This window comes from Eschrichtius robustus (assembly GCF_028021215.1).
Source record: "Eschrichtius robustus isolate mEscRob2 chromosome Y unlocalized genomic scaffold, mEscRob2.pri SUPER_Y_unloc_1, whole genome shotgun sequence".
In the NCBI taxonomy this organism is placed as follows: Eukaryota; Metazoa; Chordata; class Mammalia; order Artiodactyla; family Eschrichtiidae; genus Eschrichtius; species Eschrichtius robustus.
Genome location: NW_027175152.1, coordinates 2172551 through 2244639, shown reverse-complemented (window position 1 = coordinate 2244639; position 72089 = coordinate 2172551). Strand labels below are relative to the sequence as shown.

The 72089-nt window shown below is 37.9% G+C and overlaps 1 protein-coding gene and 1 pseudogene across 3 annotated transcripts; both read left to right on the top strand.

The window, feature by feature from the left end:
• The first annotated feature begins 19417 nt into the window (after positions 1-19417).
• Positions 19418-25317, top strand: LOC137757672 (F-box only protein 28 pseudogene; annotated as a pseudogene).
• A 20722-nt stretch (positions 25318-46039) lies between these two features.
• Positions 46040-62711, top strand: LOC137757647 (eukaryotic translation initiation factor 1A, X-chromosomal-like). Of its 3 annotated transcripts, none has more exons than XM_068534257.1 (7): positions 46040-46257; positions 50350-50433; positions 52654-52757; positions 53818-53868; positions 58158-58221; positions 59462-59553; positions 61713-61801. In XM_068534257.1, the coding sequence occupies exons 1-7, from the start codon at positions 46242-46244 to the stop codon at positions 61716-61718; spliced, it is 417 nt and encodes a 138-aa protein (XP_068390358.1). In that variant the 5' UTR covers positions 46040-46241; the 3' UTR covers positions 61719-61801. The 3 variants fall into 3 exon arrangements, with proteins under 3 accessions (XP_068390358.1, XP_068390357.1, XP_068390356.1); XM_068534256.1 differs by having other exon boundaries at positions 58158-58239; XM_068534255.1 differs by lacking the exon at positions 58158-58221 and having other exon boundaries at positions 61713-62711.
• Positions 62712-72089: the final 9378 nt, after the last annotated feature.

The following is a 72089-nucleotide window of genomic DNA, read 5'->3' as shown; positions in this document are numbered from 1 at the left end:
CATACTCAAACATAAACTCAAAATGGATTAAAGACCTAAAGGCAAGGACAGACACGATCAAACTCTTAGGGGAAAACATAAGCACAACACTCTATGACAGAAATCACAGCAAGATCCTTTTTGACCACCTCCTAGAGAAATGGAAATAAAAACAAAAATACAAAAAGGAGGCCTAGTGAAACTTAAGAGCTTTTGCACAGCCAGGGAAACCATAAAAAAGATCAAACGGCCACCCTTAGAATGGGAGAACATATTTGCAAAAGAAGCAACTGACCAAGGATTCATCTCCAAAATTTACAAGCAGCTCATGCAGCTGAATATTAAAAAAAACAAGCAACGCCATCCGAAAATGGGCAGAAGACCTAAAGAGACATTTCCCCAAAGAAGATAGACAGATTGCCCTCAAAGACATGAAAGAATGCTCCCCATCATTAATCGTTACGGAAAGGCAAATCAAAACTACAAGGAGATATCATCTCACACCGGTCAGAATGGCCATCATCAAAAAATCTAGAAACAATAAATGCCGGAGAGGGTGTGGAGGAAGGGAACACTCTTGCACTCTTGGTGGGAATGTAAATTGATACAGTCACTATGGAGAACAGTATGGAGGATCCTTAAAAAACGAAGAATACAACTACCATACGAGCCAGCAATCCCACTACTGGGCATATACCCAGAGAAAGGCGAACTTCCGAAAGACACATGCACCCCAATGTTCACTGCAGCAGTATTTTCAATACCCCGGTCATGGAAGCAACCTAAATGCCCATCGACCGACCAATGGATAAGGAAGTTGTGGTCCATATATACCATGGAATACGCCTCAGCCATAAAAAGGAACGAAATTGAGTCCTTTGTTGAGCCGTGGATGGATTTAGAGACTGTCGTACAGAGTGAAGTCAGTCAGAAGGTGAAAAACAAATATCGTCCCTTCACACATCTATGTGGAACCTAGAGAAACGGTACATATGAACCGGTTTGCAGGGGAGAAGTTGAGACACAGATGGAGAGAACAAACGTATGCACACCAAGGGGGGAAAACCGCAGTGGGGCGGTGATGGTGGTGTGCTGCATTGGGCAAAGGGATTGATATGTATACACCGATGTGTATAAAATTGATGACTGATTTAAAAAAATAAAAATTAAACTAAAATTAAAGTTAAATATTAAAAAAAAATACAAAGAATATGGAAGAATTGGACATCTTATACTTTGCTGGTGGAATGTAAATTATAGCTAACGTTTTGAAAAATCTCTTATCTTTTCTTCAACAATTACAAAGGCAGTTACCTTATGACCCCATAATTCCACTACAGGATATAACACAAGTGCTCTAGTCTCGGTTCTACAGAGAAACAGAACCCATTAGCTGCCTGCGGTGGGTTGGAGGGGAGGGAAGAGAGCACGAGAGATTGAGAGAGAGATTGAGATTGAGAGATTTCATTGAATTGTATTCAAGTGTTGTGATGCCTGGGAAGTCTAAAATATTCAGGGGAGTCTGACACACTGGAGACTGTGGAAACAGCTGGTCCTGCAGGTCCCTTTTTTCCTTGAAAGGGCTGTCTTTTCTTTTAAGGACTTATAGAATGATCAAAAGATAAAGCCTCATCTTTCATTATGAAGGGTGCATTTATTTGCTAGGGCTGCCAGAAGCAAGGACCACAGATTACATGACCTAACAGAAATTAGCCCTTTGATATATACAGAGAGAGTAACACGACAAACATAGCCGTCTACAATCCAAGGACACCAATCGTGCTGAATTAGTGCAAAACCTGATGGCCTCATTTTAACTTCATCACGGTCCTAAAGACCCTATCTCCAGACACTGTGGATTATATTTGCAACATGTTTGTATTGAAGGAAGAGAATTCCGTCCAAAATACACACTCCTGGAGCCTCCCCAATTTCATGTTCTTTTTGGCCGGAGAAAGGCATTCACTTCATGCAATCCCATCTACTAACTCATTCGGGCACCAACTCTAAATCCCAACTTTCATTTCAATACCATCTCTAGCTGTTAAACCCAGAAGGCAGACAACTGGTTTGCTTTCAAAACACGACGCTGGAACGAAGAACTAAAGCTGTCACTGTTTGCAGATGACATGATACTACACATAGAGAATCCTAAAGAGGCTACCAGAAAACTACGAGAGGTAAGCAATGGATTTGGTAAAGTAGCAGGATACAAAAATAATGCACAGAAATCGCCGGCATTCCGATATACTAATGATGAAGCCTCTGAAAGTGAGAGTAAGAAAACCCTCCTATTTACCATTACAACAAAAAGCATAAAATATCTAGGACTCAAGCTACCTAAGCAGACAAAAGACCTGGATGCCGAAAATGAGAAGACCCTGATGAAAGAAATTAAAGAAGATACAAACAGATGGAGAGATATATCATGATCTTGGATTGGAAGAATCAACATTGTGAAAATGACTCTGCTACCCAAAGCAAGCTACAGATTTATTGCAATCCCTATCAAAGCACCACTGGCATTTTTCACAGAACTAGAACCAAAAATTTCACCGTTTGTAGGGGAACACAAAGGACCCCGAATAGCCAACGCAATCTTGAAAGCGAAAAGCGGAGCTGGAGGAATCAGGCTCCCGGACTTCAGACGATACTGCAAAGCTACAGTAATCAAGACATTATGGTACTGGCACAGAAACAGAAATATAGATCCCTGGAACAGGATAGAAAGCCCAGAGATAAACACACGCACTTACGGTCACCTTGTGTTTGATAAAGAAGGAAAGAATATAGAGTGGAGAAAAGAAAGCCTCTTCAAGAAGTGGTGCTGGGAAAACTGGACAGCTACATGGAAAAGTAGGAAATCAGAACACTCCCTAACACCATACTCAAACATAAACTCAAAATGGATTAAAGACCTAAAGGCAAGGACAGACACGATCAAACTCTTAGGGGAAAACCTAAGCACAACACTCTATGACAGAAATCACAGCAAGATCCTTTTTGACCACCTCCTAGAGAAATGGAAATAAAAACAAAAATACACAAAGGAGGCCTAGTGAAACTTAAGAGCTTTTGCACAGCCAGGGAAACCATAAAAAAGATCAAACGGCCACCCTTAGAATGGGAGAACATATTTGCAAAAGAAGCAACTGACCAAGGATTCATCTCCAAAATTTACAAGCAGCTCATGCAGCTGAATATTAAAAAAAACAAGCAACGCCATCCGAAAATGGGCAGAAGACCTAAAGAGACATTTCCCCAAAGAAGATAGACAGATTGCCCTCAAAGACATGAAAGAATGCTCCCCATCATTAATCGTTACGGAAAGGCAAATCAAAACTACAAGGAGATATCATCTCACACCGGTCAGAATGGCCATCATCAAAAAATCTAGAAACAATAAATGCCGGAGAGGGTGTGGAGGAAGGGAACACTCTTGCACTCTTGGTGGGAATGTAAATTGATACAGTCACTATGGAGAACAGTATGGAGGATCCTTAAAAAACGAAGAATACAACTACCATACGAGCCAGCAATCCCACTACTGGGCATATACCCAGAGAAAGGCGGACTTCCAAAAGACACATGCACCCCAATGTTCACTGCAGCAGTATTTTCAATACCCCGGTCATGGAAGCAACCTAAATGCCCATCGACTGACCAATGGATAAGGAAGTTGTGGTCCATATATACCATGGAATACGCCTCAGCCATAAAAAGGAACGAAATTGAGTCTTTTTTGAGCCGTGGATGGATTTAGAGACTGTCGTACAGAGTGAAGTCAGTCAGAAGGTGAAAAACAAATATCGTCCATTCACACATGTATGTGGAACCCAGAGAAATGGTACATATGAACCGGTTTGCAGGGCAGAAGTTGAGACACAGATGGAGAGAACAAACGTATGCACACCAAGGGGGGGAAACCGCAGTGGGGCGGTGATGGTGGTGTGCTGAATTGGGCAAAGGGATTGATATGTATACACTGATGTGTATAAAATGGATGACTGATTTAAAAAAATAAAAATTAAACTAAAATTAAAGTTAAAAAATTAAAAAAAACAATACAAAGAATATGGAAGAATTGGACATCTTATACTTTGCTGGTGGAATGTAAAATATAGCTAACGTTTTGAAAAATCTCTTATCTTTTCTTCAACAATCACAAAGGCAGTTACCGTATGACCCCATAATTCCACTACAGGATATAACACAAGTGCTCTCGTCTGGGTTCTACGGAGAAACAGAACCCATTAGCTGCCTGCGGTGGGTTGGAGGGGAGGGAAGAGAGCACGAGAGATTGAGAGAGAGATTGAGATTGAGAGATTTCATTGAATTGTATTCAAGTGTTGTGATGCCTGGGAAGTCTAAAATATTCAGTGGAGTCTGAGACACTGGAGACTGTGGAAACAGCTGGTCATGCAGATCCCTTTTTTCCTTGAAAGGGCTGTCTTTTCTTTTAAGGACTTATAGAATGATCAAAAGATAAAGTCTCATCTTTCATTATGAAGGGTGCATTTATTTGCTAGGGCTGCCAGAAGCAAGGACCACAGATTACATGACCTAACAGAAATTAGCCCATTGATATATACAGAGAGAGTAACACGACAAACATAGCCGTCTACAATCCAAGGACACCAATCGTGCTGAATTAGGGCAAAACCTGATGGCTTCATTTTAACTTCATTACGGTCCTAAAGACCCTATCCCCAGATACTGTGGATTATATTTGCAACATGTTTGTATTGAAGGAAGAGAATTCCGTCCAAAATACACACTCCTGGAGCCTCCCCAATTTCATGTTCTTTGTGGCCGGAGAAATGCATTCACTTCATGCAATCCCATCTACTAACTCATTCGGGCACCAACTCTAAATCCCACCTTTCATTTAAATACCATCTCTAGCTGTTAAACCCAGAAGGCAGACAACTGGTTTGCTTTCAAAACACGACGCTGGAACGAAGAACTAAAGCTGTCACTGTTTGCAGATGACATGATACTAAACATAGAGAATCCTAAAGAGGCTACCAGAAAACTATGAGAGGTAATCAATGGATTTGGTAAAGTAGCAGGATACAAAATTAATGCACAGAAATCGCTGGCATTCCTATATCCTAATGATGAAACCTCTGAAAGTGAAAGTAAGAAAACCCTCCTATTTACCATTACAACAAAAAGCATAAAATATCTAGGACTCAAGCTACCTAAGGAGACAAAAGACCTGGATGCAGAAAATGATGAGACCCTGAGGAAAGAAATTAAAGAGGATACAAACAGATGGAGAGATATATCATGATCTTGGATTGGAAGAATCAACATTGTGAAAATGACTCTGCTACCCAAAGCAAGGTACAGATTTATTGCAATCCCTATCAAAGCACCACTGGCATGTTTCACAGAAGTAGAACCAAAAATTTCACCATTTGTAGGGGAACACAAAAGACCCCGAATAGCCAAAGCAATCTTGAAAGCGAAAAATTGAGCTGGAGGAATCAGGCTCCCGGACTTCCGACGATACTGCAAAGCTACAGTAATCAAGCCATTATGGTACTGGCACAGAAACAGAAATATAGATCCCTGGAACAGGAGAGAAAGCCCAGAGATAAACACACGCACTTACGGTCACCTTATGTTTGATAACGAAGGAAAGAATATAGAGTGGAGAAAAGACAGCCTCTTCAAGAAGTGGTGCTGGGAAAACTGGACAGCTACATGGAAAAGTAGGAAATCAGAACACTCCGTAACCCCATACTCAAACAGAAACTCAAAATGGATTAAAGACCTAAAGGCAAGGACAGACACTCTCAAACTCTTAGGGGAAAACATAAGCACAACACTCTATGACAGAAATCACAGCAAGATCCTTTTTGACCACCTCCTAGAGAAATGGAAATAAAAACAAAAATACACAAAGGAGGCCTAGTGAAACTTAAGAGCTTTTGCACAGCCAGGGAAACCATAAAAAAGATCAAACGGCCACCCTTAGAATGGGAGAACATATTTGCAAAAGAAGCAACTGACAAAGGATTCATCTCCAAAATTTACAAGCAGCTCATGCAGCTGAATATTAAAAAAAACAAGCAACGCCATCCGAAAATGGGCAGAAGACCTAAAGAGACATTTCCCCAAAGAAGATAGACAGATTGCCCTCAAAGACATGAAAGAATGCTCCCCATCATTAATCGTTACGGAAAGGCAAATCAAAACTACAAGGAGATATCATCTCACACCGGTCAGAATGGCCATCATCAAAAAATCTAGAAACAATAAATGCCGGAGAGGGTGTGGAGGAAGGGAACACTCTTGCACTCTTGGTGGGAATGTAAATTGATACAGTCACTATGGAGAACAGTATGGAGGATCCTTAAAAAACGAAGAATACAACTACCATACGAGCCAGCAATCCCACTACTGGGCACATACCCAGAGAAAGGCGAACTTCCGAAAGACACACGCACCCCAATGTTCACTGCAGCAGTATTTTCAATACCCCGGTCATGGAAGCAACCTAAATGCCCATCGACTGACCAATGGATAAGGAAGTTGTGGTCCATATATACCATGGAATACGCCTCAGCCATAAAAAGGAACGAAATTGAGTCCTTTGTTGAGCCGTGGATGGATTTAGAGACTGTCGTACAGAGTGAAGTCAGTCAGAAGGTGAAAAACAAATATCGTCCCTTCACACATCTATGTGGAACCTAGAGAAACGGTACATATGAACCGGTTTGCAGGGGAGAAGTTGAAACACAGATGGAGAGAACAAACGTATGCACACCAAGGGGGGAAAACCGCAGTGGGGCGGTGATGGTGGTGTGCTGCATTGGGCTAAGGGATTGATATGTATACACTGATGTGTATAAAATTGATGACTGATTTAAAAAAATAAAAATTAAACTAAAATTAAAGTTAAAAAATTAAAAAAAAATACAAAGAATATGGAAGAATTGGACATCTTATACTTTGCTGGTGGAATGTAAATTATAGCTAACGTTTTGAAAAATCTCTTATCTTTTCTTCAACAATTACAAAGGCAGTTACCTTATGACCCCATAATTCCACTACAGGATATAACACAAGTGCTCTAGTCTCGGTTCTACAGAGAAACAGAACCCATTAGCTGCCTGCGGTGGGTTGGAGGGGAGGGAAGAGAGCACGAGAGATTGAGAGAGAGATTGAGATTGAGAGATTTCATTGAATTGTATTCAAGTGTTGTGATGCCTGGGAAGCCTAAAATATTCAGGGGAGTCTGACACACTGGAGACTGTGGAAACAGCTGGTCCTGCAGGTCCCTTTTTTCCTTGAAAGGGCTGTCTTTTCTTTTAAGGACTTATAGAATGATCAAAAGATAAAGCCTCATCTTTCATTATGAAGGGTGCATTTATTTGCTAGGGCTGCCAGAAGCAAGGACCACAGATTACATGACCTAACAGAAATTAGCCCATTGATATATACAGAGAGAGTAACACGACAAACATAGCCGTCTACAATCCAAGGACACCAATCGTGCTGAATTAGTGCAAAACCTGATGGCCTCATTTTAACTTCATCACGGTCCTAAAGACCCTATCTCCAGACACTGTGGATTATATTTGCAACATGTTTGTATTGAAGGAAGAGAATTCCGTCCAAAATACACACTCCTGGAGCCTCCCCAATTTCATGTTCTTTTTGGCCGGAGAAAGGCATTCACTTCATGCAATCCCATCTACTAACTCATTCGGGCACCAACTCTAAATCCCACCTTTCATTACAATACCATCTCTAGCTGTTAAACCCAGAAGGCAGACAACTGGTTTGCTTTCAAAACACGACGCTGGAACGAAGAACTAAAGCTGTCACTGTTTGCAGATGACAGGATACTACACATAGAGAATCCTAAAGAGGCTACCAGAAAACTACGAGAGGTAATCAATGGATTTGGTAAAGTAGCAGGATACAAAATTAATGCACAGAAATTGCCGGCATTCCGATATACTAATGATGAAGCCTCTGAAAGTGAAAGTAAGAAAACCCTCCTATTTACCATTACAACAAAAAGCATAAAATATCTAGGACTCAAGCTACCTAAGGAGACAAAAGACCTGGATGCAGAAAATGAGAAGACCCTGATGAAAGAAATTAAAGAAGATACAAACAGATGGAGAGATATATCATGATCTTGGATTGGAAGAATCAACATTGTGAAAATGACTCTGCTACCCAAAGCAAGCTACAGATTTATTGCAATCCCTATCAAAGCACCACTGGCATTTTTCACAGAACTAGAACCAAAAATTTCACCGTTTGTAGGGGAACACAAAGGACCCCGAATAGCCAATGCAATCTTGAAAGCGAAAAGCGGAGCTGGAGGAATCAGGCTCCCGGACTTCAGACGATACTGCAAAGCTACAGTAATCAAGACATTATGGTACTGGCACAGAAACAGAAATATAGATCCCTGGAACAGGATAGAAAGCCCAGAGATAAACACACGCACTTACGGTCACCTTGTGTTTGATAAAGAAGGAAAGAATATAGAGTGGAGAAAAGAAAGCCTCTTCAAGAAGTGGTGCTGGGAAAACTGGACAGCTACATTGAAAAGTAGGAAATCAGAACACTCCCTAACACCATACTCAAACATAAACTCAAAATGGATTAAAGACCTAAAGGCAAGGACAGACACGATCAAACTCTTAGGGGAAAACCTAAGCACAACACTCTATGACAGAAATCACAGCAAGATCCTTTTTGACCACCTCCTAGAGAAATGGAAATAAAAACAAAAATACACAAAGGAGGCCTAGTGAAACTTAAGAGCTTTTGCACAGCCAGGGAAACCATAAAAAAGATCAAACGGCCACCCTTAGAATGGGAGAACATATTTGCAAAAGAAGCAACTGACCAAGGATTCATCTCCAAAATTTACAAGCAGCTCATGCAGCTGAATATTAAAAAAAACAAGCAACGCCATCCGAAAATGGGCAGAAGACCTAAAGAGACATTTCCCCAAAGAAGATAGACAGATTGCCCTCAAAGACATGAAAGAGAATGCTCCCCATCATTAATCGTTACGGAAAGGCAAATCAAAACTACAAGGAGATATCATCTCACACCGGTCAGAATGGCCATCATCAAAAAATCTAGAAACAATAAATGCCGGAGAGGGTGTGGAGGAAGGGAACACTCTTGCACTCTTGGTGGGAATGTAAATTGATACAGTCACTATGGAGAACAGTATGGAGGATCCTTAAAAAACGAAGAATACAACTCCCATACGAGCCAGCAATCCCACTACTGGGCATATACCCAGAGAAAGGCGAACTTCCGAAAGACACATGCACCCCAATGTTCACTGCAGCAGTATTTTCAATACCCCGGTCATGGAAGCAACCTAAATGCCCATCGACCGACCAATGGATAAGGAAGTTGTGGTCCATATATACCATGGAATACGCCTCAGCCATAAAAAGGAACGAAATTGAGTCCTTTGTTGAGCCGTGGATGGATTTAGAGACTGTCGTACAGAGTGAAGTCAGTCAGAAGGTGAAAAACAAATATCGTCCCTTCACACATCTATGTGGAACCTAGAGAAACGGTACATATGAACCGGTTTGCAGGGGAGAAGTTGAGACACAGATGGAGAGAACAAACGTATGCACACCAAGGGGGGAAAACCGCAGTGGGGCGGTGATGGTGGTGTGCTGCATTGGGCAAAGGGATTGATATGTATACACTGATGTGTATAAAATTGATGACTGATTTAAAAAAATAAAAATTAAACTAAAATTAAAGTTAAAAAATTAAAAAAAAATACAAAGAATATGGAAGAATTGGACATCTTATACTTTGCTGGTGGAATGTAAATTATAGCTAACGTTTTGAAAAATCTCTTATCTTTTCTTCAACAATTACAAAGGCAGTTACCTTATGACCCCATAATTCCACTACAGGATATAACACAAGTGCTCTAGTCTCGGTTCTACAGAGAAACAGAACCCATTAGCTGCCTGCGGTGGGTTGGAGGGGAGGGAAGAGAGCACGAGAGATTGAGAGAGAGATTGAGATTGAGAGATTTCATTGAATTGTATTCAAGTGTTGTGATGCCTGGGAAGCCTAAAATATTCAGGGGAGTCTGACACACTGGAGACTGTGGAAACAGCTGGTCCTGCAGGTCCCTTTTTTCCTTGAAAGGGCTGTCTTTTCTTTTAAGGACTTATAGAATGATCAAAAGATAAAGCCTCATCTTTCATTATGAAGGGTGCATTTATTTGCTAGGGCTGCCAGAAGCAAGGACCACAGATTACATGACCTAACAGAAATTAGCCCATTGATATATACAGAGAGAGTAACACGACAAACATAGCCGTCTACAATCCAAGGACACCAATCGTGCTGAATTAGTGCAAAACCTGATGGCCTCATTTTAACTTCATCACGGTCCTAAAGACCCTATCTCCAGACACTGTGGATTATATTTGCAACATGTTTGTATTGAAGGAAGAGAATTCCGTCCAAAATACACACTCCTGGAGCCTCCCCAATTTCATGTTCTTTTTGGCCGGAGAAAGGCATTCACTTCATGCAATCCCATCTACTAACTCATTCGGGCACCAACTCTAAATCCCACCTTTCATTACAATACCATCTCTAGCTGTTAAACCCAGAAGGCAGACAACTGGTTTGCTTTCAAAACACGACGCTGGAACGAAGAACTAAAGCTGTCACTGTTTGCAGATGACAGGATACTACACATAGAGAATCCTAAAGAGGCTACCAGAAAACTACGAGAGGTAATCAATGGATTTGGTAAAGTAGCAGGATACAAAATTAATGCACAGAAATTGCCGGCATTCCGATATACTAATGATGAAGCCTCTGAAAGTGAAAGTAAGAAAACCCTCCTATTTACCATTACAACAAAAAGCATAAAATATCTAGGACTCAAGCTACCTAAGGAGACAAAAGACCTGGATGCAGAAAATGAGAAGACCCTGATGAAAGAAATTAAAGAAGATACAAACAGATGGAGAGATATATCATGATCTTGGATTGGAAGAATCAACATTGTGAAAATGACTCTGCTACCCAAAGCAAGCTACAGATTTATTGCAATCCCTATCAAAGCACCACTGGCATTTTTCACAGAACTAGAACCAAAAATTTCACCGTTTGTAGGGGAACACAAAGGACCCCGAATAGCCAATGCAATCTTGAAAGCGAAAAGCGGAGCTGGAGGAATCAGGCTCCCGGACTTCAGACGATACTGCAAAGCTACAGTAATCAAGACATTATGGTACTGGCACAGAAACAGAAATATAGATCCCTGGAACAGGATAGAAAGCCCAGAGATAAACACACGCACTTACGGTCACCTTGTGTTTGATAAAGAAGGAAAGAATATAGAGTGGAGAAAAGAAAGCCTCTTCAAGAAGTGGTGCTGGGAAAACTGGACAGCTACATTGAAAAGTAGGAAATCAGAACACTCCCTAACACCATACTCAAACATAAACTCAAAATGGATTAAAGACCTAAAGGCAAGGACAGACACGATCAAACTCTTAGGGGAAAACCTAAGCACAACACTCTATGACAGAAATCACAGCAAGATCCTTTTTGACCACCTCCTAGAGAAATGGAAATAAAAACAAAAATACACAAAGGAGGCCTAGTGAAACTTAAGAGCTTTTGCACAGCCAGGGAAACCATAAAAAAGATCAAACGGCCACCCTTAGAATGGGAGAACATATTTGCAAAAGAAGCAACTGACCAAGGATTCATCTCCAAAATTTACAAGCAGCTCATGCAGCTGAATATTAAAAAAAACAAGCAACGCCATCCGAAAATGGGCAGAAGACCTAAAGAGACATTTCCCCAAAGAAGATAGACAGATTGCCCTCAAAGACATGAAAGAGAATGCTCCCCATCATTAATCGTTACGGAAAGGCAAATCAAAACTACAAGGAGATATCATCTCACACCGGTCAGAATGGCCATCATCAAAAAATCTAGAAACAATAAATGCCGGAGAGGGTGTGGAGGAAGGGAACACTCTTGCACTCTTGGTGGGAATGTAAATTGATACAGTCACTATGGAGAACAGTATGGAGGATCCTTAAAAAACGAAGAATACAACTCCCATACGAGCCAGCAATCCCACTACTGGGCATATACCCAGAGAAAGGCGAACTTCCGAAAGACACATGCACCCCAATGTTCACTGCAGCAGTATTTTCAATACCCCGGTCATGGAAGCAACCTAAATGCCCATCGACCGACCAATGGATAAGGAAGTTGTGGTCCATATATACCATGGAATACGCCTCAGCCATAAAAAGGAACGAAATTGAGTCCTTTGTTGAGCCGTGGATGGATTTAGAGACTGTCGTACAGAGTGAAGTCAGTCAGAAGGTGAAAAACAAATATCGTCCCTTCACACATCTATGTGGAACCTAGAGAAACGGTACATATGAACCGGTTTGCAGGGGAGAAGTTGAGACACAGATGGAGAGAACAAACGTATGCACACCAAGGGGGGAAAACCGCAGTGGGGCGGTGATGGTGGTGTGCTGCATTGGGCAAAGGGATTGATATGTATACACTGATGTGTATAAAATTGATGACTGATTTAAAAAAATAAAAATTAAACTAAAATTAAAGTTAAAAAATTAAAAAAAAATACAAAGAATATGGAAGAATTGGACATCTTATACTTTGCTGGTGGAATGTAAATTATAGCTAACGTTTTGAAAAATCTCTTATCTTTTCTTCAACAATTACAAAGGCAGTTACCTTATGACCCCATAATTCCACTACAGGATATAACACAAGTGCTCTAGTCTCGGTTCTACAGAGAAACGGAACCCATTAGCTGCCTGCGGTGGGTTGGAGGGGAGGGAAGAGAGCACGAGAGATTGAGAGAGAGATTGAGATTGAGAGATTTCATTGAATTGTATTCAAGTGTTGTGATGCCTGGGAAGTCTAAAATATTCAGGGGAGTCTGACACACTGGAGACTGTGGAAACAGCTGGTCCTGCAGGTCCCTTTTTTCCTTGAAAGGGCTGTCTTTTCTTTTAAGGACTTATAGAATGATCAAAAGATAAAGCCTCATCTTTCATTATGAAGGGTGCATTTATTTGCTAGGGCTGCCAGAAGCAAGGACCACAGATTACATGACCTAACAGAAATTAGCCCATTGATATATACAGAGAGAGTAACACGACAAACATAGCCGTCTACAATCCAAGGACACCAATCGTGCTGAATTAGTGCAAAACCTGATGGCCTCATTTTAACTTCATCACGGTCCTAAAGACCCTATCTCCAGACACTGTGGATTATATTTGCAACATGTTTGTATTGAAGGAAGAGAATTCCGTCCAAAATACACACTCCTGGAGCCTCCCCAATTTCATGTTCTTTTTGGCCGGAGAAAGGCATTCACTTCATGCAATCCCATCTACTAACTCATTCGGGCACCAACTCTAAATCCCACCTTTCATTTCAATACCATCTCTAGCTGTTAAACCCAGAAGGCAGACAACTGGTTTGCTTTCAAAACACGACGCTGGAACGAAGAACTAAAGCTGTCACTGTTTGCAGATGACATGATACTACACATAGAGAATCCTAAAGAGGCTACCAGAAAACTACGAGAGGTAATCAATGGATTTGGTAAAGTAGCAGGATACAAAAATAATGCACAGAAATCGCCGGCATTCCGATATACTAATGATGAAGCCTCTGAAAGTGAGAGTAAGAAAACCCTCCTATTTACCATTACAACAAAAAGCATAAAATATCTAGGACTCAAGCTACCTAAGCAGACAAAAGACCTGGATGCCGAAAATGAGAAGACCCTGATGAAAGAAATTAAAGAAGATACAAACAGATGGAGAGATATATCATGATCTTGGATTGGAAGAATCAACATTGTGAAAATGACTCTGCTACCCAAAGCAAGCTACAGATTTATTGCAATCCCTATCAAAGCACCACTGGCATTTTTCACAGAACTAGAACCAAAAATTTCACCGTTTGTAGGGGAACACAAAGGACCCCGAATAGCCAACGCAATCTTGAAAGCGAAAAGCGGAGCTGGAGGAATCAGGCTCCCGGACTTCAGACGATACTGCAAAGCTACAGTAATCAAGACATTATGGTACTGGCACAGAAACAGAAATATAGATCCCTGGAACAGGATAGAAAGCCCAGAGATAAACACACGCACTTACGGTCACCTTGTGTTTGATAAAGAAGGAAAGAATATAGAGTGGAGAAAAGAAAGCCTCTTCAAGAAGTGGTGCTGGGAAAACTGGACAGCTACATGGAAAAGTAGGAAATCAGAACACTCCCTAACACCATACTCAAACATAAACTCAAAATGGATTAAAGACCTAAAGGCAAGGACAGACACGATCAAACTCTTAGGGGAAAACCTAAGCACAACACTCTATGACAGAAATCACAGCAAGATCCTTTTTGACCACCTCCTAGAGAAATGGAAATAAAAACAAAAATACACAAAGGAGGCCTAGTGAAACTTAAGAGCTTTTGCACAGCCAGGGAAACCATAAAAAAGATCAAACGGCCACCCTTAGAATGGGAGAACATATTTGCAAAAGAAGCAACTGACCAAGGATTCATCTCCAAAATTTACAAGCAGCTCATGCAGCTGAATATTAAAAAAAACAAGCAACGCCATCCGAAAATGGGCAGAAGACCTAAAGAGACATTTCCCCAAAGAAGATAGACAGATTGCCCTCAAAGACATGAAAGAATGCTCCCCATCATTAATCGTTACGGAAAGGCAAATCAAAACTACAAGGAGATATCATCTCACACCGGTCAGAATGGCCATCATCAAAAAATCTAGAAACAATAAATGCCGGAGAGGGTGTGGAGGAAGGGAACACTCTTGCACTCTTGGTGGGAATGTAAATTGATACAGTCACTATGGAGAACAGTATGGAGGATCCTTAAAAAACGAAGAATACAACTACCATACGAGCCAGCAATCCCACTACTGGGCATATACCCAGAGAAAGGCGAACTTCCGAAAGACACATACACCCCAATGTTCACTGCAGCAGTATTTTCAATACCCCGGTCATGGAAGCAACCTAAATGCCCATCGACCGACCAATGGATAAGGAAGTTGTGGTCCATATATACCATGGAATACGCCTCAGCCATAAAAAGGAACGAAATTGAGTCCTTTGTTGAGCCGTGGATGGATTTAGAGACTGTCGTACAGAGTGAAGTCAGTCAGAAGGTGAAAAACAAATATCGTCCCTTCACACATCTATGTGGAACCTAGAGAAACGGTACATATGAACCGGTTTGCAGGGGAGAAGTTGAGACACAGATGGAGAGAACAAACGTATGCACACCAAGGGGGGAAAACCGCAGTGGGGCGGTGATGGTGGTGTGCTGCATTGGGCAAAGGGATTGATATGTATACACTGATGTGTATAAAATTGATGACTGATTTAAAAAAATAAAAATTAAACTAAAATTAAAGTTAAAAAATTAAAAAAAAATACAAACAATATGGAAGAATTGGACATCTTATACTTTGCTGGTGGAATGTAAATTATAGCTAACGTTTTAAAAAATCTCTTATCTTTTCTTCAACAATTACAAAGGCAGTTACCTTATGACCCCATAATTCCACTACAGGATATAACACAAGTGCTCTAGTCTCGGTTCTACAGAGAAACGGAACCCATTAGCTGCCTGCGGTGGGTTGGAGGGGAGGGAAGAGAGCACGAGAGATTGAGAGAGAGATTGAGATTGAGAGATTTCATTGAATTGTATTCAAGTGTTGTGATGCCTGGGAAGTCTAAAATATTCAGGGGAGTCTGACACACTGGAGACTGTGGAAACAGCTGGTCCTGCAGGTCCCTTTTTTCCTTGAAAGGGCTGTCTTTTCTTTTAAGGACTTATAGAATGATCAAAAGATAAAGCCTCATCTTTCATTATGAAGGGTGCATTTATTTGCTAGGGCTGCCAGAAGCAAGGACCACAGATTACATGACCTAACAGAAATTAGCCCATTGATATATACAGAGAGAGTAACACGACAAACATAGCCGTCTACAATCCAAGGACACCAATCGTGCTGAATTAGTGCAAAACCTGATGGCCTCATTTTAACTTCATCACGGTCCTAAAGACCCTATCTCCAGACACTGTGGATTATATTTGCAACATGTTTGTATTGAAGGAAGAGAATTCCGTCCAAAATACACACTCCTGGAGCCTCCCCAATTTCATGTTCTTTTTGGCCGGAGAAAGGCATTCACTTCATGCAATCCCATCTACTAACTCATTCGGGCACCAACTCTAAATCCCACCTTTCATTTCAATACCATCTCTAGCTGTTAAACCCAGAAGGCAGACAACTGGTTTGCTTTCAAAACACGACGCTGGAACGAAGAACTAAAGCTGTCACTGTTTGCAGATGACATGATACTACACATAGAGAATCCTAAAGAGGCTACCAGAAAACTACGAGAGGTAATCAATGGATTTGGTAAAGTAGCAGGATACAAAAATAATGCACAGAAATCGCCGGCATTCCGATATACTAATGATGAAGCCTCTGAAAGTGAGAGTAAGAAAACCCTCCTATTTACCATTACAACAAAAAGCATAAAATATCTAGGACTCAAGCTACCTAAGCAGACAAAAGACCTGGATGCCGAAAATGAGAAGACCCTGATGAAAGAAATTAAAGAAGATACAAACAGATGGAGAGATATATCATGATCTTGGATTGGAAGAATCAACATTGTGAAAATGACTCTGCTACCCAAAGCAAGCTACAGATTTATTGCAATCCCTATCAAAGCACCACTGGCATTTTTCACAGAACTAGAACCAAAAATTTCACCGTTTGTAGGGGAACACAAAGGACCCCGAATAGCCAACGCAATCTTGAAAGCGAAAAGCGGAGCTGGAGTAATCAGGCTCCCGGACTTCAGACGATACTGCAAAGCTACAGTAATCAAGACATTATGGTACTGGCACAGAAACAGAAATATAGATCCCTGGAACAGGATAGAAAGCCCAGAGATAAACACACGCACTTACGGTCACCTTGTGTTTGATAAAGAAGGAAAGAATATAGAGTGGAGAAAAGAAAGCCTCTTCAAGAAGTGGTGCTGGGAAAACTGGACAGCTACATGGAAAAGTAGGAAATCAGAACACTCCCTAACACCATACTCAAACATAAACTCAAAATGGATTAAAGACCTAAAGGCAAGGACAGACACGATCAAACTCTTAGGGGAAAACCTAAGCACAACACTCTATGACAGAAATCACAGCAAGATCCTTTTTGACCACCTCCTAGAGAAATGGAAATAAAAACAAAAATACACAAAGGAGGCCTAGTGAAACTTAAGAGCTTTTGCACAGCCAGGGAAACCATAAAAAAGATCAAACGGCCACCCTTAGAATGGGAGAACATATTTGCAAAAGAAGCAACTGACCAAGGATTCATCTCCAAAATTTACAAGCAGCTCATGCAGCTGAATATTAAAAAAAACAAGCAACGCCATCCGAAAATGGGCAGAAGACCTAAAGAGACATTTCCCCAAAGAAGATAGACAGATTGCCCTCAAAGACATGAAAGAATGCTCCCCATCATTAATCGTTACGGAAAGGCAAATCAAAACTACAAGGAGATATCATCTCACACCGGTCAGAATGGCCATCATCAAAAAATCTAGAAACAATAAATGCCGGAGAGGGTGTGGAGGAAGGGAACACTCTTGCACTCTTGGTGGGAATGTAAATTGATACAGTCACTATGGAGAACAGTATGGAGGATCCTTAAAAAACGAAGAATACAACTACCATACGAGCCAGGAATCCCACTACTGGGCATATACCCAGAGAAAGGCGGACTTCCAAAAGACACATGCACCCCAATGTTCACTGCAGCAGTATTTTCAATACCCCGGTCATGGAAGCAACCTAAATGCCCATCGACTGACCAATGGATAAGGAAGTTGTGGTCCATATATACCATGGAATACGCCTCAGCCATAAAAAGGAACGAAATTGAGTCTTTTTTGAGCCGTGGATGGATTTAGAGACTGTCGTACAGAGTGAAGTCAGTCAGAAGGTGAAAAACAAATACCGTCCCTTCACACATGTATGTGGAACCTAGAGAAACGGTACATATGAACCGGTTTGCAGGGGAGAAGTTGAGACACAGATGGAGAGAACAAACGTATGCACACCAAGGGGGGAAAACTGCAGTGGGGCGGTGATGGTGGTGTGCTGCATTGGGCAAACGGATTGATATGTATACACTGATGTGTATAAAATTGATGACTGATTTAAAAAAATAAAAATTAAACTAAAATTAAAGTTAAAAATTTAAAAAAAAATACAAAGAATATGGAAGAATTGGACATCTTATACTTTGCTGGTGGAATGTAAAATATAGCTAACGTTTTGAAAAATCTCTTATCTTTTCTTCAACAATTACAAAGGCAGTTACCTTATGACCCCATAATTCCACTACAGGGTATAACACAAGTGCTCTAGTCTGGGTTCTACCGAGAAACAGAACCCATTAGCTGCCTGCGGTGGGTTGGAGGGGAGGGAAGAGAGCACGAGAGATTGAGAGAGAGATTGAGATTGAGAGATTTCATTGAATTGTATTCAAGTGTTGTGATGCCTGGGAAGTCTAAAATATTCAGGGGAGTCTGACACACTGGAGACTGTGGAAACAGCTGGTCCTGCAGGTCCCTTTTTTCCTTGAAAGGGCTGTCTTTTCTTTTAAGGACTTATAGAATGATCAAAAGATAAAGCCTCATCTTTCATTATGAAGGGTGCATTTATTTGCTAGGGCTGCCAGAAGCAAGGACCACAGATTACATGACCGAACAGAAAAGAGCCCATTGATATATACAGAGAGAGTAACACGACAAACATAGCCGTCTACAATCCAAGGACACCAATCGTGCTGAATTAGGGCAAAACCTCATGGCCTCATTTTAACTTCATTACGGTCCTAAAGACCCTATCCCCAGATACTGTGGATTATATTTGCAACATGTTTGTATTGAAGGAAGAGAATTCCGTCCAAAATACACACTCCTGGAGCCTCCGCAATTTCATGTTCTTTGTGGCCGGAGAAATGCATTCACTTCATGCAATCCCATCTACTAACTCATTCGGGCACCAACTCTAAATCCCACCTTTCATTTCAATACCATCTCTAGCTGTTAAACCCAGAAGGCAGACAACTGGTTTGCTTTCAAAACACGACGCTGGAACGAAGAACTAAAGCTGTCACTGTTTGCAGATGACATGATACTACACATAGAGAATCCTAAAGAGGCTACCAGAAAACTACGAGAGGTAATCAATGGATTTGGTAAAGTAGCAGGATACAAAAATAATGCACAGAAATCGCCGGCATTCCGATATACTAATGATGAAGCCTCTGAAAGTGAGAGTAAGAAAACCCTCCTATTTACCATTACAACAAAAAGCATAAAATATCCAGGACTCAAGCTACCTAAGGAGACAAAAGACCTGGATGCAGAAAATGATGAGACCCTGATGAAAGACATTAAAGAGAATACAAACAGATGGAGAGATATATCATGATCTTGGATTGGAAGAATCAACATTGTGAAAATGACTCTGCTACCCAAAGCAAGCTACAGATTTATTGCAATCCCTATCAAAGCACCACTGGCATTTTTCACAGAACTAGAACCAAAAATTTCACCGTTTGTAGGGGAACACAAAGGACCCCGAATAGCCAACGCAATCTTGAAAGCGAAAAGCGGAGCTGGAGGAATCAGGCTCCCGGACTTCAGACGATACTGCAAAGCTACAGTAATCAAGACATTATGGTACTGGCACAGAAACAGAAATATAGATCCTTGGAACAGGATAGAAAGCCCAGAGATAAACACACGCACTTACGGTCACCTTGTGTTTGATAAAGAAGGAAAGAATATAGAGTGGAGAAAAGAAAGCCTCTTCAAGAAGTGGTGCTGGGAAAACTGGACAGCTACATGGAAAAGTAGGAAATCAGAACACTCCCTAACACCATACTCAAACAGAAACTCAAAATGGATTAAAGACCTAAAGGCAAGGACAGACACTCTCAAACTCTTAGGGGAAAACATAAGCACAACACTCTATGACAGAAATCACAGCAAGATCCTTTTTGACCACCTCCTAGAGAAATGGAAATAAAAACAAAAATACACAAAGGAGGCCTAGTGAAACTTAAGAGCTTTAGCACAGCCAGGGAAACCATAAAAAAGATGAAACGGCCACCCTTAGAATGGGAGAACATATTTGCAAAAGAAGCAACTGACAAAGGATTCATCTCCAAAATTTACAAGCAGCTCATGCAGCTGAATATTAAAAAAAACAAGCAACGCCATCCGAAAATGGGCAGAAGACCTAAAGAGACATTTTCCCAAAGAAGACAGACAGATTGCCCTCAGACACATGAAAGAATCCTCCCCATCATTAATCGTTACGGAAAGGCAAATCAAAACTACAAGGAGATATCACCTCACACCGGTCAGAATGGCCATCATCAAAAAAATCTAGAAACAATAAATGCCGCAGTGGGTGTGGAGGAAGGGAAAACTCTTGCACTCTTGGTGGGAATGTAAATTGATACAGTCACTATGGAGAACAGTATGGAGGATCCTTAAAAAACGAAGAATACAACTACCATACGAGCCAGCAATCCCACTACTGGGCATATACCCAGAGAAAGGCGGACTTCCGAAAGACACATGCACCCCAATGTTCACTGCAGCAGTATTTTCAATACCCCGGTCATGGAAGCAACCTAAATGCCCATCGACCGACCAATGGATAAGGAAGTTGTGGTCCATATATACCATGGAATACTCCTCAGCCATAAAAAGGAACGAAATTGAGTCCTTTGTTGAGCCGTGGATGGATTTAGAGACTGTCGTACAGAGTGAAGTCAGTCAGAAGGTGAAAAACAAATATCGTCCATTCACACATGTATGTGGAACCTAGAGAAACGGTACATATGAACCGGTTTGCAGGGCAGAAGTTGAGACACAGATGGAGAGAACAAACGTATGCACACCAAGGGGGGAAAACCGCAGTGGGGCGGTGATGGTGGTGTGCTGAATTGGGCAAAGGGATTGATATGTATACACTGATGTGTATAAAATTGATGACTGATTTAAAAAAATAAAAATTAAACTAAAATTAAAGTTAAAAAATTTAAAAAAAAATACAAAGAATATGGAAGAATTGGACATCTTATACTTTGCTGGTGGAATGTAAAATATAGCTAACGTTTTGAAAAATCTCTTATCTTTTCTTCAACAATTACAAAGGCAGTTACCTTATGACCCCATAATTCCACTACAGGATATAACACAAGTGCTCTCGTCTGGGTTCTACCGAGAAACAGAACCCATTAGCTGCCTGCGGTGGGTTGGAGTGGAGGGAAGAGAGCACGAGAGATTGAGAGAGAGATTGAGATTGAGAGATTTCATTGAATTGTATTCAAGTGTTGTGATGCCTGGGAAGTCTAAAATATTCAGGGGAGTCTGACACACTGGAGACTGTGGAAACAGCTGGTCCTGCAGATCCCTTTTTTCCTTGAAAGGGCTGTCTTTTCTTTTAAGGACTTATAGAATGATCAAAAGATAAAGCCTCATCTTTCATTATGAAGGGTGCATTTATTTGCTAGGGCTGCCAGAAGCAAGGACCACAGATTACATGACCTAACAGAAATTAGCCCATTGATATATACAGAGAGAGTAACACGACAAACATAGCCATCTACAATCCAAGGACACCAATCGTGCTGAATTAGGGCAAAACCTGATGGCCTCATTTTAACTTCATCACGGTCCTAAAGACCCTATCTCCAGATACTGTGGATTATATTTGCAACATGTTTGTATTGAAGGAAGAGAATTCCGTCCAAAATACACACTCCTGGAGCCTCCCCAATTTCATGTTCTTTTTGGCCGGAGAAAGGCATTCACTTCATGCAATCCCATCTACTAACTCATTCGGGCACCAACTCTAAATCCCACCTTTCATTTCAATACCATCTCTAGCTGTTAAACCCAGAAGGCAGACAACTGGTTTGCTTTCAAAACACGACGCTGGAACGAAGAACTAAAGCTGTCACTGTTTGCAGATGACATGATACTAAACATAGAGAATCCTAAAGAGGCTACCAGAAAACTAGCATTACCCTGAAAGCATAGTCTGTTATTGCACTACAAGAAATGAATATGTTTCTGATAAACATAGATGCAAATATTGTCAACAAAATACTAGTTTATGGAATTTAATAGCACATAAAATGGATCAAACATATCAAGTGAGACATAATAGGATGTAAGGTTGATTTCTCATACAGAAATCAATAAACATGATACACCACATTAACAAAAGAGTAATATCACATGATTATCTCAATAGACTCAGAAAAGCACTTGACAAATTTTAATAATCTGTCATAATAAAAGTACTCAACAAATTAGGTATAGAAGAAATGTACTTCACTGTAATAAACTTCCTATATGACAACACACAGCTATCATAATAATTCTGAAAAGCTGAGAGTTTTTTTGTGTTTCTTTTCTCTAAAATCAGGAAAAAACAATGATACCCCTGTTTACCAATTGTCTTCAAGATGATATTGGAAGTCCCAGCTAGATCCATTGATTAGAGAGATAGAAAGTAAGAAAGAGAGAGAGAGAGAAACAAGGAAGGAAGGATGGAAGGAAGGAAGCAAGGGAGAAAGAAAGAAAGAAAGGTAGAAAAAAAGGAAGGAAAGGAAGGAAGGAAGAAAGGAGGGAGGAAGGATATAAGGAAGGGAGGGAGGAAGGAAGGGGAGGAGGGAGGGGTGAGTAAGGGAGAAAGGAAGGAAGAGAGAGAGAAAGCTAGAGGGAAAGGGTGGAAGGAAAGAAAGAAAAGAAAGGAAGGAAAGGAAGAAAGAAAAAGAAGGAGAAAGAGAAGGAAAAAGAAAGAGAACAAAGAAAAATAAATACAAGCAGAAAACAAAAGTGAAGAAAGAAAAGGCAAACAAATTTTAAAAAACGTAGTCTCTGTCTGCAGATGTTGTAATCTTATATATAGAAAATGTTAAACACTCCACCAAAAAGCTGTTAGAATTAATAAATTAATTCAGTAATGTCGCAGTGTACAAAAATCAGTTACATTTCTATACATTAATGATGAAGTATTCAAAATAGAAGTTAAACGACCCCATTTATTATATTATCAAAAACAATGAAATAATTAATAATAAATTTAACCAATGAGGTAAAAGTTCTGTAAACTGAAAACTATAAGACATCAATGAAAGAAATTGGAGAAGTACAAATAAATGGAAAGATATCCTTATTCTTGGTTTGGAAGAATTAATGTGAAAATGTTCATAGTACTCAAAGTCATGTATAGATTTAAAACAATCTTTATCAAAATTCCAATGGCATTTTTTTCCCCAGTGAAGTAGAACAGTTGTGGCTCAAAGCAATGGATTAAAAAAAAAAAAAAAGCCACAGCATTTTTGGAAAAAAATAAAGTAAGGAACAAAGAAGGGGGAATCACTCTTCCTGACTTCAGACTATATTGAAAGCTAACGTTAAAAAAAAAAAATATATATATATATATATATATATATATATATATATATATAGTACTGGTATATCAATAGACTCATACCTCAGTGGAATATTATAGGGAGCCCAGAAAAAACCCACATATATATGGTCAACTGATACCTGTCAAAGGTGCTGAGAATACACAGTGAGGGCAATGAGAGTCTCTTCAATAACTGGCACTGGGAAAACTGGCTATCTAAACATGCAAAAGAATGAAACTGGCTTTTTAGACCAATCACGCAAATCAACTCAAGACTGATTAGTGATTTAAATGTGAGACCTGAAACTGTGAAACTCCTAGAAGAAAACATAGTAAAAACTGCTTAATATCGGCCTTGGCAATGTCTTTTTGAATATACTATCAAAAGCACAGGCAACAAAAATCCCAAGTGGGACTGTATCAAACTAAAAAGCTTCTGTACGTAAAGGTTGTGATCAGGCTATCAGTGAAAAGCCAACCTATGAAATGAGAGAAATGTTTAGAAACCCTGTATCTGATAAGTTAATATCCAAAAAGCATACAAGGAGTGGGAGAAAAGACTGACTACAAATAGGCTTAAAGAGTGTTTTTGTGCTGATAGAAATATACTACTTAAAGATGGTAAAAGTTTCATTACTCTGTAAGATTACTAAATAATATAGAATTGTTTTCTTATAATGTGTGAATTTTATGTTATAACACATTAATAAACATGTTTTTAAATGGGCCTTCCTGAAGACAATAGAGAAACAAAGCAGTGGATAGTTGAAGAAGGAGATGGCAGTCACATTCACAATGGCTTCTCTTCCACCATGCAATCTGCTCAGCAGCTGCCCTCACTCTCCTATTCTAGTTTAGCAACAGGAGTCCCAGTAGTGTTCAACCCCAGCACTGACTCTAGACCAGCTGCCTCAAAACAAACATTGATGGCAGTTGCCCATCATAACCACTAAAAACATCCTCAGCTTTATGTCCTATGATTAAATTAGCTAGCTCTACCTAATCTGTGAAAGAATGAACTTGGTCTGCCAGAGAATGTTGAATCAGGAATTTGTGTAAATAGAGAGGTATAATATATTTCAGTAACAATTTAAAACACAACTTGCAAGAAGAGAATCAGAAACAAACAAAAAAACTATTAATTACCTGCTCATGAAGACATCTTTACTGCTAGTGAAACAAGATTTTCAGTATTAAATATGAGTTTCCTAAAATATGTGGATTCGAATCTCTGTTGCTCCATCTCAGCAAATGTTACTGATGAAATTATGGTGAGCTGAGAAATGTCAGTTCTACCAGATTCTCCCAATGAGCTCATGAAGGACTTAAAGAGTTAGGGGTATTTTCTCCATGGCAATGGAATATTTTGATGAGAAAATTGTTTTAATTCTTCAGAAAAAATTACCATAATCGAATTAGTCTGGAATACTCATGGTTTTTCCTCCGGTTTCGGAACATTCTGCAGCCCTAACAATAATTCAGTGTTCTCCAAGCAAAGCCCTTAAACACAAGAGGTTACCAAACTCTAACAGCACATTAAAATAAGTAATGCTGATGTGGCTGTTCTCAGGTGTGAAATTTTGGAGCTTTATGTAAACCCAAATGAAAGAACAGCAAAAGCAGCTTCAAGACCAACACTAGAGCCTGCTAAAACAAATGCAGTACCTAGGTGAACAGTATGCATGGGTAGGGCAGAGAGAATATGAACTGTAAGTGATGGACTATACGGTAGAAATTTCCTCAGGGTGTGGGCAGAATGAGGAGCCTCCTCAGAAGTTTGTTCTAAAAATGTAGCAAAGCCACAGATTCTTTTCGAAAATCTAAATGCCTTCGGAATGAAATATAAATTGAATGTGATCCTAGCTGCAGAAGAGATAGCTTAGTAGCGTAAGTAATTATAGGCATATGAGAATGATGTGAGCAACATGGTGTCCCATAGGCTTTTAGACATTCAGAACACAAACTGGAATTTTCACAGTTGGAATATGCTTACCACTTCTCCTGGTTGGATTATTACATAGAATCTTTTTATTTTGTGATAAATTTTTGATAATCATACTAGGTCTGTCACGTTTTGAAGAATAAATATTTTTGTGCTGTCAACAAAGTACACTAGTTTGTTTCTGCATATATGTACCTACACACGTATTTTAAACAAACACAGACTTGACAGACTAGACCTTGAGTTTAATACTATACACATGAAAGAGAAAAACCTCCTTTTCAAACAGACACTACATTGCTTTTGGAAAAAAGTAAACTTTTTGTTTAAATGAGCTTTGTCTGGAATGTATGAAAAGCGGTTGACGCTTTTGTGAATTTATGAGTAACTAAAAGGGCACTTCTGTACTATTTATGGTAAAAAAAAAAATCCTTTACAGTATTGACTATATATTTTTATAACCTATTGACAGACAACGTAGCCAGTCATCATATACAGGTTTTCAGTTCTCTTCTGAGGCCACGCCTTACAGTGCACGGATGGATGCATGCATTGCCTGCTCAATCCATTTATGTTCTTGCTTTGGTATTGATCTTGTATTAGATGTTTCTTCACTTTTTTTTTTTTTTTTAAAACATCTTTATGGAGTATAACTGCTTTACAATGATGTATTAGTTGCTGCTGTATAACAAAGTGAATCAGCCATACATATACATACATCCCCATATCTCCTCCCTCTTGCGTCTCCCTCCCACCCTCCCTAGCCCACTCCTCTAGGTGGTCACAAAGCACCGAGCTGATCTCCCTGTGCTATGCGGCTGCTTCCCACTAGCTATCTGTTTTAAATTTGGTAGTATATATATGTCCATGCCACTCTCTCACTTCATCCAAGCTCTCCCTTCCCCCTCCCCGTGTCCTCAAGTCCATTCTCTACACCTGCGTCTTTATCCCTGTCCTGCCCCTAGGTTCTTCATAAACACTTTGCTTTTTCTTCTTTAGAGTCCATATGTATGTGTTAGCATACGGTATTTGTTTTTCTCTTTCTGACTAACTTCACTCTGCATGACAGACTGTAAGTCCATCCACCTCACTACAAATAACTCAATTTCGTTTCTTTTTATGGCTGGGTAATATTCCATTGTATATATGTGCCACATCTTCTTTATCCATTCATCCGATGATGGACACTTAGGTTACTTCCATGTCCTGGCTATTGTACACAGAGCTGCAATGAACATTGCGGTACATGACTCTTTTTGGATTATGGTTTTTCAGGTTATACGTCCAGTAGTGGGATTGCTGGGTCGTATGGTACTTCTATTTTTAGTGTTTAAAAAACCACTATACTGTTCTCCATAGCGGCTGTAACAATTTACATTCCCACCAACAGTGCAAGTGTGTTCCCTTTTCTCCACACCCTGTCCAGCATTTATTGTTTGTAGATATTTTAATGATGGCCATTCTGACTGGTGTGAGCGGACAGCTCATTGCAGTTTTGATTTGCATTGCTCTAATGATTAGTGATGTTGAGCATCCTTTCATGTGTTTGTTGGCAATCTGTATAATTCTTTGGAGAAATGTGTATTTAGGTATTCTGCCCATTTTTGGATTGGGTTGTTTGTTCTTTTGATATTGAGCTGCATGACCTGCCTGTATATTTAGGAGATTAATCCTTTGTCAGTTGCTTCATTTGCAAATATTTTCTCCCATTCTGAGGGTTGCCTTTTCATCTTGTTTATGTTTTCCTTTGCTGTGCAGAAGCTTTTAAGTTTCATTAGGTCCCATTTGTTTATTTTGTTTTATTTCCATTTCTCTAGGAGGTGGGTCAAAAGGAGGGTCTTGCTGTGATTTATATCATAGAGTGTTCTGCCTATGTTTTCCTCTACGAGTTTTATAGTGTCTGGCCTTACAATTAGGTCTTTAATCCATTTTGAGTTTATTTTTGTATATGGTGTTAGGGAGCGTTCTAATTTCATTCTTTTACATGTAGCTGTCCAGTTTTCTCAGCACCACTTATTGAAGAGGCTGTCTTTTCTCCATTGTATATTCTTGCCTCCTTTATCACAAATAAGGTGACCATATGTGCGTGGGTTTATCTCTGGGCTTTCTATCCTGTTCCATTGATCTTTATTTCTGTTTTTGTGCCAGTACCACACTGTCTGGATTAATGTAGCTTCGTAGAATAGTCTGAAGTCTGGGAGCCTTATTCCTCAGGCTTCGTTTTTCTTTCTCAAGATTGCTTTGGCTATTCGGGGTATTTTGTGTTTCCATACAAATTGTGCAATGTTTTGTTCTACTTGACCTATGAAGAATGTCATTGGTAGTTTTCTAGGAATTGCACTGAATCTGCAGATTGCTTTGGGTAGTATAGTCATTTTGACAATGTTGATTCTTCCAATCCAAGAACATGATATACCTATCTGTTTGTATCATCTTTAATTTCTTTCATCAGTGTCTTATAGTTTTCTGCCTACAGGTCTTTTGTCTCCTTAGGTAGATTCATTCCTAGGTATTTTATTCTTTTTGTTGCAATGGTAAATGAGAGTGTTTCCTTAATTTCTGTTTCAGATTTTTCACCATTAGCGTATAGGAATGCAAGAGATTTCTGTGCATTCATTTTGTATCCCGCTACTTTACCAAATTCATTGATTAGTTCTAGAAGTTTTCTGGTAGCATCTTTAGGATTCTCTATGGATAGTATCATGTCATCTGCAAACAGTGACAGCTTTACTTCTTTTCTGATTTGGATTCCTTTTTCTTCTGTGATGGCTCTGGCTAAAACTTCCAAAACTATGTGAATAATAGTGGTGAGACTGGACAACCTTCTCTTGTTCCTGATCTTAGTGGAAATGGTTTCATTTTTTCACCATTGAGAAGGATGTTGGCTGTGGGTTTGTCACATATGGCCTTTATTATGTTGAGGTAAGTTCCCTCTATACCTACTTTCTGGAGGGTTTTTATCATAAATAGGTGTTGAATTTTGTCAAAAGCATTTTCTGCATCTATTGAGATGATCATATGGTTTTTCCTTCAATTTGTTTATATGGTTTATCACGTTGATTGATTTGCGTATATTGAAGAATCCTTGCATTCCTGGGATAAACCCCACTTGATCATGGTGTATGATCCTTTTAATGTGCTGTTGGATTCTGTTTGCTAGTATTTTGTTGTGGATTTTTGCATCTATGTTCATCAGTGATATTGGCCTGTAGTTTTTTTTCTTTGTGACATCTTTGTCCGGTTTTGGTATCAGGGTGATGGTGGTTTCATAGAATGAGCTGGGGAGTGTTCCTCCCTCTGCTATATTTTGGAAGAGTTTGAGAAGCGTAGGTGTTAGGTCTTCTGTAAATGTTTGATAGAATTCACCTGTGAAGCCATCTGGTCCTGGGCTTTTGTTTGTTGGAAGATGATTTTTAATTACAGTTTCAATTTCAGTGCTTGTGATTGGTCTGTTTATATTTTCTATTTCTTCCTGGTTCAGTCTCAGAAGGTTGTGCTTTTCTAAGAATTTGTCCATTTCTTCTAGGTTGTCCATTTTATTAGCATATAGTTCCCTGTAGTAATCTCTCATGATTCTTTGTACTTCTGCAGTGTCAGTTGTTACTTCTCCCTTTTCATTTCTAATTCTATTCATTTAGTCTTCTCTCTTTTTTTCTTGTTGAGTCTGGCTTATGGTTTATCAATTTTCTTTTATCTTCTCAAAGAACTAGCTTTTAGTTTTATTGATCTTTGCTATTGTTTCATTCATTTCTTTTTCATTTATTTCTGATCTGATCTTTATGATTTCTTTCCTTCTGCTACCTTTGGGGTTTTTTTGTTCTTCCTTCTCTAATTGCTTTAGGAACATCTGAGATGTTTCTTATTTTTGAGGTAAGATTGACTTGCTATAAACTTCCCTCTTAGAACTGCTTTTGCTGCATCTCATAGGTTTTGGGTCGTCGTGCTTTCATTGTCATTTGTTTCTAGGTCTTTTTTGATTTCCTCTTTGATTTAGTCAGTGATCTCTTGGTTATTTAGTAGTGTATTGTTTAGTCTCCATGTATTTGTACTTTTTACAATTTTTTTTACCTGTAATTGGTATCTAGTCTCATAGCGTTGTGGTCGGAAAAGATACTTGATATGATTTCAAGTTTCTTAAATTTACCAAGCCTTGATTTGTGACCCAAATACGACCTATCCTGGAGAATATTCCATGAGCACTTGAGAAGAAAGTGTATTCTGTTGTTTTTGAATGGAATGTCCTATAAATATCAATTAAGTCCATCTTGTTTAATGTATCATTTAAAGCTTGTGTTTCCTTATTTATTTTCGTTTTGCATGATCTGTCCCTTGGTGAAAGTGGGGTGTTAAAGTCCCCTACTCTGGTTGTGTTACTGTTGATTTCCCCTTTTATGGCTCTTAGCATGTGCCTTATGTATTGAGGTTTTCCTATGTTGGGTGCATAAATATTTACAGTTGTTATATCTTCTTCTTGGATTGATCCATTGATCATTATGTAGTGTCTTTTTTTGTCTCTTGTAATAGTCTTTATTTTAAAGTCTATTTTGTCTGATATAAGAATTGTACATACATAAATTTTTTTTAACTGGACAATACATGTGGTCAAACATACGGTTGTTCAGAGAAACCAGATGCCTCAAGTAAGTGATTTTAGTGTTTTTCTATGTATGGGAAGATGCTGGAATCTGGGATCAATAAAATTCTTCCTTAAATATGCATGTTAACTCTTGAGAAGCCCAGAGAGCCAAAGCACAGAATTCTTCATCTTGTTTTTCCCATCCTGAATTCCCCACAGGGTCCACTCTTGGTGGACATTTGCAGTGGATTTTGACTTAACCCTTTGTGTAACTGGATGATGAGTGACTCTTTACTTTGGTGGTTAAAGCAGATGTACAGTATTTGTTTGACAGGCTATAAGACAGGCTGTCTTAGTTAGCATAAAGTTCAAGCAAAATCATGTGTAAGCTAGAATGCTTCCTCATACTTCAATAGGGGAAAATTTCGTCCATCACCTTGAAAAAGCATATTGAACATTTTATTTCTGAAGAGAAACTTCTTAACATTAACTTTAAACTTTATTCTACATCTTTGAACCAAAGTTTTGGTTTTGTTTACGTTTCTATTTTCAGTTGTACCTAGAAAAACATGTCTTATACTGTCCAATCTTATAAGTCCTCACCTTAACAAAATTTAAATTGTGTACAGTGGTTATTTATATTTTTGTGACTTTCAATTATCACTCTCCTAGTTCTATTTTAATATATAAATTATGTAGTTATTATTTGACTAAGTATTTAAAATAACCCTTGCCTTATGCTTCAGTTATTCAAAGTAAATTTAGATGTAAAAATAGAATATATTTCTGGGGGGAATCTGACATCTTCATAAAACCTAAGGTTTTGGTGTTATTTTAGGGAAATATAAACACAATGCTTCCACATTTTACATTCATCCAATGTGACATGATTATATATCTTTTTGACTAACTTTACCAAATGAAACATTTTCTTTTTTATTTTTAATATTGTCCTTAGATTTTGATCAATTGTATATCAACCCGTGACGCTCCATTTTCAACACAGTATTTTTTTTTTAAGTTCTCTTTATTTTTTAATTAATTAATTTATTTATTTATTTTTGACTGTGTTGGGTCTTCGTTTCTGTGCGAGGGCTTTCTCTAGTTGCGGCAAGTGGGGGCCACTCTTCATCGTGGTGTGTGGGCCTCTCACTGTCGTGGCCTCTCTTGTTGCGGAGCACAGGCTCCAGACGCGCAGGCTCAGTAGTTGTGGCACACGGGCCTAGTTGCTCTGCGGCATGTGGGATCTTCCCAGACCAGGGCTCGAACCCGCGTCCCCTGCATTAGCAGGCAGACTCCCAACCACTGCGCCACCAGGGAAGCCCTCAACACAGTATTTTTTAATGAAAAACCATGATGTAGTATCCAAGTTCACAGTTTGTTGGGGAGATAATTTTATACCATTAACAAAAAATGAGTTTTCCTGTGTGTTTGTTTTTTTTTTTTAGAATTTTTTAGGATTCTATCTATTTTAGGATTTAAAAAAATTGACTTTTAGGATTTAAAAATTAAAAAATTGAGTTTTAGGATTTAAAAAAATTGAGATGAATCTTTATGTATTTATAGTGTTTTTAAGTGTACCTTTATAGTTTTTATAGTGGTTTGGATATTATCATACATGTGTGACATCACAATCTACTGGTATCAGCATTTATCACTTCAAAAGAAATGCTTAATTTGCATTTACATCCTTTATATTTCCTACTTTTAAATACTAAAATTCTGAGTATCAGATAGTGTTACAATTTTTGTTTCAACCATCAAATATTATCATAAAACTTATGGGGAAGAAAACATTGTATGTATCCACATTGCCGCACTTTTTGTTTTCTCCTTCATTTGTGATACTCCAAAATGCCTTCTGTTAGCATTTCCTTTCTTTTAACCCATGAAAAATATTTTGCCACTTCTTTCTTACATCCATTAGTTCAGATTATAAATTCACTGTTGTTGAGTTGTTCCCTTATGATAACACATCATTTCTCTCTGGCTGCTTTCAAGATGTATTTTTTATCTTTAATTTTCAAAAGTCTAACTACAATATGTCTTGGTGTTGATTTCTCTGAATTTATTCCATCTGTGGTTCACTCATCTCCTTCAGTCTTATTTTTTTTTTTTTAATTTATTTGTTTATCTATCTATCTATTTATTTATCTATTTTTGGCTGCTTTGGGTCTTTGTTGCTGCGTGTAGGCTTTTCTCTAGTTGCGGCAAGCGGGGGCAACTCCTTGATACAGTGCACGGGCTTCTCATTGCTGTGGCCTCTCCCATTGTGGAGCACAGGCTCTAGGCACGCAGGCTTCAGTAGTTGTGGCTCACGGGTTCTAGAGTGCAGGGTCACCAGTTGTGGTGCATGGGCCCAGTTGGTCCGTGGCACGTGGGATCCTCCCAGACCAGGGCTCGAACCCGTGTCCCCTGCATTGGCAGGAGGATTCCCAACCAGTACCCCGCCAGGGAAGCCCTCCTTCAGTCTTTACATTTGTGTGTCTTGTCAAATTTGGGAAGATATTTGATATGGTTTCTGCCAATAATCTTTCCCTACCTCCCTCTTTCTCCTTTCTTTTTTAGATTGTAATGATACAAAAATTGCCCTTTTTGGTTATTTCTCTTGTTCTTTTTATAATTTCTCTTTCTTTGTCAAGATTTTTCTATTTTTTTACTTGTTTTATACAATTTGTAATCGCTATTAAAATATTTTCATGATGGTTTCTTTAAAAATCTTGTCATGTAATTTCAACTCAGTGCTGGTATCAGTTAATTACCTTTCCTGATTTCAGTTGTAATTTTCTTATTTTTGATATGATAGTTGATGTCTTATTTTATTCTGGATATTCTATCAATTATGTTAGGAGTCTTTGGGTCTTTAAATCTTTTTGTTTTAGCAGGCAATGACCCTGTTTATGTATAACACACATGGCTTGGGCTACTTTGTCAGTTGCAGTTTCAATTGCCATTTGACATTCAGACTCTTTGTTCTGTTTCGTTTACCTAATGCAGCTGAGATTCCACTGATTCTCAGAAGTTCCGCTCAAGAATGTAGTCAGATGTGTGTTGATGAGAGAGAAGTGTGCCCCTGTTGGTTCTACTTGAATGATGCAATTTCTTTGACAGAGCAGCAAAAGGGATACTCAGTTCTGGTTAAAGATAGTGCCCCCTTGATTTATTTCTGGCATGGCTTTCAACTGCTATCTCTTGACAGTAGTGTTGTGTTTACATGGAGTTTTCTTTTCTCGTGTGTGAATGTGTGTCTTTCTTTGTCTTTTTAAATTATTATGTTGTATGTTATTGGAGTATAATTGTTTTAAAATGGTGTGTTAGTTTCTGCATTATAACAAAGTGAATCAGCTATACATATACATATATCCCCATAACCCCTCCCTCTTGCGTCTCCCTCCCACCCTCCCTATCCCACCCCTCTAGGTGGTCACAAAGCAACGAGCTGATCTCCCCGTGCTGTGCGGCTGCTTCCCTCTAGCTATCTATTTTACATTTGGTAGTGTATATATGTCCATGCCAGTCTCTCACTTTGTCCCAGCTTACCCTTCCCCCTCCCCGTGTCCTCAAGTCCATTCTCTGAATCTGCGTCTTTATTCCTGTCCTGCCCCTAGGTTCATCAGTGTCATTTTATTTAGATTCCATATATGTGCTGGGATTCACGTTTGACTCAGGGAAGAAATGATTTGCCTTCTGCTGTTGAACAGGGTCAGGAAAAGTTGGATCTGGTTGGCTTTCCTCTATTAGGTGAAACATTCAAGATGCTCTGCTGCTATAATGTTCCTCCTTTGATCTACTCTGGCATTAACTTCAGGGTACATGATTATGTTTAATGGCAAAAAGCAAGAGGAAACAGGTACATGCCATTTTGCCCTGCAATGTAAACTTTTAAACAAATTTTATCCCCACTAAATGTAGGACTTATTGGGAAAATGACTGATTCCAAGATAGGGCAAAGGAAGTAAAAAATGAACATGAAGTATTTTTCAGATATTCTAGAATACACTTCTGGAAAGTAAGAAACTGACATTTTGAAAGGATATGGACAACAGCATGTAAGGGTTTCCACTTACCGAATCTGGGGAGATTAGTATATTAAATAATTATAAATTGTAATAGATCCTAATCCATTCAGTAAAAAAAAATCCATGAACCCATGTTCAAGAAATGCTAATTTATTAATTAATTATGTAGAAGAAAAAAGCACTTTCCTTCAGTAGAGTGCCAACTATTAATTTCTGCAATCATCGTATGCCCTTGATTCGCTGTCTTTAGGTTTCAATTTCATAACTTTGTGGCATGACAGGCTTAGGTTTTGGTTTATTTATAGGGCCCTCCTCAGTCTAGTGACATCCTTGTTTAATTAATTTAACAATGGGCAATGGAATTTTTGGCCTCAATTACAGTTCTTAGATCAAATTGTTGAAAAAAAACTACTCTCTTCTCAAACTTTGGTTTACCCAGTGACATACTTTGATTTGCCTGGTTTGGGGCTTTTCCCTCCTCTTGGAACAATCATTTTGGACATTGGAATGAAGCTTTATAACTAGTCCAGTCTAGGTCACAAGCCCATTCTTGATCCTGAGGCTAAGGGCATGGGCCATGTATGCAGAAGAAGGTAAGAAGGGTTGGTTGAGCAGACAAAAATAAGAGCCACTAGAAATTTTGTCTATGTTCCTCAGTTTGCCCACTTGAAAAGTATATTTGTATTTGGGAATGCCATGAGTTGAGAGTCTCTCCTGACAATATACTAAAAGTGACTATACCAGGTAGGTCTTAGTTGTACCATTGCAGGAATGGGCTGGGTGCTGATGGTGGTCAATTGAATTGCAAAGGAGGAAAGAATCATCAAAGAAAGCTGCAGTTTGTGGGTGATAGTTTGATAAGAAACAAGACATTTATATTGTTTCAGAGTAAATACCCATAAGTTAATTACTAGTTACCAAGGAAAAACAGTAATTTTCACGGAGAATTCTAGCAGACACCATTTTAATTGAGGGATCGAAGTTAACAAAAAGATGATGCGAACATCATGTGCTTTCAGTTGTCCTGAGGACACATCTCTTCTGTAATATTCTTGTGAAGAATGAGTTCCTGATTATAATCAAGAGAAAATACTAGAAATCTAAAATGAGGGACTTTCTGCAAAATAAACGTCCTGTGCTCTTGACAAATATTAAGGTCATAAAATATAAGGAAAAACTGATAAATGATTATAGAGAAGGCGACTAGGAATATGATAATTAAATGCTTTGCATAATTTTAGATTGCTTTCTGGATAAGAAAAATTCACTTTTTTCATATAAAAGACATCACTGGGATAATTGCAGAACCTTGAATAAGTTCTGATATCACAAAGGAGTATTGTGACAATGCTGTCTCCTAATTTTGATAATACTTGTTGTTAGGGATTGAATGTTTGTCTGCCCTTCTCTGAGGTTTGTATGTTGAAGCCTTAACACCTTAATCCTCAGTGTGTCTGCATCTGGATACCACAGAGGTCTGGTATGAACTTACCTTAGTGTTTTATTGTTGTTGTTCTTGTTTGTTTGTTTGCTTTTTAAGTCTTGCCAAATAGAGTCTTTTGTATTAAAAAAAAATTCAAGGATATAATTAAGGCTGAATGATACCATAAGAATGGGACTCTAATTTGATAGAAATAGCATCCTTTTAAAAAAAGAGCTAGCACTCCCCACCGTCCCTGTCTTAGTCTGACTCTCTCTCTTGATACTTAATATAAGTGAAATTTTACAGAATTTGTCATTTTGTGACCGGGTCATTTTATTTTGCATAATGTCCTCAAGACTTATACATATTGTGGCATATCTCATATTTTTTTTTGTCCTTTTTAAAACTGAATATTTCTTCGTATGCATATAACAGATTCTATTTATCCATTTATTGGTGAACACTTTTTGATTATGATAAAAAGCACATAATATTTATTATTTTAACCATTTTTAGATGTACAGTTTGATACTGTTAAATATGTTTACATTATTGTGAAACAGATCTCAAGAACTTTCTTCTTGCAAATCTGAAATCTCACGCTCATTACACAACAGCCTATTTCCCTTTTCTTCTCACCTCCTGGTAATCATTAATCTGCTGCTCTGATTTTGTAAATTTTACTACCTTAGCTACTTCATATAGGTGAATCATACAGTTTTGTCTTTTGTGATGCTTATTTCACTTTGTATAACGTCTACAGGGCCAATTCTTGTTGTAACATTACACATGATTTCCTTCTTTTTTTTTTGTCTGTATAATATTCCATTGCATGTATTTACTATATATTGTTCATTCATTTATCAATTGATATTTGGATTGCTCCCACCTTTTGGTTATTGTGAATAATGGTGCTGTGTTTGGGGGCGTACAAATATCTATATGAGACTCTGATTTTAATTCTTTTGGTTGTGTACTGGGACGTGGTATTGCTAGATCATATGAAATTTGTAAGTTTAATTTTAAGAACTACCATAGTGTTTTCCACTGTGGCTATACCATTTTACATTTCCAATCAATAGTGCACAAGTGTTCCAATTTCTCCACATGATTGCCAACACTTTTACTTTCTCTTGTAACTCTTTTAAAATAACGATCTTAATGTGTATGAGATCATTTCTCATTGTGGGTTTTTTAAATATTTATTTATTTATTTGGTTGCGCCAGGTCTTAGTTGTGGCAGGCGGGCTCCTTTAGTTGCATCTTGCGGGCTTCTTAGTTGAAGCTTGCGAACTCCTAGTTGCGGCATGCGTGTGGGATCTCCTTGCCTGACCATGGATCGAACCCAGGCCCCCTGCATTGGGAGCGTGGAGTCTTAACCACTGCGCCACCAGGGAAGTCCCCTCATTGTGTTTTTTTGCGTTAATTTTCCTAGTAATTATTGGTGTTGAGCATCTTTTCACATACATCTTCTTTGAAGAAATGTCCATTTAAATCATGTGTCCATTTTTGAATTGGGTTGCTTGTTTTTGTTGAGTTAGGAGTTCTTTATATATTCCACAAATTGAATCCTTATTAGATATATGATTGGGAAATACTTTCTTCAGTTCCTTAGTCTGCCTTGTTGACTATGTTCTTTGGTGCACAGAAGTTTTATATTTTGATGTAGTTTCTTTATTTTTGCTTTTGTTGCATGTGTTTTTGGTGTCACACACACAAAAATTATTGCTGGTGTCATAAAAGCTTTTCCACTATGTTTTCCTCGGAGAGTTTTATAGTTTTAGGTATGATGTTTAGGTCTTTATACATTTTGAGTTAATTCATCCAACTTCATTCTTTCAAATGTGGATATCCAGTTTTCCCAACACCACTTGTTGCAAACACTGTCCTTTCCCTATTGAATGGTCATTTGACCATATATATGAGGATTTATTAAGGAGGATTCATTTCTGAATTCTGTATTATATTCCTTTTGTCTGTGTGTCTGTCTTTATGCCAGTACCACATTGTCTTGATTACTGTAAGTTTATAATAATTTTTAAAAACAGGAAATGTAAGACTTCCAAATTTATTCTTTTTAAATGATTATTTTGCAATTGAGAGTCCCTTGACATTTTATATAAATGTAGGATTTTTTTTTCAAGACACCTTTGGGATTTTGAGAGGGCTTGCATAAATTTGTCAATTGCTTCCGGTAGTAGTGGCATCATAATTACAGTAAGTCTTCCGATTCATGAATACAAGGAAACTTTTTATTTATTTGTGTCTTCTTTAATTAATTTAACAGTGTTCTATAGTTTTAAATGTCTGTTTTCACTTCTTTGATTCAACTTACAACTAAGAATAATATTCCTTTTATGCTCTTGTAAATAGAATTATTTTCTTAATCTTTCTTAGAATTCTGTATTTTTAGTGTATAGAAATGCAACTGATTTTCAATGTTAGTTTGCAATTTTGCTGAGTTTTCTATTTGGTTTAACAGTTTTTCTGCAGAAATTTTTAGATTTTCTACAAATAAATTTTGTAATCTATTAACAGAAATATTTTCATTTTATTTATCCAATTTAGATATTTTTTGTTTAGTTTCATTGCATTATTGCTCCAGCTCAGACTTCCAGAGCTATGTTGAATAGAAGTGGCAAAAGAGGACATTTTTGTTATGCTTCTAAGGCAAGCTGTGGGAATTCACATGTGGCTTTAGTTATGTTATGGCAGCTTCCTTTTACTTCTGTTTGTTTAGTTTTTTTAAAAAATATATATTTTCTCTATTTTATTATGTATTTCTCATGTTGAAGTTCTTATCTGGATGGTAGAGGGATAAGGGATATGTTCAGGGCTTGTAAGTTTTTGATAGTTGCATTACCAAAGATCTACCTTTCTCAACAGAAGAGACTTGAAACTTAAATGTTCTATGGGCAGAAAGTAGACTAAGCTGCATATCCTTCAGTGAAATCATTCCTTCAGTGTCCTTTGTAGTATTGAAGGAAGGTGCCAGTTATCCTTACCTCCGGATGCCCATGCCTTTGTATAGTCCCTTTCCACACTGCAGCAGAATTTTTCCATGTTACCAACAGAAAGCAGCAGAAATTATTACGTGTGGTGTCTGAGGCGAGGCTATAAGAAACATCCTACTTCAGCCTTGGTCTTTTAGACTTCTTACTCTGGAGGAAGAAAACTATTTAATCATACGGACACTGGAGAAACTTGAGAAGAGATCTGCATGGGCAGAAAGTAAGCCCTGTCTCACACACACACACACACACACACACACACACACACACAGAGTAACAATTTTCCAATCATGTGTGTAAGCTACTGTGCAAGAAAATCCTCCAGGCTTTAAGCCTTCAGACCTGCAGTGAAAGCTGACACCTCTAGGTTTTACCCCAGAGTTTTTTCAGCTCTCTTACCTATCTCAGTTTTTCCCTCCCATAGCCTGAGACTATGTGGGTGCTCAGATCACTGAGTGGCCAGCTCTTACGTGGGTCCCCAGTGCAGCAAGTTTTTAATAAAAATGAGTGGGTTTCCCTATGGGGATGGCTGCATGATATAGGGTCTTGTCTCCAAATCTCCCACAAGTTTCCCAGTTGCCTGAGAAAGCCAGGAGGAGAGGTCCCTTCATCAGAGCTGAAAGTTTCATGAGATATCTTCACTTTTATTCCAACAAACTCTATTAAAAAAGCCAATTCAAGGGAAAAATGACAGGCCATTCTCCCACCTAATTACCTACTCCAGTCTCTACTTGGTGTCTTTCAGCTGAGCAAAGTCTTCCCCGTCTTTCAGCTGAGGATAACCCAGGTACCTCTTCTTGAAATTAAGTTTCAGGGATAACCTACTCCTCCAGAGAGTGGTTTAACACCACCTGAAAAAACTCAGGATCGTCAACCAATAATCAGGAGACCCAAGGATCAGTAGAGAATCACCCAAATTTATCTGGACTCTCTGATGAGGCTGATGGGCAGAAGAGGACTCTGTTGTTGGAACCAAGGCTCTGGATCCTCCTAGAGTTCAGGTAAAGGAGAGAAATCTGCTCTGGGTCCCTTTTTTGGTCACCAAAACCGTCAAGTTAAAAAAAAAAAGCAAACCTAATAGTTGAGAATTATGTTTCATTTGGTGGACTTACTGAGGACTATAGCCTGGGATAAAGCATCTCAGACAGCTCTGAGGTACGGCTCCAAAGAGGTAAGTGAGGAACCAGGATATATAGGAGTTTTTGCTGAAAAGCAAAAACAAAAACAGAAAAACACCCCAAAACATGTAGTCAAACATGTAAAAAACAGACATCTCAAGTTAATAATTTTCATGCCTTTCTAGCTATGGGAAAATGCATGTCTGGGCTTGATCTCAGAGATGCAGCAGTGGCCAGTGGCATGAAGTGAGATCTTAGTTCCCTGCCCAGGAATTGAACCTGGGTATCCTTGATGAAAACCAGGAATCGTAGCCATTAGAACACCAAGGACTAGAGGCTAGAAGCAAATTGTCCCTGGCTCTTGCCTCCACTTGAAAGCAAGAATGTTATAAGGAGGCAAAAACTCTAAAAACAGGTGCAAAAAGTGTATTATTAGGGGCACAGCACAACAAGTGGGAGAGCACCCAGAGAAGCAGTTTGTGTTTATTTAAGACTGAAGCAAGGCAGAGATACAGACCCTCCTTTTCACCTCCAAGGAGCCTTTCTGGGCATGTGCAGTGTCTCCCTTGCCCGAAGGAGAGAATGTGCATGTGCAGTGTGCAGTGTCTCCCTTGCCCCAAGGATGAGAAATATGTGGCCTCTTGATCAATTACTCAAACAGGGTTTAGCCCCTCTGTCCCTGCTGTAACTGTTATCTTAAATTGTCCACAGGAAACAAAGTCCAGCTATTTACCGTGTTTCTGTTGTTATTTCCATCTCACAGTGCTAACAGGAGGCTGGTTGAATATCTAGCCTGGAACCCACCTGCATCCTTCCTCAGAAAATGCAAACAGGAGGCTAGTTTTAAGTGTTCCGTCTGAAGCGCATCTTTTTCTCACCCCAGGATATGTAAACAGGAAGCTGGTTGTAATGCCTAGCCTGGAGCCCATCTACCTCCTGCCTCAGGCTCACTGAAATTATTCCTTTGAATTCCACTTTCAATTCCACTGAATTAGTCCTTTCAAGTTATTCCTTAACAATGTAGGGCCAGTATTCTGTCTTTCTCCATCTTGAGTCCCCTCAGGTTGCATCATTGGGGCGGTTGCAGTGGCTGATAACTTTATGGCTGAAACATCCTTCATCTACTGAAATGTCAAGTGACATTCTTTGTCCACAACTGCAACAAAAGGGAACCTCTAGGGAAGTCTGTATTATCCAGATCAGCCTTCAGAATTTGTGAGAAATAAGGACTCTTAATAAAACCCTGAGGCATGGTAGGCAGATAGGTTAGGGTGTCACCAGACAAAGAGAATCAGGCATGCCTTTCTTGATGTAAGAGAAGGCATTTTAGGCCTAAGTCATTTTGTGATCTAAGCCTGAACCCAATACTTGTCCTTTCAGAAGAACAGGTCTCATCAGTTAATGATTTTAAGGGAACAAAAGAATGTAAAAACAAACAGGTACTACCAGGGCAGAGAGAGAACTTAACCACACCAGAGACAAAGTATCAGTTGTACAGGCTCCCCTTTCTATTTCAAAGGTAAAGATTAGTCTGAAGCATATTCTTGAGCTGCAGGATCCTCTAGGGCTCAATCACCAGACTAACTGGAACCTAAGGAATGATGAAGTTCAACTTTGTTGACCCTCCTGACTTCAGTCAACTTGGACTCTGTCGACCCAATTCTATGCTGAATTTTCCTCTGCTCAAGCCCAAAGAACTTACTTCCAGTGAGAAGGAATGTTAGTAAAAAGAAGGTTGGGAACCATGAAGCCGAATCTGGCCTCTGTACCCCGACACCAAATTAAATCTCAGAGACAGAGTTTGGGTGAAGCAGAACAGAAGAGCTTTATTGCTTTGCCAGGCAAAGGGGGTCACAGTGGGCTCATGCCCTCAAAACTGCCTGTCCCACCCTGGAGGGGGTAGTGAGGAGTTTTATAGCAATGGTTCACAGAGGGTGTGATCAGCTCGTGGACATTCTTCTGATTGGTTGGTGGGGAGGTAAGTGGCAGTCAGAGCCATCAACCTTATGGTTCCAACCGGTCTGGGGTCTGTGTGCTTGTGGGCAGCATACAGTTAACTTCTCCCACCTGGTGGGGGTTTCAGCATCTGCAAAACAGCTCAAAGATATTGTTATGTGTATCCCTTGAGGTGAACCAGGACCCTGCCCCAAGGCAGCACTGTTGTGCCCTGACTGTTCCTCCTTTGTCTCTTCATCCCCTCGCCTCCCTAATTAGCAACTGTTTGAACTGCTCCTTGCAACACAAGAAAGGTCATGGAGGCTGAATGAAGCCTAATTCCTGTAATCAAGAAATGGGGGACACAGAAAGGCCTTTGTGCCCAGGAACCCCACAGGGCCCCATAGTATCAACCACAGGGTGTCAAGAGATAACAATGTTATTCATTGCTCCGAGGTCCTAAAAATCCTCCATTCTTGGCCCTTAGGTTTTCTTACTGATAATACGAGAGGGTTACAGGAGCTATTACAAGATATAATAAGATCCTGAGTCTTGTAGTCTTCTGTAATGGGCTTTATGTTTTGAAGAACCTCTTTATTAACTCTTTTCTGGGAAGAGGTATTGAGGGGTTTATTTGAATCTTTTTGGGAAGTTTGCTGTAAATTTTGCCAACATCAGTTGAAGATTTTTGCCTGTAGGACAGGTGGTAGCTGATTCAATAGTGACAAATGATCAGTGTTTCCAAAAGCAACTTTAACACTGTCAGAGATGGAACAAATAAAAGATGTCAAAGGGTCACTTAATTCACCTGGTTGATAACTTTGATGACTACTGTCAATTCTAGAATTATTTTCTGTTTTGGAGAGGAGAAATTCCAGCATGATGCTTCTCTAAGTAAAGTCTCTGCCTAATACATGAAAAGGGGTGGAGGAACCAGTGAGAAAAGGGTGTGTGTCTCTCAAAGTGCCCGAACAAAAGGGCATAGGTTCAGAGACAGCAACCTCTTGAGCCTCATTAGAGATCTAACTCTTTGAAACGTTTCAGTACACCAAGGCAGGGGCTCTTGGTAGAGGAGGGGTAAAGCACCAAGAGTGTGGCTCCAGTGTCAATTAGAGCTGGAAGCGGAGAAATGTTTTCGCAAGCTGCTTAACAGGGAGGAGTGGGAAGAGCCCCTGTAGTTCCTCAGAGCTCATCACTGAGAACTGGGATTGACTTACGGACGCAGGCAACAGTAAGCGGCACCTTGCAGCAGGATCTCAGTCCCCAGACCAGGAGTCCTAACCACAGGGGCCAGCGGCTAGGGCCTGGATCCCTAGTTGTTGCCTGCCTACTCGAGAATGAATTCAGGTGAGAAGGCAGAAGGTAAAGAGAAAAGTAAAAATTTATTGGAAAAGCAAAGTACTTGCGGAAAGATGCATGGGCAAACTCAGAGAGAGAGTCGCGCCTTTGGGAAATTCTTAAATTCTTTATAAAAGGGCAGTTCTTCCAGGTCTTTGTCTTCCTTCTTGCCAGTCATCTTGTTTTGTCCCCCGACCCCTACCCCTACCCCAGCCCTGGCTAATTTGTCTCAGGACCTTTCCCCTAGGTGTGCACGCACCTCTCAGCCAAGACGGACCCCGACGCACAGGCATCTGGGAGAAGCAAGAGTCACCACAGCCTGGAGTTGTTCCCTGACTTTTGACCCCAAGGAGTCTTTCTGCACATGTGTAGTGTCTCCCTTGCCCCAAGGAGCGGGGACGCGGAGATCCCTTGACTTTTACTCAAAGAAGGTTTTGCCCCTCTCTGTTCCTGCCATGACTGTTATCTTAAGGCATCCGCAAAAGACAAAGCCTGACTGTTTACCCTGTTTCTGTAATTACTTCCATTCTGGAGAGCAAACAGGAGGCTGATTGTAAACGCCTAAACTGGAGCCCACCTATCTCCTGCCTCAGGAAATGCAAACAGGAGGCTAGCTGTAAGTGTCTGGCCTGAAGCCCACTTTTCCTGCCCTATGAAATACAAACAGGAGGCCAGTTGTAAATGTCCATCTTATCTTATCTGGGGCCCATCTTATCTCCTGCCTCAGGAGGATGTGAAAGGCTGGTTACAGGGTCAAGGTGCCTCCTGAAATGCTTAAATTAACCACCTCTTTTTCAATCTCCTGCCTCTTTGCAAAAATAGTAGAAACTAGAGGGATTTTTGTTTCATTTAGGATACTTCATTTGCTGGAGTTGAAGACGAAGAATTTCAGCAGTGTTGCTTTTAGGTGACTTACCTAGAAGGTGAGAGAGCTGGTTTACCAGATTAACTAAATCTGCGTGGACATAGTTTCTCATTCCATCCTAGTCCTTTTTACTACAAGGGGAAAACAATTCTCATTCAGTCCATTATTAAACATAGAGTTTAAATCTACCCAGATGGAATCAATATCTGAAGGAAGAACAGAATTTTCTTTAAAAAAAAAGTCTGAAGTTGATTGTAATATTCATAAATAGGTTTTTCAGATTTTGTGTGCAAGCCTGAATATTGTTCCAATCAACAGGCTTTAGAAAAGCCCTAGGAATTTCTCCATTAAGCTGCCCGGTGACTGCCTGAGCCTGATTATATAATAAGTTTGTGAGCTGGTCTCAGGTTATAATTCTAGAGACCGTTCCGATTTTTTTCATTTAGCAGATTTCATCCAATGCTAGATCTGGCCTGCCCTGATAACAATATGAACAACTAATAAAAAGTTCAGTTTAACTTAATTTGCTTAAAACTGAATTGGAACTACAGTGGCTCTAAAATTTCCAGAACTAAAGTGGAGTGCTTGTTTTGATTGGTGTTTTGAAGCTTCTGAACATTATCAGAAGTCTAAAATTTCCTCTCTGCAAAATGAGATTTTTAAGATTAACTGAGGCAAGCAAATGATAAAGACAGATAAAATGGTTTCCAAAGCCTCACTGTCCTCTTCCTTGGCTTCTTTGTCTCAGGCTCTGCCTCCGTGCCATCTTCCTCCTTTTCTTGTACCTATGCCTCCCCTATACCCTCAAATCCTCTATACTAATTCTCTTACCAAACTTCCTTTCTCCCTGAAACTCTCCCCACCCCCTTTTCCTCTGTACCCATTGGAACTTGTCCCTTTAAAATTAAGCCTTCTAAGGATCCAGACGCTAAACCCTTAATTTCTTATTCTCCCTGGACGAAAGCTGAACCGCAAGCCATAGTCAAAGATTTTCCTAACATAACCAAAGACTCTCATAGATTTGTTAATGAAATTAACATATTCATTCAAACTTATCAACCTGGTTTCTCTGACTTACATCAGCTGATCATACGCTGTGAAGGCCAGGCCTAGCATCAGACAAAAACCGCTAATTGGGAAGGTCCTCAAAGGTCTCTATAATTACAACTGGGAGATGAGCCCACTAACTTATCATATGATCAGGCGCAGGCAGTCACCAGGCAACTTCATGGAGAAATTCCTAGGGATTTTCCAAAGCCTGTTGGTTGGAAGAAAATTCAGCGTTGCACACAAAAGCTGATGAACCTGTTCAGGACTATTACAATTGACTTCAGATTGTTGTTGAATTCTTGTTCTTCCTTTAAATGTTGATCCCACCTGGGTAGCTTTTAACTCAAGTTTTTTAATGGGCAGAAGTGGACTTTTCCCTTCTTTTCCTAAGTGAAAACAAAACAGTCCTAGTTTTAGCTATTTTTGCCAAGAGGCAGAGATTGATAAAGAGATTGTTACTTTAGGCATTTCAGACACCTTGACCCTGTAACCAGCCTTTCACATCCTCCCAGTTCTCAATGATGGAGCTCTGAGGAACTACAGGGGCTCTTCCCACTCCTTCCTCTTAAGCAGCTTGGGGAAGCAGTTCTCCACACTCAGGATGAAGCCGCTTCCAGCCCTGACACTGGAGCCACACTCTTGGTGCTCTACCCCTCTACTACCCAGAGCCCCTGCCTTGGAGCACTGAAATGTTTCAGAGTTAGATCTCTAACGAACCTCAAGAGGTTCCTGTCTCTGAACCTATGCCCTTTTTTTCAGGCCCTCTGAGAAATACATACCCTTTTCTCACTGGTTTTTCCACCCTTTTCATGTATTACGCAGAGACTTCTTACAGAAGCATCACTCTGGAATTTGTTTCTCTGAAAAGGAAGACAGGTAACATAAAAGTTAAGAGTCAAGAAATTTTCTGGAAAAGGCAATTATTACAGTGTAGCAGAAGTGTATTCAAGAGCAGGAGACAGCTCGGGTGATTTCCAAGTAGGATAACGTCGTGGGCGTACTCTATACTTGATTCCTCCTCTTTTCAGCGCAGGGCCTGGTACTCGAATGATTCACCTTTTCCTACTGGAACCGCCCACACTGTGTCTCACTTTCTCTAGCAGCGGGAAGTCAGTAGCTGTGGGCTACGCCTGCGCAGTAGGGGGGGCGGCGGGGAGAGGTCGAGCTTGGGGGATGGGGAAGCCGTGAAGCCTCCTGCGCAGCCATTTGCTTCCCAGTAAGCGTGGCTGCCTGCGGATCTCGCTTGAGCTGTGTGTTCGGAGTCTGCAACTACTAATTTCTTTCGGCACCTCGGAGGATTACCTGGCAGCGCCACCGACACCGGAACCCAGTTGGAAACGCTGAGGTCGCAGTTACCGCAATGCCCAAGAATAAAGGTAACGCCTTGGGTTCCGAGAACCATGGTTCTGCTCGGCTTGGTGTCGTCGGCAGTGACTCGCGGCGGTGGTAGTTCTTCCTTCTCGTGCTTGGCTGGTGTCTCTGAGCGGGACTTCGTTGTCGGGACGGGAGCTGGGAAGCTACTCCTAGCTCCCTCCCACTTTGCTCACGTTGCTATACAACCGACGCCATTATTCTAAGGGCCTCTAGAGGGAGAGTGTAAAATTTGTTCCTGGTTCACAGCAGGCTAACCAGCGGCGCGTCACGAACCTGGAGAGCCTCTCCTGGGCCGCCTGGCCTTTCCGGCGTTCGGCCCTTCCCAGGACTGACCAGGAACAGTTTTTAACCAGTGATTCTTGCTTTTGCGACCATTAAATCTTCGTACGTATTTTCTTTGTGGACTGTTGGTGAAGACATTGCTTCTGTGTAAACACTAGGTGAAAGCTTGTTACGTATTTAGGTTCATCTCTGCCTGTTTACTTTCCCCCTTCCGTCACAAACTTGAACATTCTTGTTTACAAGGTATGTTACACATTTACAAAAGTTTTCAGCCTTCTTTTCTCATGACATAGATTCTGGTAGTAAATATTTCTACCCACCTTTATTCTGAGGCAAACCGTTCACGAATTATCAGATTTGACAATAACGTTGCTTGGAACTTCCAAAATGGGAGTCCTAACCTAAGTAAAGCAGAGCCCTCGGACAGTCACTCCTTAAAGAAGTTCTCCTTTTTAGAGACCTGAATTCTGTCATTTTTAATCTCTTTACAGTGCCTCCTAGGAAACTATAAGGGCAAAGAGGGCAGCATAGCACCACATTTCACAGTCCACAAGAAGTCTCCCTTCATTATTCATTCTTGACACCCATATCTACTTGTGTCTCCTTTCTACTTAACCGCTTGCTCCACCGATGCTACTTCATTTTCTCTTTGTAGCTCTCACCACTTACTTTGCCTTGAGATACTTGGTCACAGTTCTTTGCTTGCCCTGTTGAGTTCACTGCTCTCTGCGGCCTGCAAACCAGCTCACAGATTCTTTCTCTAGCAAGTGTTTTCCTGCCAATTATTCACTGCAACAGTAGGGTTGTCTTTCTAACCGTATGTTCGGTAAATTAGATAAGGCTTATACTAGTTTTTTCCTTATATATATAATTCATGATTATCTCACAAATAACAGTACATTTCAATAAATACCTTGTTGCCACCTGAATTTCTAGTAATGAAGTTTCAGCCTCCCTCACTAGATTGTATATTCTAAAGGGAATAATACCTGTTTTATGAATCTTGGATTACTACAACTTGGCACTTATTGTATGTCCAATAAGTTTTTGTTAATGTTGTCTTCCTATGCTTCACTCCATCCTTAGGAAGTTAGATAGTAAGTTCCCTCCTTCTGTAGGACTTTTAAACTATCTGATGCCTGAGTAAGAGCACATCAGAGAATATCTCCAAATCACATCTGATTTTTTTTAGAAATTTTTATTAGAGTATAGTTGATTTACAACATCTGATTTAAGGAAGAGATCTGTGAAATTTGCCTGAACTTAGTTTTAGAAAGAAAGATGAACTATCTTTCAATATCAATACTGATATTGAAATATTCAATATCTGTATTGAATACAATACATTGTTATATTTTCAATTCTTTCAAAAGACAATTTTAAATGGATGTTATTACTTGATAGTAAAATAAGGGGTTTTTAAGGTATGGTTAATAAATACAGACTAAAGTCCTGGAAATTATACTTCTGAATTTAAGAATTACAACATACCTTCAGTTAAAGCCATCTGTGTACCTCTCTGAAATCACCTTTCTTTCTCTCATTCTGGAGATGATCATCCTGAATTTGATGTTTCAATCTGTGTATGTAAAACCAATCTGTTATTTTCTAGGTTACTTAGTTGAAACCTGTTGTTAGGACTCCTGAATTTTTGAGGTGAAGTTTAGTAATGTAGAAATAAAACTCTGTAGATATTTTTCTTCATTTGAAAATTCAAAAGCCCTGTGAATATAGTGTCAGTGAAGGTTACGCAAGTAAGGATATAAAATTACTTTGGACCATATGTTGAATAACTTTTGCTTTACTCACGCGGCTTGTTTTCTTTAGAAATCCATTCTTAAATCAGGAAAAAAAAAAAACAAAAACCCATCCTCTGACCCACTTAAGAAGAACATTTGGGGTAAGATGCTCCTACCCTTTAAAGACATCACTTTTTTCTTTTTTTAAAAAAAATTTATTTTATTATATCTTATTTCTGACTGCGTTGGGTCTTCGTGGCCGCGCGCGGACTTTCTCTAGTTGCAGCGAGTAGGGGCTACTCTTCATTGTGGTGCGCGGGCTTCTCACTGTGGTGGCTTCTCTTGTTGCGGAGCATGGGCTCTAGGCGCATGGGTTCGGTAGTTGCAGCCCGCAGGCTCAGTAGTTGCAGCCCGCAGGCCCTAGAGCCCGCGGGCTTCAGTGGTTGTGGCGTGTGGGCTCAGTAGTTGTGGCTCGCAGGCTCTAGAGCACAGGCTGAGTAGTTGTGGCACACAGGCTTAGTTGCTCTGCGGCATGTGGGATCTTCCCGGACCAGGGATCGAATCTGTGAACCCTGCACTGGCAGGCGTATTCCTAACCACTGCACCACCAGGGAGGTGCCTCTTCTTTTTTTTTTTTTTTTTAATACTTCCAGGAAATCTACATTTTATTGAAGTATTATGCCAAACTAAGGACATATGATTTTTAAATTTTCATTCATTTAGAAATATAGGAACTACTCTTGGTTTATTTGAAAAACTGGGAAACTGTGATATATGACTAAGTAAGCAAAGCAGGTATTATTATCCTTGTCCTAACGGAGCTTCCAGTGTATTTTGAAGTTCTGGCATGTTTTATATCTTGAAATAAACACTTTTTTCCCTTTTGAGGAAGTTAGTTATGATGTGTCCTTAATGTATAGGATAGTGAGTCCAGATAAGTCAGGGAATTGTGAAGACCACCTACCTTTTAGTATAGCACAGCAATGTGAGGCTGCCCCAGGAGGTAGAGGGTGCATTCAAGAAGATAGGTGTCAGTTTTTACAGTGGCAGATGCACATTTTAAATTCTGTTCGGGATTTCGGGATTTTTGTTTCAAACTCTTCCCATGGGTCCCTTATTACTATCTGTCACAGCCTTTCTCCCATCTATTGGAAATGGGTGCTCTTGCGTAGGTTTTGGAATGGTAATAAAATGCTATGAAGAAGTAGCCTAATTCCTTGATTATGTAGTAGAAAGTTTCACAAGGAACTAAAGTTAATGTTATAGTCAAATACATTAAATTTTAGTGAAAGCAAAAGGTCAAAAGTACAGTTAAGTATGATTTTAAATCTTTAGCATGGTATGGTTGTAGCAGAGGACTAGATAATAGTCTTTCTTTGCTGATGGCAGTATAAATGAATATACTTCAGCAGAAGTCTTAAGGAGGTGGATACATAACTTTTATCCTGGAAATTCTGCTTCTATAAATTTATCCTATGGCGCTTGTTTGTAGGATAATCTCAACTCAGCCTTATTAAATAACAGTAAAACATTAGAAGTAACCAAAATAAGGAATTAAGTTTACTCTGTTAAAATGTTCATCTTAGTCTATTGTTCAATTGACATGAAAAGTCACGCAAAACACATTATTGAGTGGGATTAAAATAAATTGTAGAAGAGACTGTACGGAATCCGATTTTAATTTGAAAGCATGGACAATAAAATGTTGATAGTTGTCCCTGGTAATGGGATTTTTGTTCTCTATACTTCCGTATAAGAAGTAGTTTTATATGAGAAAAATCCAAATCTAAACGCCAAAGTAAGGTATATGCTTGGTAATATGTTTATCCGGTAAGGGATTTAAAAGAAAACCTTTGACAAATTGTAACTATTGGGTAACCAAATTAGGTTAAAGTTTAAAAATCTTACATAGAGTTCTGTTAATATTGTACTGCTCTTTAAATGGTAATTTTTTTTTTCCTTTTCTGTTTTTATAAATTTTAAAGTCTTACTTTAGCTTGTTTCAAGTTTAGTTTGTAAGATATTATATAGGTAATTACACTTAATTTTTTATTCACTTTTTAAATCAATTAGGTAAAGGAGGTAAAAACAGGCGCAGGGGTAAGAATGAGAATGAATCTGAAAAAAGAGAGTTAGTGTTTAAAGAAGATGGACAAGGTAAGAATTTTGAAGTTATTAATGTCATTTTTTGATAATGTGAATTTCAGTCTTTAACCTGAAATGGGTGTTAGTCACAATCCTGAACAGTTGCCTTTCTTCATTTATAATACCCCATACTTCTTCAGAATTTGTCCATTGAGTAGCCCATTGGATACTATTTCTGATAGAGGATTAACTGGTGGCATTTCTGTAAACATAGTTTTCTTTGTTCTATGTGGAAAAGCGTGATATAAGTGAGAGTGAATTTCAGGATTTAGAGCAGAGTAAGGCTGGCTGCCAACACTGAAAATTTCCTACTCTAGTGTAATAGTGGGTAATGTTATACATTATTCAGTAGAGTATGACAAATACATCCCAAGACTATCAGACCCTCACTACTCCAGTGCCACTAGCACACGATCATAAAATTTAATAAAACAACTGATAATTGTTGACTGACTTTTTAAGTAAGTGCAGACTAAAATTTAAAATGAGTAAAATAAATTGACTGAAGCACTTACTTTTTTCCTTTTAAAAACAAAGTTAAGCCTACAGAAAAGTTGGAATATGAGTACACCGAGCTCCCATCTATGCTTTACCCAGATTCACTAGTTTTTAAAGTTTTCTTTGTGTATTTATTTTCTCTTTGTATATGTACATGAAAATTTTTACTAACCTTTTTAACTTTCTTATAAGCAGATATAGTTATATACAGTTACAGACTTTAGCCCTAAATACTTCAGCATATATCTCCTAAGAACAAGGGCTTTCTCCTGCATAACTACAGTAGAATGGTCACTAGAAATTTAACCTTAGGATTATACTGTTACTTAGTAAGTACTGTTTTTCATGGTAGCCACTAGCCATGTGTGGCTATTGAAATGAATTGAAATTACATTTTGAGCTATCAATGAACATATTGTTCAATTCAGATATATAATTTTCCCTCAATGGAAAAATTTTGCTGGATATTGCTGACCCAGTGTATAATCTACATTCACATTTCTCCATTTGTTTTAGTAATTTCCTGCACTTTATAAAAAAACTGTGTAGTTATTCATGCCATACTGCAAGCCACTAGAAAATCAGCATCTTTATTAATTGTATGAAACATGTTGTCTGGCTAAAGATAATCAGTTACTTAGCCTTCATAGTGTCTCCTTACATTAGCAGTTTGTTTTCAGGGCCAGTTTTTAAATTCTTTTCTCTCTCATTTTCTCCGATGTTGAAGAAGTGCTGAGTAGTAAAGCTAGGTTCATTGGCCTGCGGTAAAAGAGACTCAACTTACCAGCCCCACAGTGTAGATCTCATTTACCCCTCAGTGTAATTATAAATTAGTCCAGGGTCTCTGTGATGTTAGTCCTTAGGAAGAAGTTTAGTAGTGTGAAGGTTTTATATTAATTACCTGTTTCTTTCTCCTTACTCCCATGCCTGCTTTTGTCATTTAAATCTAGAAGAGATTGCCACATACTGGCTAATGCTTATATCAGTGTTTTCAAGTGGCAGTAGAATCAGGTGGCCTCTTGAGGATACTCTTAGAAATACTTTTTTTAAACATTTGCATTTTATCTTGGAACATTATTTGTGTTTTTTTTAAGACCTTTACAGTAATCACCAAGGTATTCTCAAGCAAAAGTTTATTAATAATTAACCTACTGTTTATTATGATTAAAGTTTCTGAGGGAAAGGAGAACCAAGATTTGGCTGTTATTCAACTGTGAGAGGTTTATAAGTCAGCATTACAGTGTGTAATGTGGAATGAGCCACTTTGACGTCTAAAGGTAGAGCATGCAGTCATGAGGACCAAGCCTGAACTGATGTACTCGAAATGAGTGGATAATTAAAATATTCCTAATAACGGAGATAACTTGCCATGGAAATGGCATTTGTGATCTTGGATAAATTACTTGACTTCTGTAGGTTTTTATTTGCTCTAAAAATAAGAGGGTAAAGTATATAAGCATAGCTGGAAGAGGCTATAGAAATGGTTCAGCAGATGAAGTGTGCTCTCATTTTCTTGGATAAGATTATCATATGTCTCTTTCAGACAGCTCTCACATGGTGGAATACTTAAAATTTTCGCTGAACAAGCCTTTCTTCTCTCTTTGTAAAAAAATTACGGTTTGATCCAAAGTTAGCAGTAAAAGTGAAGTTACCAACTTAATATCAATTGTTACATTTTAAGAAAAATTAAACAGTATTTTACAGTTTTTTCTTTCGTTTCTTTTCCTCCGTAAGAATATGCTCAGGTAATCAAAATGTTGGGAAATGGAAGATTGGAAGCAATGTGTTTTGATGGTGTGAAGAGGTTATGTCATATAAGAGGAAAATTGAGAAAAAAGGTAGGTATGGAGATTTATTTTACTTTAATACAAAATTTGCCTTTTAAAAAATTGACTCTGCTTTAGATAATATATGGGCCAAGCGAGTCATTTTTGTGAGTTCCCAAAGACTTCAAAAATAATGATTTATATGGCAATCTAAATACATAAAATAATAGAAGATCCGTGATAACTTTCAAAATAGAGGATTATATTTACAAAGAATTATGTGCTTCACCTATGTGGGATTTATGCCAGAAATGTATACTATTGAGGAAACAATTCGACAGATTCAGTCTATAAAACAAAGGATGTGGACTCTTAAAAAAATGTTATGCCTTGAAAGAAAGAAAAAAAGCTGGAGAATTGTTTTAAGATTAAAGGAGACTAAAGTAATTGCTAATTAAATATAGTATATGTTCCTTGGTTAAGATTTTGGTTTGGGGGAAACAGCTGTACACGATATTAGGAAAATTTGGAACATGTTATATCATAGTTTTTAGTAGTTCAGGCGGATTTATTGATCACATTGTTTAAAAGTTCCTTCAACTCTAATTTTTTTATTTAAAAAATATATTTGGTCGGTTAAGTCATTCTTTTCCAATTGATGGTGGGATTTGGTCCTGTATTTATGTAGATTGGTGACTGGATGGCTGTATTTGTGTAGATGACTGATTTTCATATATGTTAAATAATTAAATATCTCAGGAGTGATTGGTGATGAAAAGTCTTTCATTTACCTGACAAATAATTATGTTTTTGTAATTTTTAAACTCTCAGGTAGTTGAAATAAAATAATTATGTATTTTTAACATCCTAAAATAGAAAATTTGACACAAACTGTATACTATAGCTTTTTCTTAATATACTGTAACTATAACTAGAGTCTGTCTCACACACGCATGTGTACACACACACACCCACAGTATACTATATTCTATAGTTTTTCCCTATTTCCTAGTAAATACATTTTCCACACTGGGTGAATAGTACATATTTTTTGTAGGAAGAATGGTTTAACATAGCACTCTGTTATTCGTTTTTATTTTAAATATAATATACAGTAAATTTTCTTTCATAGGTTTGGATAAATACCTCAGACATTATATTGGTTGGTCTTCGAGACTATCAGGTAACAATCACATTTAAATTTGTAGTGCGCTTGTATTTAGTAAGTCATTAATATTTAGAAGATGCAATAAAAGCATATTTAAGCAGTCCTAGCCAATTATGACTTCTCACCATTCTGTTGTCAAAATTTATTAAGGTCCAATTGTATTCAAGACTATAGGATATACCTTGTTTGGAATAATTCCCATGACTGATTAATGATACATGTGTTTTGTGGGAAGACTGGTTAGTATTGTTTTTATTTTAAATATCATGTGCAGTAAATATTCTCTCATAATTTTGGATAAACACCACAGACCATCATTCTGTCCTCATTCTTTTTTTTTTTTTTTTTTTTTGAATATTTATATTTTATTTGGCTGCGTTGGGTCTTAGTTGTGGCAGGCGGGATCTTTGTTGCCACGTGGGGGATCTTCGTTTTGGCATGCAGGATCTTTTTTAGTTGCGGCATGAGAACTCTTAGTTGTGCCATGTGGGATCTAGTTCCCTGACCAGGGGTCGAACCTGGCCGCCTGCATTGGGAGCACAGAGTCTTAGCCACTGCACCACCAGGGAAGTCCCGCGTGTCCTCTTTCATTTAATGTCCAATTGTATTCTAGGCATTGTGCTAGGTGTTCAGGGGTTATGGTTCCCAAATGTCAGTCAGTGAAATATTTATTGGTGCAGGCTGATTTTTTCACTGTTCTGTAGTGAAATGAGAAGATACGCACGTTTTATATGGTGTTTTTCACATAGCTAAGTTATCCATTTTCCTTTCCTTTTTTTTTTTGTTTCTTGCCTGTGCTGCAGCTTTCAGGCTTTTAATTCCCTGACGAGGGATTGAACCCATGCTACCGCAGTGGAAGTGCTGAGTAGTAACCACTGCACCACCAGGGAACTCCCCTCCATTTTGCTTGTTAAATATATTTTTTTAAATTACCTTTTGTGAAATAAGAACAGTAGTATATGATGGTGGTTTTTATTAGTGTTCTTACTCGTCAAAACAAAAATTTAGTAATTTTATGTCAGGGTCCCAATTACTATTTTATTTTAAAATTTAGAGGTCTCAAATCCACGTTTGGTAAACCACTATTCTGGATGATGCAGCTGAATAAGTCAAACCTTCCAATCTCCAAAAGGGTTTTTACAGTTGTATAGTAGAAGGATAAGACGTGCACTCAGTAGTTACAGTACAAACTGTTTTTTAAGTGTATGTTATAAATTTGAGATGAACGCTTAGAAAAGAACATGATAGTTGCCCTCTATGATGTCAGCCTTTAGACTCTATATGCATTGTGTGTCTGAAATCCATCTGATTTCTATCGCATCCATCATCTGTGTTTAATTACGTTGTGAGTGAAATGATTGCTGTCTCTGTTCTATTATCAGGTCAAGTTTTTCATAGATATCTGTTGGGTCTAACTCATTTGTAAAGTTTCAGTCTTCTCCTTCCTTGTTGATTTTTTACATGATTGTTCTATTTGTGATTGAAAGAGGCATTTTGAGGTCAGTTAACATACGTTTCATCGCCATAATTTTAATTTTTTTAAATAATCTGCATCTCTTGATTTTCTCTATTTAGTGAAATATTCTGACAAAGTTTTTTTGACATGGTTTCTTTTAGTTCTTTAAGTATATTTATAGTAACTGATGTAAAGTCTTTGTTAAGTAAAACTTCTGGGTTTTCTCAGCAACAGTTAGTAATGACTTCTTTTCTTGTGTGTGACCACCCTTTCCTATTTCTTTGTGTGTCTGATAATTTTTTTGTTGAGAACTAGAAAGTGCAAATATAATGTGGCAAGACTGGAAATCAGATTTCTTCTCCCAGGGTTGGTTCTTGCTGTTGTTTGCTGTTGTTTTCTGAAACAAATTCTGTTTGGTCTGTATGTTTTTCTTGTGTGTGGTCATTGAATGCTTGGTTATCTTAGCAAACAGCCCATGTGTGAGATTTCATTAAAACCAGTAAGCCTCCCAGCTTTTGCATATGGAGTCTATGCATGTTGGGGCATACCTTTTAACACTCAGCCAGGCAGTAATACTCTCTTAGCCTTAATTTCATGCTTGTGCAGAATTGCAGGGTCACTCAGAGCTGGGAGATTAGGACCTTTCCAGATCCTTGATGAGTTTACGCGCAGCCCAGATTCCACATATTGAGTGAGATCATACAGTATTTGTCTTTCTTTGTCTGACTTATTTCTCTTAGCATACTGCCCTCCAGGTTCATCCATGTTGTTGCAAATGGCAGGATTTATATATGTTGGATATTAATCCCTTTTTGGTCGTATCATTTGCAAATATTTTCTCTTATCTAGTAGGTTGTCTTTTAATTTCATTGATGATTTCCTCTGCTGTGTAAAAGCTTTTTAGAGTGATGTAGTTCCACTTGTCCCTTTTTGCTTTTGTTGCTTACGCCTTTGGTGTCATATCCAAAAAAACAATTGCCAAGATAATCATCAAGTACCTTTTCTCTGTTCTCTTTTAGTAGTTTTATGGCTTCCGGTCTTGTGTTTAAGTCTTTGATCTATTTCAAGTTAATTTCAGGCAGTTTTTGGTGTAAGAAAGGGGTCCAGTTTCATGTAAGTATTCAGTTTTCCCAATCCTATTTATTGAAGAGTGTCTTTTCTACACTGTGTTGTCTTGGTTCCCTTGTTAAGAATTAGTTGACCATTTTTGCAAAATTTTATTTCTCGGTTCTCAATTCCCTTCCATTAGTCAACAGGACTGTTTTAATGCCAGTACCTTACTGTTTTGACGACTGTATTTTGAAATCAGGAAGTGCGATGCCTCCAGCTTTGTACTTTCTCAAGACTGCTTTGGCTATTTGGAGTGTTTGTGGTTCCATATAACTTTATCTGTCTGTGAAAAAAAATGCCACTGAAATTTTTATAGGAATTATGTTGAATCTCTAAATTACTTTGGGTAATATGGACACTTTAATAGTATTAATTATTTCAGTTCAAGAACATGGGATACATTTCCGTTTATTTGTTTCTTTCATCAGTATCTTATAGTTTTCAGTGTATAGATCTTTTACCTCCTTGGTTAAATTTATTTCTGAGTATTTGTGTTTGATGCTATTGTAAATGAGATTGTTTTCTTGATTTCTTTTTTAGGTAGTTCCTTGCTAGTTTATACAGACATAACTGATTTTTGTGTTGACTTGATAACCTGAAACTTTACTGAATTTGCTTCTTTTATGAAGTGGATCATACATTGATAGTCTTTTCCTTTTTAATATTCTATAATAAAAACTTTTGTAATCTGTCCATAAAAATGTATCATTTTCATGTCTATTTTCTTGGTTTAACTTTATATAAACCCCCAAAGTGGAGAGAATAGTTATTAATTCCCAGTTTAATTCTCTGTTTTGTGGACAGTGAAACCACAATTCTTAAGGGATTAATATTCTAACATTAATGTGATAGCTACAAACAGCTCTTCTGATTCTTAATCTTTGGTGAATAATTACATATCCTTGCTACTCACAGTAATCTAAAGATAATAGCAGGATCACCACCATCTGGAAGTAAGTTAAGAGGTTATTAGCCCAATCTCCTATCTACTGAGTCAATATCAGAATTTTAACACAATCCCTGTATGTTTTGTGTGCACATTACAGTTTGAGAAGTGTTGGTTTATATTACATTGCAGTTGCATCACTGTGATGATTTCAGTTGCCTTTCTTTAGGTCTTTTCTAGGTTAATTGTCAGCATTCAAACTCATTTTTTCTTCTGTAAATGACTCAGATTCTTTACAATGGAGAAATGTGAACATTTTAGGGCAGTAGTTCTCAGGGATATTTGCGTCTGAAACACCCAAAAGAGCTTTTTAAATACAGATTTTTGGACTTTACCTCAGGTCTGTCAATTTTCAGGAGATAAGGTTATCTTTTTAAAGTGCCACAAACAATTCTAATAGGTAAGCTACCCTAAGAACCACTGATTATAGAAAGGCTTATTAATTTTCTTGGGTAATAATACCACTTGCAGTTTGAATTACAGTGTGGCCAAGGACCACATTGCATCTTTTTCTCTTTTTCTACTTTTTCTTTCCTTCCCCCCCTTATTTTCCTCTTTTCTCTTTATTAAAGTGAATTCTATAAGTAATTTTTCTGGGCTATTCATTATTTGAATGCAAACTTCTTGCCAAGGGTTTTTTTTTAAAGAAGATAGAAGGAAGGTGAAGAAAAGCAGAGAATTTGTAACAGAACAGTGAGCTTTTTCTTAGTGTGTTTAATTAGAAAGTAATTTATGAGACAACTGATGATATTTGGCATAACCTGTTTTGTTGGTTACTTGTTATTCTCCAAGGATAACAAAGCTGATGTAATTTTAAAGTACAATGCAGATGAAGCTAGAAGTCTGAAGGCTTATGGTGAGCTTCCAGAACATGGTAATTAATGTTAAAGTTATTACATTTCCCTGTCTTACAGTGACAGTCTTAGTGTTTAGGTGAAGCAGTTTTGACAGAATTCTGTCTCTTTTACATAGTTTTTGCATATGTGCTTAAATTAGCTTTAAGTATGTATATCCTTTAAAATATTAACAATTTAGTAATAAATTGAATTCTCTTCCTAATAAATGTTCTTCTGGTGGGGAGTGTAAAAGTTTGTAAACTCTGGACTTGTGTATAATATCTGTTAAAGGTGTACATTAGTTACAGTGTTTTAAACTGTTCTTAAGAGATGCTCTGTCTTCAGCTAAATGAGGGTAACAGTCATGGTACTTGTATTGATTTTTATAGAAAACAATGTTCAGTTTAACTTAGCATAGTACTATCCCAGAGAGTTTTGTGGGGTTTGTGTGTTTTTAACAGATAACCCCTTTTATTTCTTAAAGGCAAAAGTGTTGCATTCTTACTGTAGTAAACGTGAAAAGATTAAAGTAAATTTCTAATAACATAAAAGAGGCAATATAGTAAGCTCACATTTTTAACTTGGAAGCTATTTTATTTGATTTACTTTACTCCATTGCATTTTATTATAAAATTATGAGATTTTTGAGTAACCATGAAAATTCTGATGAAATTATTGGCCTTTTAAGAAATACTAAGATATCTGGAAATCAGATCAATACTTTCTTACTTTTGTTGCTTAGGGATAAGCATGATTTGAAAGTTTTTCTGACTGATTTGGTAAGTCTATCCAGTGGTTACATTCATTTGGTTAGTTATCCAATGGTTGGTGAAGTGGATGTTCTTATCTTAGGAGAAGTTTATACGTGCCAAGGGTAAGTTGTTAACATGCATACAAGCCCTTTTTGAAAGATACTTCAGAAATATAATAACTACTAAGTTAGTGTAATTAGAGCCAGCCTGCCTTACGTGTAGTTTTTTGAACAAGATAAAATTATAGTGCGTATACTCTTCATTGTAATGACTTTGCAGTGAACTTCTGGAGGTTTCAGTGTGAATTTGCTTTGTGTGATGAGTTGTTTGTAGGAAGATTAGGAAGATTTTTCTTGGAATGAAATGGTTGAATTGAAGATTACTTATAAGAGTCTTCTTGTATAGTTCAGTGTTTTAGTATTCTTTATTGTTTCAGTATTATTTCTTTTAGTAGGCAATCCACCTAGTAACATCTTGATTTTATATATATATGTTACTGTGTTTTTAGCAAAAATTAATGAAACAGATACCTTTGGTGCTGGAGATGATGACGAAATCCAGTTTGATGACATTGGAGATGATGATGAAGACACTGATGATGTAAGTAGTGGATGAACCTTGTGGCTTTTTGATTGTTTTGTTTATGAAGGTAGTCAGATCTTTACTTTTGATCTCAGAATGTTGAACACTTAAATTGAATATATTTTGAGACTTATCCATAAATTTGAATATTCATTAGTATTCAGAAACCCTCTAGTCAGACTTTTTAAACTTTGAGAAACCTTGTAATTCTTGAAACCCTTCTTTCTTTGAAAAGCTCAGTTAGCTCTGACAGTGGATACTCCATAATGATAACTTACTAGGTAGGAATGTCTACAGCGATAGCTATTAAGAAGTTTAGCAGACAGCTTAAAAAATATGCCGTCTCCCAAATAAAATGTTTGTTTGTATGTTAAAAGAAGAAAATCATGTTTAAGCCAACTTGCTGAAGCATTGAAATTACAATATTCTCCAAAGCCGTAAAACGGAGGCATGTTGCCTGTGTATTTAGAGGTTACATTATTTTATTTGTCATAGATCACTGTTGGCCAAACTCTTGGTTTGGAGTTTGTGGAAAAAAGGTTGTTTTTCTTAGTAATGAAACGGTGAGAATAAGAGTGTTAAATGCCTGACTGTTCTACTGTTACTATATTTATGTTAAATTCATCCTGATTTTCTTGAAATTTCATGTTAAGTAATCGGGATGGTGGTATGGCTTACCACCATCGAGCTTACCTCCAGTCAAGCTTATTAGGCCTTTTTTTTTTTTTGTAGCTCTGCATTAAAAGTATAGTTTAGAAACAAAAAGTCCGAAAATATTAATTAGTGTTTTATTGGATGTGAAGGTGGAATTTTAGAATACCTAGAGCATTTGTTCCTGACGAGGATTGTGCAGCACAATTAACCAAGCTTTTCAAGAAGAAAAGATTCACAGTCTTTCAGTCACCAACATCATTATTAAGAGCATTTTCAGACACTCAGAGAAATTGAGAGAATTTTAAATTGAAGTGAACCATCACCCAGAAATAGGAAATGAAAAAGGATTAAAAAAATATTGTTCTGTTTTTAAATATTTTTTACTTTTTCTGTTACACTTTTGCTATCAGAAGGTCCAAAAGTTTGACGTAACTATTTCAGTTTGCATTATTTATTTATGATGCTTCTGTCATTGTCTGTTATACGTTTGGGATTATAAATTATGTAAATGCTAAAATGAGCATCTCAAGTCTGCTAAATTGTGGCTGAAAAAAAAATCAGTCAGCTGTATTTTCGAAAAGTGAAGTCCCAGTTTTATGAATCAGAGTTACAAATCGGAAATTCTATAAACTGCTCATATAAGAAGAAAGAATCCAGTAATTGAACAAATTCTGTTTGATGACATCTTTGTAGCATAGGTGGTCTCTAATGCTGACAACAGATTTCTTAGAAATGCTGTTCTCTCTATTGAACTAGCATTTTGTTCAGTTTTGCCAGAGAGTTCTTGTGGCTCAATTAATACTTTGACAGTAGAACTAACAATTATTTTCCGTGGCAAGAATGTAAAATGCAACAGTTGTGTAGTATACTAACAGAGACTTGAACGTGTTGACAGCTGAGCCGGGGCTGAAGGCTAGGAATATAAGCAGAGTGAATGCTTGAATACCCAGCCACAGAATTAAGTCTTCCCTCAGAAGAAAAAGAAAACACCTTTCTGAATCTATGCCAACACTTCCTTTGGTGCTGTGTCTAAGCAGCCTTGTTGGGAAAGAAACTAAAGACAATGGTGATTAAAAGAATTTGTGTTATTTTGAATATTTTGGTTAGGTTTATGTTTATTACCTCTCAGTCCTACTTTTTCCAGAGTCATTTTGCCAGGTGATATACTTGTTTCAATCCTATGATTAAGTTGACTCAGAGAAGAATTTGGTTTAGTACCACACTTCTGTCGTTCTTAAGGGAATTTTACTTCCCCATGTCTGTTCCCAGTTCCAAAACAAAAAGTCTCTGATCACTAGCATGAAAGGAAAGAATGAGATGCTAAACTTTATTAAGAATAGGCTGCATAACATCTAATGTTCTCATAGAGATTTACTGATAACAGACAGGAATTGAGAAAAAATCTGGTTGGTGTACAGAATTTTTGTTCAAGGATTTATTTTCCAGATAGTCTAAGGGGGTCCTATATGCAGTATTATAAGAATTATTTTTTCCATTGACCTGATGTTCTTTTCACTTAACAGATCTAAATTGAACGCAAAGTTTCTGAGGATTGTTCTACAGTTTGAATCTTGGTCATCACCTGTTAAGAAGAATAAAACTTCATTCAGCATGAATGTAGTTTAAGGCACACTGATTTGTTTTCATTGTTTTAAAGTATTTATTATATTTGTATAAAAAACTGATGAAGCTGAATTATATTCAGTAAAATGTTAACACTTTGTTCTTTTAATGTGTTGGAACTTAGGGGTAGAAGATCACAATATCTGCTGTTAAAACAGTGGGAGGAAAGAAAGAAGAAAAGAGATGCCTTCCCCACTCTGATTACTTTACTTCCAGTTAATGGATGTTTTGAATAAATTGCCTTATCATCGTAGACTGTGATAAGCCCTAGTTCCAACTAGTCTGTTTACAGAGTCTTTCTGTATGTTCCAGTTACCTAGATGGTCTCCTGAGATTTTTGATAAAATTTAAGGAAAGAAGAAATCTGCATTTGAAGTCAAGAAAAGGGGCTATTTTCAGATATATGTAGCCATGTGTATTTTTATACTAATTTTGGTAACTTGTATATTCTTTTCATCATTTTATGTTGCCACCATCGTAATAAAAGCATTTCCAAAATGCAGTTTTTAGAATACGGGTTTGAGCAGTAATTTTGAATTTGTAAGATTAGTAGTTGAAAAACTTCTGTGCTAGGTAATACTCAATTTCCTTAACGTTGAAAGTTTTGATGTATTTGTTGACAGTGTTTTTACTCAAGTAAGACAACTTTTAATGGTAAAATAAGTAGATTATTCTTTACTATACAAAATAGATTGTATATGTTGTTTCATTGTCAAAAGTCATACATTGTAACCCATAGTTTTGAGTTTTATGAAAAATTAAATTTCAATGTATAAATGAAAATCTAATTTCATAAAAAATTCTATAAACTAAGTCTTTCTTAAACTATCCCTTAGCTGAGATAAGGGAAAAGAAGGAACCACAGCTAAGAAATACAATAAAATGTTGCATTGAGTATATTTCGGCCTTACTTTGTGTTACTGGTGTATTTTTATGTGTGTTCCAATTTTTTTGTGTTTATATTTTACTAGGAGTTTAGGTCATAACCTTTTTTTAACGTTTTGTTTTGAAGTTATCAACTATAGTAAGATGAAATTAAGGGCAAGGCTAGTTAAACAGCCTCAGTTCAATTTTATACAACTTTAGTAAGAAAAGATTCATCAGGTAATTTGTGAAACATTATATTTTGTCTGAGAATTTTTCAGCAGTGAAAATTAATATACAGGGACTACACCTTTACCTGGTTTCAGTAATATAAATATAACTAAGGGGGATAAACCTTCATATGGTTCCATCTCACTTTGCTCTAATTTTACTTCCCAAGTGTGAAAACTCTAGGTTCAAAATCTGAGGCCAGAATATGTACATAATTAAATCTAAGAAGAAGAGAAGTTTCACAGATGTGGTTTGTGGTTCTTAATCTGTGAGTTCCTGAACACTTACCTAGGTGATGAATGTGTTTGAGACTAAGGACTAGTTGTTGATACTCTTCAGAAACAAGCTTGAGAAGGTGACTTAGTGGTTGTCTTCATGGGCAGTCAACTAGTCTTTTATACATAAAGGTATATTAGGTTTACCTATCTTCAACATTTTGCCAAAAATATCAGAATCTGCATATGTGATACAGTTCATGGTAGGTGGAGTCCCTACTTAAAAAACTTTTCTGTTGACTTCCTCAGATAAATATGGTTTGCCCCAAGATTTACTCTACTCCCAGTTTGTGTTTGCTAGTTGTGGTGGTCTGATTATGTCCTTTGGAAATTTGTATATTGAAATCCCAACCCCTAAAGACGATGGTGTTGGCAAGTGGGGCCTTCAGGAGGTCATCAGGCACCAAGGAGGAACTCTTATAAATGTGGTCACTGCTCTTAGGAAGGAAACCTCCTAGGGTTCTTCTGCCATGAGAAGACAGAGCAAGAACTCAGCAGTGTGCAAGTCAAAGGAGGACCTTCACCAGAACTCTAACCATACCAGAACCCTGATCCTAGACTGCCAATGTCCAGAATTATGAGAAATTTCTGTTGTTTATAAGCCACCCAATCTGTACTATTTTGTTATAGCAGTCTGAATGAAGTAAGATACTGGTAACAGACTTTTTTCTTGCTATTTAGTACCAGTGCAGCATAGTGTTTCATCTTGAGTTGGATCAAAGATGTAGCTTATGTGCAGTTTCCCATGGGAGAATTATTTTGATACACGTCATTAGAAATTTTATAGATTCGTTGTTTTGATAATATTTCAAAAGAATGAAAGGAAGAAAAAGAAATGTGTTACATTCTTTGATAACCACAATACAATCACATAAACTGTGTCTAGAAAGGAAATCAAAATGTTTGAAAGCCAAGAAAAGTACCCTTTATAGTCAGTCGTCCATATTCGTGGGTTCTGCATCCATGAATTGAACTGTGGATCTAAAATATTAAAATAAGAATTCCAGAAAGTTCCAAAAAGCAAAGCTTGAATTTGCTACACAATGGCAACTATATATACACTATTATTATTCTATTTACAACTGCATAGTATTTACATTGTATTAGGTATTGTAAGTAATCTAGAGATTCTATGCCACTTTATGTAAGGGATTTTATGTTCTTAGATTCTGACAACTGTAGGGGGGTCCTGGAATCAATCTTCAGGAGATACCAAGGAACAGCTGACTATACTGATTTGGTACTGATTAACTTTTTGTATAGTAAATTTGGTAGGGTTGCATTTTCATGCATTGTTTATCGTACTTATAGGACATACGTATATACAGTATAAATGTGTTATTAAGGTGGTTAATAAATGCATAAGCTTTTGTGTAAGAAGGCTGGCAACATTTAATTAGTTGGCTATCGTTGCTTTGAGCCTTAAGGAGCTTATAAACTATGCATTGTGGACAGTCTTGTATTTTATTAAGGAATGACCATTGATTTTCTTGCCATATGTTGGTATCATAACTAAAAATATACTTGCTTACAAAACTTGTGATTGGTTTAGCTTAATTCTAGCTATGTTGAGTAAGTGTTCCTTCATTAGGTATATGCCGTCAGTATTCACAAATGAGTAAACACATGTTTGGAATAAAACACATTTATTGTTGATACTTCGATTTGTATTTTATACAGTAGTTTTAATCACATTGAGCATTAGCTTTTGGTTGACATAAAATAACAAAATGAAAGAAGTTTTTTTTCTCCCTTTTTTATTATTGTGGTAAAATGCACATAAAATTTTTACCATCACCACCATTTAAAAACATAACAGTCCAGGGGTATCAAATATATCCACATTGTTGAGCAGCTATCACCACCATCCATGCACTCAACACTTTCCATCTTGTAAAACTGAAACTCTGTACTCATCAAACAGTAATACCATTCTCCCCTCCCAACCCGACCCCCTCTAGCAACCACCATTATACTTCTATCTGTGATTCTGTATACTCCAAATGCTTCATGCAGGTAAAATGACATCCTCAAGTTTTATCCATGTAATAGTATATGTCAGAATTTCTTCTTAAGGGTCTATCATATTCCATTCTACGTAAATGCCACATTTTGCTTATCTGTTCATCCATCAAAGGGTGCATAGCTTATGCCCACATTTTAGCTGTTGTGAATAATACTACCATTAATATGGGTATACAGATGGCTATCTTTGAAGCTCTGTTTTCAATTCTTTTGGATATATAACCAAAATGAGGTGCTGGAACTTAACAGTAATTTTGCTTTTAATTTTTTTGAGGAACCACTCTGTTTTTCACGCAGGCTGTACCGTTTTAAATTCCCACCAACAGTGCACAAAGGTTCCAGTGTCTCCACATCTTCCCCAACGCTTGCTGATTTTTGGTGTGAGTAGCGTGTGGTGTGTGTGTGTCTTTTTAAATAAATATATTAGTCATGCTAATATGTGTGAGGTGGTATTATAGTTTTGATTTGTATTTCCCTAATGATTACTGATGGTGAGCATCTTTTCATATGCTTATTGACCATGTGTGTATCTTCTTTGAAATGTCTATGGAGTTCCTTTGCTTATTTTTGAATTGGGTTGTTTTTCATCGCTAAGTTTTAGGAGTTCTCTGTATATTCCGGATATTAACCTCTTATCAGATACATGCTTTCCAAATGTTTTCTTCCTTTCTGTGGATTATTCTGTTAATAATGTTTTCTAATGCACAAATTTTAAAATATTCATGAAGCATGATTTGTCTATTTTTGCCTTTACCTACGCTATTGGTGTCATACCCAAGAAATCATTTCCAAATCCAGTGTTGTGAAACTTTTTCCATGTTTTCTTGTAAGTGTTTTAGGTCTTTGATTTAAGTCCTAGATCCATTTTAATTCAATTTTTGTGTGTGGTGTTGGGTAAGGGTGTAACTTCATTCTTTTGAATGTGGATATCCAGTTCTTCACTATTTATTGGAAAGACTGTTCTTTTCCTCATTGAATGATCTTGATACCCTTGTCAAAAATTGTTTGACCATTTTGCAAAGGATTATTTCTGGGCTCTATTCTCTTCTTCTGGTATATATAACTCTCTTTATGCCAGCACCACACTGTTTAGATTATAGTAGCTATGTAGTAAGTTTTGAAATCAGAAAGTGTGAGTCCTCTAGTTTTGGGGGGGGGGAGTGTTGGTTCTATTTTAGGATGGCTTCAGCTTTTCAAGGTCCTTTGAGAGTCTATGTGAATTTTAGGATGTTTTTTTCTGTTTCTGCAGATAAAATTTTTGGGAGTTTTATTACTGATTGCCGTGAATCTACAGATGACTTTGGGTAGTAGTTGACATCTAAAAGATACTGTCTTCCAGTCCATGAACATGGGGTGTATTTTGATTTATTTTTGTCTTAACTTCTTTCAGCAGTGTTTTGTAGTTTTAACTGTGTGAGTCTTTTACTTCTTTAATTACTGAGTTTTTTAAAAAATGCTATTATAAATCGAATTGTTTTTGTAATTTCTTTTTCAGATTGTTCACTGTGCATAGGAATGCAACTGATACCTCTGTGTTGACTTGTATCTTGCTACCTTGCTGAATTCATTTGTTAGTTCTAACATTTGTGTGTGTTTGTGGAATCTTTAGGGTTTTCTACATATAAGATCGTGTCATCTGCAAAGAGATAGTTTTACTTTTTCCTTTCCAATTTGGATACCTTTTATTTTGTTTGTTACTAAATTCTCTGACAAGAACTTCCAGTACTAGGTTGAACTAAAGTGGTGGAAGTGGGTGTCCATGCCTTGTTCCTGATCTTAGAGGGAAGTTTTTTAGTCTTTTACCGTTGAGTATGATTGATGTATACTGTAGGTTTTACATCTATGGCTTTTATTATATTGAGGCAGTGTCATTCTATTCCTATTTTCTTGTGTGAAAAGGTGTTGAATTTTGTCAAATGCTTTTTCAGCATCAATTTGATCATGTGTTTTTTACCCTTTATTATGTTGATGTGGTGTATTACGTTAATTTATTTTTGTATATTTAACCATCCTTGCATTCCATGTCTAAATTCCATTTGGTCATGGGCATAATCCTTTTAAAATGCTGCTGCCTTTGTTTTGCTAGTATGTTGTTGAGAATTTTGTCATTAACATTCATAAGGAATAGTTTTCTATAGTTTTCTTGTGTCTTTGTTTGGCTTTGGTATCAGGGTGATGCTGGTCTTATAGAGTAGGGTAGGAAGTGGTCCCCACACTTCATTTTCGGGGGTGGGTGTTGAGAAGAATTGATGTTTTGAATCTTTAAATGTTTGGTAGAATTCGCCAGTGAAGTTATCAGGTTTTCTTTTTTGGGAGTTTGTTTGTTTGTTTGTTTGTTTGTTTTTTACTGAATCAATCACCTTATTAGATAAAGTTCTGTTCAGATTTTCTACTTTTTGTTAGTTATTCTTAATATGTTTCTTGTTTTTAGGAACTTGTTCATTTCACCTAGGTTACGCAATTTGTTGGCATACAATTGTTCATAGTACTCTCATAATCTTTTTTTTTGAAACCCTATGGAGTCAATAATCATGTTCCCACTTTCATTTCTGATTTTAGGAATTTGAGTCTCATATCTTTCTCTCTCTCTCTTTTGTCTGTATAACTAAAGTTTGCTCAATTTTATTGATCTTTTGGAAAAACCACATTTTCTCTATTGTTTTTCTATTCTTATTTTATCTGTGTTCTAATCTTTATTTTCTTGTTTCTTCCTAGCTTCTTTTTTTTTTCTAGTTTCTTAAGTTTTAAAGTTAGATTGTTGGTTTGCGATCTTTCTTGTTTATTAATGTAAGCATTTGTAGTTATGTATTTCCCTCTTTTCACTGCTGTCTTTGTGTCACAACTTTTGGCATGTTGTGTTTTTATATTTATTTGTTTTCAAGTATCTTTTAACTTTCTTGTTCTTTGATCCTTTGGTTGTTTAAAATTTGCTTTTAGAATTTCTGCAATTTTGATATGTTGGTCTGTGTAATATATGCACATTTTATATTATACACTGACCATTCTTTTGTTTACATCTTTTATTCTTACAATTTGACGTACATAGTATAGTATATATTTGTACATTTGTGTCAAGACAATATTGAAAATAGTTGCTACCAATCTCATCTAGTTCAACTCAAGATGAATGTGAAGATGGAGTTCTTTCTGCTGCTTGAATTTATTACATAAAATGGCTATGAGGGATATACAACTGTGTTATATGCTTAGGAATAGCTTATAGCTTTAATATTAATAGCTCTGGCCTGTTATTCTCTGGTTCTTAGTAAGTCCTTTTACTATAGTTAATGAAAACTAATTAGCACCAATTTAATAGGATGTTTTCTTTCATATTATATTTGGGATAATATAACAAAGTCAAATGCAAACTAATTGCAATTAGAAAATAAAATATAAAATAGCTGCTTCCATTGAGTACATTTTATTGAAGTGTAGTTGATTTATAATATTATATTAGATTTAGGTATTCAACATAGTGACTCAATGTTTTTATAGATTAATCTCCATTTAAAGTTATCACAAAATGATAGCTATATTTCCCTGTGTTGTACAATATATCCTTGTTGCTGATTTATTTTAAATGCAGTAGCTGGTGTCTCTTAACCTCACACCCCATTTTGCCCCTCCCCTCCTCCCACTAGTAACCATTAGTTTGCACTCTGTGAGTCTGTTTCTGTTTTATTTTATGTATTCATTTGTTTTATTTTTTAGATTAGATTTCACATATAAGTGAAAATACAGATTAATTGTCTTTGTTTGACTTATTTCACTAAGGATAATACTGTGTAGGTCCACCCGAGTTGCTGCAAATGGCATTATTTCATTCTTTTTTATGGCTGAGTAATATTCCATTGTATGTATGTACCACATCTTCTTTATCTGTTCATCTGTCGTTAAATACTTAGGTTGTTTCCATGTCTTAGCTATTGTGAACAGTGCTGCAATGAACATTGGGGTGTGTGTATCCTTTTGAAACATGTTTTTCTCTGGATACATGCCCAGGAGTAGGATTGCTGGATCATATGGTAGCTCTATTTGAAACTCTTTTTAAAAAGTGTTGAAGAACTTTCCCACTTAAGAAAATTTGGGGGTTTAATAAACCCTAAAATTGTCAGTTAAGTAAAAAGAATATTCTAAAAACTTTTGTTTTTCCTTGATTCCAGAAATTTTATCTTTTCCAAGTTTAGCCATGCAAGTCAGTTGGGCACATCTCCTCTTATTTGCCATGTGAGTTCTCTGCTAACCCAACACATATTTACCTCCCTTTCCTGCTACAACCGATGCCCACATAAACACACAACAGTCACTAGGCTAATGCCTATTGTGCAGCCATTTAGGACTCTGCTTGGTCCATAAACTCCAATAGCCATGGTATATGTTGGTGGCCAGTGGCTTAATTCAGAAGTCAGATTCCAGCAGGACCAGAGACAAATCCTGATGGCTGGCTTGTGTTTATTCAAGGGTGTGCTGCTATGCGAATCCCCAGTGGAAAGCATTTATTTTTTTAGTGATGTGATAATAATGGATAGAGTATAATAGATACATTAGTGATGTGCTATTTCCTAAAGGTAAACATTTCTAGGAGACTTTGCCTATTTAAGTGTTTGCGGGGGTTTTGATAATATGAGTTGTTAGTTGTTAGTGTTTGGAATTGTTTTTACCTTTAGGATGCATAATGCCCAAGAATTTGTATATATGGAAGCTAACAGCCCAGCCTCTGTCTTGAAGGTGTTGCAAAAGTGGGTGAAGGTGTTGGACCACTGCCTTCTCCATGAGTCCCTTTAAGAGAATATTGTCTGCATAGTACCACAGGTGTATATGTGAAGGAGCAGTGAATTATGGTTCTGTTGGCAGATGTTATGTGCCACAACCAGACTGTTACATAACTTATTGTAAAGCAAATGAACACATGCCTTCAAATGTGAAGGTTAACTGTGGCTATGAGGACTTGGAGATAAGAATTGAATAAAACATATTGACCAGATCTGTGACTACAAGGTAATCATGCAGAATTCTCTGGATGTCTTCAGTATTCTCAGATAATATTGGATTCTGGTGCTTTAGTTGGTGGAACCACTGTTAATTGTGATGGTTTACTGAAGGTGTCATTCACATGTATTTTTAGCATAGGTCAAATATGGCAACTGAAAGGGAGGGTAGTAGGATTAGAACATCCTCAGGAATCCGCTCTTTAATGAGAGTGGGCCCAAATTGCCATAGTACTTTGCTTCAGAAGAGATTGCAAAGTGTTGACACAGTTTCGTATTTGATTGCACCATGAGAACTGAAGATTTTATTCTGCTCCAGTGAAGAACTTGGCTGATAATAGAGTTCTGTGCATAAAATGGAAAGAAACAGACCACCACACGTGGCAACTTAGTAAGTTTAATTGTCCCAGTGGTTAAATGTAGGACTAATTTAGATTCCTTTAATGGTGCATTCAAGTATGCCTGTAGTAAATTGGGTGTGTGTCCCATGTTTTATAAAGAGAGCACAATGTGTGGGAATAACTATAACTTGGATGCCCATGTCTAAAAGACCAATAAAATATTCATCATTAGTTTGCTGCAATGAAGCACCAAATTTGTGTCTGAGTGATTGGCCCTAGGTGGTAGGACATACACTGGAAAGCCACCATTTTCCTAGGGGAAGTTTAGGTCATCACTAGCAGTAAGTCAGGATAAGGGATACTGGGCTGGGGTTCTCCTGTTGCAGGAACACCTCATACCCTCGTGGTGGCTGAGGCCATGGCCCAAGGGAGCTGTAACTGTGGACTGAGTTGAAATTTATATAGCACCTTGTTTAATTGTTAGACCTTCAAAGCTGGCAGGCCAGAAATTAAATTGTTAGGCAGTCTCAGGCTTCTCTCAGTTACTACGTGAGCTTTGGTTTATTGCCTCAGAAGAGAGGCCAAGAATTCTTTGGGCCACCTCAAGATTGGCATTTTGAAGAATTAATGAGGGGGAAGGTGGTAAGTGTGTACTCCAGAGTCTGATCAGGATCTCCTTCATGGTGAGCATACTCCAAGTCCTCCTGGAAAATGTGAAAGGACGCAATATGGGAGAGTAGAACAGCACCGTAATTAGGTGGGGCACCCTGGAGAAACAATCCTTACTCTGTGTTGAGAGGTCTGTGTTAGGCTTTGAAATAGCTTCAGAGTCTTCAGGATGTCCTGTGCACAGGCATCCTGGAGAGTCTTCTAGGGAGCATCTCTTTCAGTGGTAATAACAATAATAGTAGGATGGACCATCTTCCATGACATAAAAGCTGAATGCAAAATAATTGAAGGTTAGAGGCTCTACCTTGTAATGCTCTGACACTCTTCTCTCTCTCCTCAATTTCACCTTCCTCCTGGGGTTTGGCTCTGCTTTTACAGGGTCAGCCCAGGTGAGCAGGATACACTTTTGTCTTGCATAAGCATTGACAGAGGAAACTTCATGACTCCCTTAGTAAGGTGCACATTTTAGGGTTTCGGGTTAGACTGGCTGTTAGTCTCACTTCATGATCTGAGAGCCATGATTCAGGCTACATGGTAAAGAAGAGTACAGACTCATTTCCAATTGTCTTTTTAAACAAAATCCCAGATAATGAAGTCTCAAGATGGGTGAAATTCCTCATCTCTGTATCTGTGGCCTGTCCTCAACAGTTTTTACACGTGAAAAATATATCAGATTAACTAGTAGTCTTCTGTGTCTCTGCTCACAGCTGGCTGCTTCGCTTTAGATTGTCCCAATCAACCTAAGAGAGATTTGGCTCAACATCAGGAGAGTCAAGATACCCTCTGTTTTGGTAATGTCTTTGATCCCCTTAGATTTTAGCAAAAGATCCCTGGCACTCTAATATGCAGCAGCAGTAAATTCCAGACACATTGGCTTGAAGTTT

What these genes read in the sequence shown, in the direction of transcription:
- LOC137757647 (XM_068534255.1), top strand. An exon ending in GTTTAAAGAAGATGGACAAG is followed by an intron (nt 50,434 to 52,653) that starts GTAAGAATTTTG and finishes TTCCTCCGTAAG; the next exon opens with AATATGCTCAGGTAATCAAA. An exon ending in GAGGAAAATTGAGAAAAAAG is followed by an intron (nt 52,758 to 53,817) that starts GTAGGTATGGAG and finishes TTTCTTTCATAG; the next exon opens with GTTTGGATAAATACCTCAGA.